This window comes from Nelusetta ayraudi, unplaced genomic scaffold (genome assembly GCF_046127955.1).
Source record: "Nelusetta ayraudi isolate G7.1 ecotype Tasmania unplaced genomic scaffold, CSIRO-AGI_Nayr_v1 ptg000042l, whole genome shotgun sequence".
Taxonomy (NCBI): domain Eukaryota; kingdom Metazoa; phylum Chordata; class Actinopteri; order Tetraodontiformes; family Monacanthidae; genus Nelusetta; species Nelusetta ayraudi.
This window is the reverse complement of record NW_027466092.1, coordinates 9,148,251-9,220,160: the sequence shown is the minus strand read 5'-3', so window position 1 is coordinate 9,220,160 and position 71,910 is coordinate 9,148,251. Positions and strand designations below refer to the sequence as shown.

General features: G+C 44.1%; 2 protein-coding genes across 2 annotated transcripts in view; one reads left to right on the top strand and one right to left on the bottom strand.

Moving 5' to 3' along the window:
- The window catches only part of ppp1r14bb (protein phosphatase 1, regulatory (inhibitor) subunit 14Bb), a 23,121-nt gene extending 16,721 nt beyond the window's left edge, over positions 1–6,400 (bottom strand). The window contains exon 1 of the mRNA XM_076034140.1: positions 5,780–6,400. Within this exon, the coding sequence (XP_075890255.1) occupies positions 5,780–5,980 (201 nt within the window). The 5' untranslated portion in view covers positions 5,981–6,400. The remainder of the gene's footprint in view (positions 1–5,779) is intronic.
- Positions 6,401–14,528: 8,128 nt separating this feature from the next.
- On the top strand, positions 14,529–64,896 carry plcb3 (phospholipase C, beta 3 (phosphatidylinositol-specific)). The gene is made up of 34 exons (XM_076034139.1): positions 14,529–15,233; positions 27,419–27,505; positions 42,084–42,152; positions 45,897–46,034; positions 46,412–46,491; positions 46,571–46,624; positions 46,801–46,873; positions 47,663–47,763; positions 47,928–48,094; positions 48,384–48,530; positions 49,127–49,284; positions 49,784–49,866; positions 49,961–50,045; positions 50,631–50,778; positions 51,756–51,857; positions 51,948–52,021; positions 52,129–52,225; positions 52,350–52,434; positions 52,992–53,116; positions 53,271–53,425; positions 53,516–53,677; positions 53,772–53,871; positions 54,007–54,111; positions 54,950–55,044; positions 55,163–55,298; positions 56,174–56,215; positions 56,381–56,490; positions 56,652–56,761; positions 57,171–57,330; positions 57,537–57,613; positions 57,869–57,958; positions 58,056–58,116; positions 58,434–58,520; positions 60,028–64,896. Exons 1-34 carry the CDS (start codon positions 15,135–15,137, stop codon positions 60,334–60,336), a joined length of 3,771 nt encoding a protein of 1,256 aa, XP_075890254.1. The 5' UTR covers positions 14,529–15,134; the 3' UTR covers positions 60,337–64,896.
- Positions 64,897–71,910: the final 7,014 nt, after the last annotated feature.

Here is a 71,910-nt window from a genome sequence, read left to right as displayed (position 1 = left end):
GCTAGAGCAGGCATGGGCAAACTACGGCCCGGGGGCCATATGAGGCCCATTAAGCTTTTTAATCCGGCCTGCAGAACTTGAAGAAATTATATTAATAGTAAGTAAGTCATAAAATAGCTGTATTTCATTAAGCGCCATTTCAACAAAGAGCTTAACACAGGGGGGCTTCAAGGACACGTGTTATTGTAACTTTGCTTTTGTTGATTTTCAACATCGACATATCCCATGATATATTTTTTTCTTCTATGTGGTGAGTCACCAAAAGATTCCATTCAATTGCTCCTGCTCCGATCCCTCTGTCAAATTTTAGAACCTATTGTGGCCCACAGATCAAAAAGTTTGCCCACCCCTGGGCTACTGGGCACTGTCCAAGTGAATTTTTCTCTTCAGGGACCTTCAATTTAGTCACATGGCACAGAAGTTTTTTAAAATAGCACGTGTGCGTGTGTGCTTGTGTGTATGCTTTGTCTGAATCAGCAGACTTGTGCTCACATTGTACACGGTGGTATTTTGGGGAAAGTGGTATGCTGATTATTTTCCTGTCCACTGCTTGCCTCCTTTCCTTCATGTGGCACCCTTCCTGGAACAATGGGAGCAAATCCTGCACTCCAGCACTCACATCCCTCTTTCCTCCCCTCACATCCCTGCCCTTCTTCTCCCATGGCCCGTCTGCCTCTGCCATTCTTTACTCTCTCCAGAGTTCCCTCAGATGCACAATTCATTGTCACGCAACAACCACAGGCTTTTCCATCTTCACACGCACACGATCCATCCAATCAGCCGCATTCAAAGAAAAGCCTCTGACGGTCAGTGAGTTGCTCTGGCCTGACGCCGTGCTGAGTCAAACAGGAAAAAGTCTTGTGCGACAACTCGTAGAAACACATGTTACCTATTAACACAGTATGTGCAAGTGTGTTTGTGTGTGTGTGTACTGGTGTAGGGGGTGTTTACAAAGGCACACTGGAGTCTTTCACTCCCGCTGAGTAACAACCAGGCTTTGTGGTCCTCCTCTCCTCTTACGCACACTGAGCAACACAGGCTAACACTGATTGGTATTCAGACCTTTAAGAGGAAGGTTTGCACCCATGGTGCGTGTGTGTGTGAGTTGTTGTTGTTGTGAAGCTGCAGCCCTTAAAGGGGACACAAATGACTCCATGAAAAAGACACACCAATGGCATGACACACGTTGTGTATTTACTGCCCTGTGTCTCAGTCACAAAGGTGGTTTGGCCCATTTATTCAGCCGTTGGAAAAGTCCGGACCACCTTGTTGCAGCTCTGGACTCTTGGGTTTATCCAGTGACTGATAGTAATGGACACATGTTACAAAAACACTTTCTCCCGCTCTCCTCCCACTCCTTTTTTTCCCTCTTGTTTTGCCATCCTTCTCAGCTTTTTTCCTCCCCCCTCCCATTTATGGCATTCCTGCTTACCAACTCTGCTTCTGTTCTCCTCCTATCCCACATCTGTGTTTATGTGTGTGTGTGTGTGTGTGTGTGAGTGTGTGTGTGTGTGTGTGCGTGGGTGGCCACGTAGGACCCTCCAGTTTGGGCACTCCTCCACCCTCTTGCTCTACTATTAACTGCATAGATACTGGCGGCTAGAACACATGTGAACTGAGCAAAAGAAAACGTCTGGAGCGTCACCCCCACCTTCCTGTTCTCATGAGGGAATTTGAACTCACTTAACAGCTTGTACACAACGCAGGAACAGGATATACAGTGGACATACCTTAGTAAGGTTACTGCCTGGTGCTGGCACCCCTCCCTCTCCAGCCCCCCCACACACACACTTTGATAGGTGCCTTATTTTACTATATGTGGGACGACAGAAGTGGAAATTCTGGGAAGGCTCCTTGGCAGGATTTATTTTTTCCTCAAGATGTAGCCCTGACAACAGACATCTTATTCCAAAAATCAAAATATGTTTTACTAGGTCAGTATTTGTGACGGCTAGTTAAAAAAAAAAAGATCTATTTGTCATTTTCTTTAAAATATGATGAGTGTTCTGGTTACTGCTAGTCTCAACCAGAGTCATTTTGCTTCACTTTAAAGCCACAACAGGACAAAAAAAAATCCTAAATCTGGCAGTCCTGGATCTCGAGCAAACTGTGGAAAACCACAAGAAAGGTCCCATATAATGCAAAATTCCCCACAACTTTTTTTTAACAACAGTGTCTCTATCCTGTAAACTACCACCGCCTTGGAAATCTTACGGTCACAAAGGTCGTACCACTAAAACAAGGAGGAGGCGGAAAACAGAGGGCTAATTACATTGTTCTATGGAGATCTGTGTAGTTTGAACGGTTTGTGCAAGTGCAGGATAAAAGAATTATAGTAATAATAACCGTTGTCCTCTAACACAAACTACATGCAAAATCATCAAAAAATAATTAATCATTTAACTAAAGGGGAAAACAAAAAGCAGCTTTACGACAGAGCCAATGGTGTAATGATGTGTCTTTTTCAACATGGACAACGCCCCTTTTGCCCGCATGGTTAACCAACATAAACATTTAACAAGGCTTGTTGCCATGGAATCATCCCTGGGCTCACAATTATCCACGGCAGCAGTGAATGATAGACCGTCTAAGTGGCTGGATGAATATATGACATGCTGGCTGGCACAAGTCACTGTCTGCCTGTAGCGAGTTTAAAGGGATTATAAGAATGGAGAAACAGCTCATTATGAATTCCCTGCAGGAAAAAAATGTGGCTTTACTAATAGTAGGGAGATGACTCCAGGATGGCAGAGAAATACGAAAAACATGCGAGACAAAGACGGGAACGCGGCAACGTGAACTTGCTGAGTGGGAGAAAAAAAGACAAGAAAAAAAAAGGAACGAAATTGGAGCAAAAGACTTCAAGGTCACGTTCCGTGTCTTTTGTCAGTGAGCCGGGCTCTCCTAGCACCCAGCCTGCTCCCTGACCGGCTACAGCTGCCTCTCCAGTTACACTGTTCAGTAGCACGTGCTCCACACTTCCCCGTCAGAATGAGACCAATGTGTTGCCGTCAGTGAGCAGACGGTAAATTACTCTCTTTGTTGTCTCAGATTGGCGTCGCAGACGGGATCAGCACAATGAAGAGTGGGGAAACTGCTACAGATAACAGGGAAGGGCACCATAGTAAGTCAATATTCCACATGAAACGCATTGTTACTACACCAGTAATGTTAGGGCACTCTACATTGTAGACCATCTTACAGAACAAGTCACTGTGAAACATACACTCACCAACCACTTGAGCTAAAATATTCAATAGCTTGTGAACACAAACAGGTCCCGGTGCGTTTAGACATGGAGACGTGATAAAGACGACTTTCTGAAGTTCAAAGGGATCGTCAGAAAAGGGAGGAAAGGGGATTTAGCCAGAGGGGCTGAGTATTTCATCTTTAGAGTTTTCTGGAGAATGGTCTGCACATAGTTGTGTGGAGAAACACGACAGGGGCCGGGAGAATGAACAGACTGATTGGAGACCATAGATTAGGCAGCCGGTACGAGCGATGTGTTACTAATAGTCCCACATTATACCCATTTTATGGTGTGTATCTTTCAAGAGCCTCTGCAAATATTTATTCTGATTATTGTTAATTCTGGAATGTGAGCGTACTAATCTTTTGACGAATGTAAAAAAAATAAATAAATCCTAGTGTCTACGTAGTTTGTGACTCACTTTGATCATGTACTTCCTGTGGGATATCCCCACGACTCCGGTTGAAATGTCAGCGTGCGTAGATACAAGGCGGACACACTCTGGCTTTAAAACCACACGATAAGAAACATATCTGCGATCAACTTGCTCGAAGTGTGTCTGCGATGTGGTTTGGGCTATCGGTGCAATTCATGTTTAGGCTGAAACTTAATGTGGAATCAACTCGAAATAATTTGTAGTTGACTGGCAACCTGTTGCAAGTCAACTCCAATCCCTTTCCGACTCTTTCTCTGATGTGCATGTGGTGGGAAAAGATGAGTAGAAACTTGTCACAGACTGCGGGGCAAAGCAAGGGAAATCAAAGCAAGGGAAAATCTCTTCTACCTGATTTGAAGAACTGAAGCGCCCCCCAAAAAAAGAGTATTTTATCCTTGATTCACAAAAAGGAAGTGGCGTTAACACGTCTTCTCTCAACGTTAGCCTCCCAGGAATTCTCCAAACCCGTTAAGTCAGAGTATTCTTCATACTAGGAATAGAATGTGGGTCAATGCCAGCTCAGTGGAGTTGACATGAGCTTACCAACTACTGACGCCAGCAGCCACACCACAGCTGCCGACAGGCTACATGGCAGCCCTCCATGTGTCGCTGTGACCAGTGGTTTGGTGGTTGGTGGTGGAGGGAGGAGACCTAAAGTTGGACACCGCTGATGGTTCTGCCGCACCCACAACTACAGCCAAAGAAATCACTATAATAATCACCTGAAATGATTCATAACAACTAGGGTCCCCCACCCAGACACATCACCCCATTTCTGTCTTTTAGAGTTACATTCTACCTTTTTCTTCCACTTCCAAAAGTCTGCTAATATTGGGTATACACTGTATATTGGCTGTGAAGGTTCTCAGTCATCCAGGTCATCATTGGACGAAGGAGGCACACCCAGTGGGTTGTCAGAGTAACGGCCTGCATGGGTTTCACCCTATTAGCATATAACACCTTAGCCAAAAGGGGGTATCGACAGCCCCACCTCCCAGGTGGTTAAACACGTGGGACTCTCCAACCTTTTTTTTTTTGTGGAACTGAAGAAGCCTTTCAGATGAGAGGCCATGCGTCTTCAAGATAGCAAAGCCAGACCAGTTGCCTAAACTGGTCTGGTTTTGCTACCTTCTACACTGTATAAGATTAGTTCATACAGGTTTTGTAACATCACTGTGTGCCTCCAGCTCGTTAAAGAGGTTCCCACAAATGGGGAGCTTCAATCATTCACTTTTTAAGACACCTCTACTTTTCAAAAGTGTGCCAAATAATGCAAACGTATGGCAACATTTTGTGATGTCACAAAGGGCATTGCTATCTCACATTACTGTGAGACTGGCTAGCAGCTAGCTTCTGTCTTCCTTCCCTTCTAAACGTGGACCGCTCATAAGTTTAGCAGAAAACTAGAATCAAGTTTTTTCTTCTAGAGCTCACTATCGCAGCTTTAACTGCTTGCGTGGTGGACGGAATGAAAAGGAGAATGTGAAAATGGATGCAGCATTTTGTTTTTATTTTTATTCAACTTACATTTTTCCATAGCTCTGACCGCTATTGTGTAACGTGTCTGACGCCGGAAGTAGCAGCCACTCAGAGGGGCTTAAATCAATTCACAGGTGTGCTTTAAAAGAGCGTCGGCCAATCAGAGCGCAGAGCAGGGGCTGTCTATTTGGCGATTAGGCTATAAAGATTCCTCGTCTAATTTTAGCCTACCTGAGAGCGAGGGCCACGAGTTAAGTAACGGAGGTTCTCCGCTGTTCCAGCCGGGTTTTTGAAATGGCAGTCTTTGGAAGGAACCCCGACAGTTTCCAAGTGTTTGCAGTTCGCATATGGCCCCACATGCTGCGAGGCTCAGGAGGAAGAAGCGACGGCTAGGCCGAAAGCAGCGACAAAGGGGCTTGTTAACGTGTCTTTGTCAACAGTTTGCAGCCGGGGCCAGACACACCGACAGCCCCGGTGAAGCCACTCACTCATTAGGCTGCGCCGCCAAAACCCAATTACTTAGCGGAGGCGCCCGATCGATCGGATCGATCGGCATCGAGGCCGCTCATTGTTGGGGCTCTTTTTTTTTTTTTTTTTTTTTCCCCTCTCCTTACCTCGCAGTCGTAGAGGTCCGTTAGCTGGTCGATAATCCATTCCTCCAGGTTCAGTCTCTTCCTCAGCTCTTTGCGGTCGTATTTGACGGTGACGCGTCCCTGCTTCCGCACGGGAGTCTCCGGCTCCTCCGTGGTGCCGGCCGGCGTCTGGAAATACACCCGGGGTTGAGGGCTCGTCTCCGGGCTCGTCACAGCAGCCATGCTCGCTCAGGGTTGGGATGAGGAAACCCCCCCTTGCCGTGGCGAATAAGTGTTCTTAAAAAAACAAAAAGCAACAGCAAAATCACAACGACTGTTTGATTGATTTCGAGAAGAAAGGTCCGGCTGGTTGAAATGACTTGAAGTCCCCTGAATAACAACGGTTGGACCTGATGCTTTTCTTGTATTTAAAAAATAAAAAAATAAATGCGCTCAGATGGACACCGGCATCGGTCCGATCGCGTCCAACGGAACAAAAGGTTGGAACGGCGGCTGCGACCGAACGTAGTTAACCGGCTTAGGGGCTATTTACAGCATGCAGAGTGTGCTTCTATAAAAAAGGGAGAAGGCAGCGGTGGCAGAGCAGAGCCTCAACTCTTCATTCAGTACAAAGACGAATCACACGTCGCTGCTCGCTCGCTCGCTCTCTCTCTCTCTCTCTCTCTCTCTCTCTCTCTCTCTCTCTCTCTCTCTCTCTCTCTCTCTCTCTCACGAGAACTGCGCGCGCGCTCCCAGACACGAGCGCATCCGGCGTAACGCACCAGGAAGAAAACCAACCGCGGCTTTTTCTTTCTTTATTTAATCCGAACTTTAATAATTACCCGCTTTTCTATTTCTGTACGGTCTCTTCACCGTTCTCATCAAACGGTCCCCTATTTCGCAAAATGCACTACTTCAGCTACCATCGAACAGCGCAAATAGACAGAACGTAACAGTTAAATAGCGCTAGTGCAGAGAATATAAACAGTAATAAATAGTGCAACTGAGAGAGTGTAACAGTGTTAACAGTAATAAATAGTGCAACTGAGAGAGTGTAACAGTCTTAACAGTAATAAATAGTGCAACTGAGAGAGTGTAACAGTCTTAACAGTTATTGTATTGCTTTTAATGAAATTCTGGAGATCATGCCAGTTGGAATGCCACAAGTGATACCTCTCCCAGGTTGGTGACAACACCCCCAGCCCTGTGTTCGTCCAACTGACTTTTAGCAAGAACCTACCTTCTAAAAGGCCACATTTTTTTTTGTTTTTGTTGTTTGAGCTGAAAGATCTGAAAATGGAAAATAACAAGTCCATGAACGAAGTGCATCTTGTACAGCACAAATCCACTTAATCTAATCTAAAAAAAATTAAAAAAAAAAAAATCAAATCCTTGGTGTTGATTTGTGTCTTCTTTTTTGATGGCAAGACTTTAAACTTCTGACTTCTATAAAGCCTATTTTCTTTTCCTTTTTCTTCCAGACGTTTTCAACCTACAGTCGTTTAGCTCAACGATTTAGCTTGCCAACATCAAGTTACTCCTGAAAGAATTTCTGTGCACGTCTCTGACACACTATTTGCATAAATCCTTATGAGGTTGGATCCCAAGTGTTGGTGTTTGAATGTTAATTCAGATAAATTACACAAGGCACATATTTATACCCAGTTTTCACCCACGCCACTGTGGGCTTTACCCACAGTTCAGAGCGGAGGTAAACCCACTGAAGTTGTTGCATTAACAGGAAACCTGTCACAGTTTGGACATTCTGGTCCCGTTTGGACACTCGGTTTCCCCACTTTGTTATTGTCCGATCCCTTCCGTCATCAAAGAGACTCCACTCTGCTTGCCTGCTTTGATCTGACTGGTTATGTATAAAAACCCCTGCGTGCCAGTGATGCCCTGCCTAATTGTTATTTACCTTCCTGCATTTAAGACCGAAGACTGTCATCTACCTTGCCTGCCTTTGACCTGCCTGCTCTGGCTCATTCTTGATGTCCAGCCTGATTCCTGATATCTGCCTGATTCCTGATTAAAGACACTTTTCAAATTAACCTGTGTGTCAGCTGTGCTGCAATTGGGTCCAAAACACACCCGTTTCAGTGAAACCAGTCACATGTTTTATTTCCCAGCATGCCCATTTAACTGCAGGGATCCCCTCACATGTGGCAGGGCTGCTTTAATGAGTTTTTAATAACAATAGGAGGCAGAGAAAAAGAGGGTGGCAAATTCACAAGGTCTGTCTCCTATTTCTTTGTGAGTGTTCATCTGTCAACATGCACCATCAGTGCTGTGTGTGTGTCTGTGTGTGCATGTGAAGGAGAGAAATGGAGCAGCCATTTCAGACAGCCATGGCAACTAGGCATAAAAAAAAAATCTGAATAATTCAGCAAGCACGTCTGAAACTTCCACTTGAGTAAGCACAGACACACACTTGTACTAACACAAGGTAAATTAAATTTTCAGGCGCAGCTTCCATATAAAAACTGCTGCGACACAGGGAGCATGCATTGTCCTGCAGTCACTCAAAAACTCTACGCACCTACTGATGGGTCACCAGGTAAAAAAAAAAAAAAAATGGAAATTGCATTCCAACTAGCCTTATCTGTGCTGGAGCTGAGTGAGCTCATGCAACCTGTCAGTGATATCTGAATCTTTAATATCCATGTCAGACAATTGCACAACTGTGGAGAAGGAGGTCAGCGGGATGCCAGGATGCAATCTGGAAAAATAATATTGTGGCGTAAGGGAGAAGGGGGTAAGTGGGGCCTGTACATAAGGTGTAAAATGTGGGGAAATGGAATGTGTACTAATCCCACCAAGAACCTCAAGCCGTAACACAAGGATGATTGCATTTGCATTTTTGCAGTGGTTATTAATTACCTTGTAGATTTAAATACCATGAGAATGAGGAACAGCCATTCCCAAAACATAAAAAGTTATCATACTTTTATTTTGCACTTCACACCCTGTATAACAGCAGCAATCAAAAGACAACAGTAACAAGATAAGAAAAAAAAAAGTCATGTTTAAAAGATGAAGGCAAATGGATTAAATTAGCAGTGATGCTAACTCTGGGATATTTGCTTGTGTTTCTGTTTTTTTTGTTGTTGTTTTTTTCCGTCGCCCCTTTAAAACTTATGTTTAAACAGATGTTGTCGCACCAAGCTTAAGCCACACTTGGAGAGATTTCTCATTGTCACCATTTCTTTACTTTCAACACTATGTGATAAATGAGCTGCATTAAAATAGGTTAAATATAAAGACATACTGATGAAGGAAGTATTTCGTAATTTAAATTTGGTCAACTACAAACAGACATATTAAGCAAATTGAGTCCCACTTCAAAGACGAAGAAAGTTATTATTATCATTTACACATAAACATGTAAAAACTATTTCCAATTGTGTCGACAGCAGTAAACATTGAGGGAACAATGACTATGTTTATGTTCTCTGTTTATGTTCTCAGTTTCCCTTTGTCACGAAAATGAGTGATGCAAAGGCATTTACAGCAAGAACATAAGAGGAAGAGGCTATTTCTGTTTATTTCTATTCTCACTTCCTCACGTTAAAAGGTAGAGTGGCCTCAACACCTGCGGGAAAACGCTCCTCTTTTTATTGAAGGCCTCCATGTAGACATTTGTAAAAATCATGTAATCACATGGCCCAGTTAGAAACAGAGACATTTTGCCACCGTTTCCACGGTGGAAGTTGGTCTTCATTTGTGTACACTGGGGGGCGCTGCAAGGTAGTTTCCACTCGGCCGTTGAATGTTTTGGGAAGAAAGAGGCTGGCGGAAACAAACTTTTAGGGAACAGCTCAGTTACAGGGAACTAAACAGAAGTCAGAAAAAAACCAACTGTTTTTACTTGCACTTACTCTGTGTCTTCTTATTTGGCTGTTTTCGTTGCAATGATTTAATCATCTATTCAAAATCCGTGGGCCTTGCTTCTTACGCAATAAAAAAATATTTTTGTCTTACCTATTGCGCTACAAAAATTAGTCTTTCACTTGCACTTAATTAAAAACACATTTTACTGAAAAAATGTGTTTAATTTTTAATTTTTAATTTTCAATTTTTTTTTTAAATGTGTAGCACTTTTGCACTGTTTTACCTGAACGAGTACCCTGTAACTAAACACATTGCCGGTTTTCACAGGTGTGTACATAGTTGGGTGGGCTAACACTGCCAGTGTAAAAGCAGACAGATAAGGAATAGGTGACCACTGACCTTAAAAAACATGACGCCAGTTGCAGAAATCGCGGCGGCACCCAGAGGGCTGCAGTGCTGCCATGTTGTCGCTAGATGATAGCAGAGGATGATGCAGCAGCCGTGTGACATATAGGAAGAAGTGCACTAGGGCCCCATGTGGACGTTTTTTTGGTTTTGTTCGGGGCGTTGGGGGGTGCATTGCGTCTGAAGAGTATGTGAATGTCAGCTGGACTTCAAATAATCCCAACAAGGGGAACATGTGATGAATGGGACGAGACAGGAATGTAAATGGATTGTAGTAACTTTGTCAGACATGAACGTGCATTGAGTGGGTGTGTCCTCCAACAAAAGTGAAATCAGCATTTTTTTTTTTCTTTCCGCGGCTCACCACACCATGTGATAGTTCTTCCCCGAAACACATTGAGAGAGACTGTGAAATCTTGTGGACACAGATGATTCCAGCCTGCTGTGAACTTTCAGACTCTATGGGACAAAACCTGTGAAAGAAGGAGATTGGATTTTTTTTTTTTTTTTTAATTTTTAATATTCATAGCTACTGTTGACCCAGTCAGGCCTTTCTTATTAAAGCCAGGCTGTGTTCAGTGCAAGCGTGCACGTGTGTGTGTGTGTGTGTGTGTGTGTGTGTGTGTGTGTGTGTGTGTGTGTGTGTGTGTGTGTGTCTTGAAGGGGGAAGCATGTGGAGAGATAGTGAATATGCCTGTGTGTCTGTACACAATGTGTCTTTGTGACTGCCGGCTCAGCGTCGAGGAGAAAGATACGGCTGTGTCAAAGGGGAGACAGCGGAGAGGAGCGGTTCCTCTTTCCCAACATTATCTTTTCCAGCTGTCTGCTATGTCCCTCATTTTGTTGCATTTCTACCCTCTGTTGTCCTCTCTGGCAGTTTTTATAGCCCTCTCTATTAATGCGCTATCACGAGCCAGCCGGCTTGCATTACAAAACAGTTCTCGTCACTCTTCCAAGAGTTCTTCCTTCCTGCCTCCACCTAAAGAAAACACATACTTCACATGGCCTACATCTAAGACTTAACTAAAATCAGATGCTTCTCAACCCAATAATGCTTTCTATGCCCTTCCTTTTTTTATGATTCATTCGACCTGGCTCACTCTATGCCCTCCAACTGCTTTTGTGATTCTATAAAAGGGGCCTCATAAGGACACGACAGCTGTGTGGGAACTCTTTCTATCATTTCATACTATTTTTGTTTTACATTATTAACCTGTCAAATGTATTTATTTTATAGCTTTACTGCTAGGATAAAAAAAAAAAAAAAAAGCCCCACAGAACATGATCGGAAGGGGGCAGTCTTTTGTTATTGGACAAATTTACTGGCTGTTTATTGTGCATCAAACTACATTTTATTTTTAGGCAGTTGTCAAGTAAAGACTACACAACAGCTGTTTTCTACAAAGAGTGACAGTGGATATCTGTATTTGTTGAGGCTTGTTGCTGAAAGGCAAGTAAGTCAACTTTTCCTCTTTAGAAAAAGTTGGCACATAATTCAGGTTCATCCTCCGTGGATACGACTGTCATTACCGTGTTTTATGATCCATCATCCAAAAATTGTACAATCATGTGAAAACAGTTGCAGTGTAAATCAGGTGGTGTGTGCAAAGGTATTAGGGCCAAATACCTGTTGATATACCAAACATAGGACAGCGAGAAAAGCACAAAGACAGAAAGAGTCTTTGAACAAGGGAAAGAAGAGACATAAATACAGAATGGATGGGTTGAAAGAGAGAAAAACAAGAAAGCAGAGACAGACACTGACTGGTGCAGGTGCCTGCACTTCAAAAGCTGCATTCAACATTGTTTGGCTGAAATTTAAATTCATTTGTATGCATGCATATTAGAGCGTTGGAGCTTTGTGTGGGTGTCTTTGTTTGTGTGTATGTGTGTGTGTGTGTGTGTGTGTGTGTGTCGACGTATTTTCATATGCACCGCAGCAACATTATCGTTTCTGCGTGTGCACAACACTGTTAATATAATACATATGCATGTGGCCATTGTGTATCTGTTTGTTGTCATTTGAGAGGGTGTGTGAGTGTGTGCAGTGGTTGGAGATCAGATTCATCAGCAAGTCTACCTGGGCTCAGCAACAATGAGACACAGCCACCTCAGCCAGTCGAGCTGCTGAATGGATAAACAACAACATCCCCCTGCCTGATGCCTGCATCCTCATGTGACACCGGCACGGAGGATTTAGACACACAAACACACAACTGTGCTTCAATTACTCACTGCTCCTGATTGATTCTTGGCTTTTTTGGTAAAGTTCCTCTTCCCCACTGTTGGCTTTCATTTGAGTGAAACCACCAGCAGGCAGTAAGTCGGTGGACTGCCGCATAGCAGACATTCCAGCTCGGCGTAGTCAAGGAGTTGGAGAACGGCAACCCAACAAAATGTGTTGCTGCACCGCATATTTTTTTTTATGAGAGGTCCACGTTGTATTGTTGCTTGGCAGCAGGATTTTGGACATGACTGGGCCTTCACTTTAACCCTGCTTTCTTTTCCTCATGCTCCCTCAAACATGATGTTGTGCCGTGTGTTGTTGCAGCTGCAAAAGTTCCCCAACCAGAGTCTTGCAGTTTCCTTTCCCGCTAAAAAATATTTTTAAGCATACTGCAAATTCAATACCATCAGTCTGTCTATCCACTTCTTAGTAGATACAAAATAAAACAACAAAAGAAATACTGTTTATTCATAACTACACTCCAGGTGATGATAACATCCTTTCCTTTTACAGTGTCTTTAACAACATCACTGACTGAACAGGAGATCTGTCAGTGTCAAGGTCAACAAAAATAATTCACAGCTATTAAAAGCTAATGTAATCCCCAGCAGTCAAGTGCAGGAAATTAATAGAAGATTATGGGGATGGCCTGTGATAGCCCTTTAAACAAAGAGGGCCATTACACAATATTTCATTGAATGATTCCCAGGCAGTTTTTTTCTCTTAAAGAAACAGTTGTACATCTTGGGGAAATTCATCATTCAAGGTGTGTAGTGTGAGGGGGTATTATTAGGATCAGCGAGGGGAGAGCGCTCCACCTTTCAGCAACTTCAAGTAAATTAAAGAGGAAATGCGTTTCCCAAGTATCTCTGTTAATCAGCAAGTGGGTAATGTAATTTGTTTCCTTACATGTACTCAACAATTGAATTTTCTTGCAAGCAATACTGAGGCTGGCAGATAGCCTTTAAATAATAATCTGTCTGTATTTTTTTTGTATGTATTTGGATCTTTATTTTGAAAAAGCAAGGACGTGGAAGGAAACAGCTTTGTTTCTGTTCTGTTTCTTTTTGTTACATGTCTTACTTCAGTATCTTTGTATGAAGGCATTAAAACAAAACCAATCATATGAACAGCTGGAAAAACAGAGATTTGTCAGTATAAAATATTATCATGCCTTTTCTTGATTTATACCTCATATTCATTCATCCTTTCATTAATCCTTCCTTAAGGGGCTTGCAGTTGTAAAAGGTCAGTTTTTAGTATTTCTGTAACTACTCTTCAAAGATTGTGCATAATTTATCGATTTTAATTTGATATTTTAAAATATGTATTCCAGTTAAAATGTCTAGCATTAACATATCTATTTTTAAAAATATGATGTAACACATAGCAATAAGAGAAAAACACAGTACTCCCTATATTTAAGTACTTTTATATCACTGACTGTACAGCCCCATCAGAGTGTGAGTGTTTGCTGAGCTATCAAGTGGTAGAATACTACTCTGATTAGTTACCTGATTTTTCAATTCTCAGAAGTGGACAATGGAACAGTGGACATTTTGTAGATTAAAAAGTAGATAAATAACCTTTTAAAGTTCAGAGTTTTACAGAACATGACAACATGTGAAATCTCAAAACATTGCACTACTCACATTAGATTAATGAACGTGAGAGCTCAACATTATTTCCACAGAAGCACGCGTGATGATGCTGTGCCCATTAAAAGAGCTGTATATTAAGTAATTCCTCTGCTAGATGTTGGAGTTGTGCACTGCATGCACACCTCAACAAACCGATGCAGACACAAACGTTCACTGAGCAGACAAACATATTTTCTTGTGAATTTCAATTTAGGCTACACATTTTTATCATCAAGCCTTGTCCATTCCGACGTTCAGAGTTCTGAAGGGAAAGAGGAACGGGAATGTGTTTGTCCAGGACGAAAGTTTTTATGATTTTATGAAATCATAAAATGAAATAAAAATCACAACATGTGCTGCTGTTAGTTTACTGTCAGCGAACTCTCCACAAACGACCTGCGCCACTCACTCCTTTTACGAAAACATGGTCAGAATCCCACGTCCCTTCATGATGTCACAAAGGGCTCTGGAAGCTAAAACGGTGACTTTCGCCAAAGGCTGTAAACGGCCCGCTACAATGTGACAAATGTGACCTTTGGCAAACACGCAGCAGAGGCTGCAGGCGGGGATTGAAGAAGAAGAAGAAGAAGAAAAAGAAGAAGAAAAAAAACACACCCTTTTCACTCCAACTCTCACTCCCCACCTCTCCGCCGCTTCTCACTCCCTCGGCGCTATCTGACACGGCCTTCCCTCTGCCTTTCTCTCCACCCTCTTCACTAAACACATGCAGCGAGGAGAGTAGGAGGAGGACAGAAGAAGCGACGCGTCAGGAGGGAGAGCGAGCGGAGAAAGTTAAACGAGAGCCCGAGCAGATGGGAGGAAGAAAGGAGCGGGTCGCCCTTCAGAGGAGCCGCGCGAATCACCCAGTGTGGATGAATCAAAGGCTGTGATATCAAAGAAGCGCAGGGGGAGTTGGAGGCGCGACGCCGCGCTGCGGGAACGCGGACAAGACAGCGGGCGGCGCGCCGAAAGCCAGACAAAGTTAAGTTGCGCGCGGGCGCGTGTCTCCGTGCGCGCGCGAGCGTCTCTCTCTCTCCCCGGAATCTCCAAACTTTGGTGCGAGGTCCGCCGACTGTGACGGCGGCACTTCCGCCCTGAACCCTCCGCCAATTAGCCGCCTTCCAGCGGGGAGAGGAGCCGCGGAGAGGCGCCAGGGAGGGACCGAAGGAGGGAGGAAGGAAGGAAGGAAGAAGAAGCTCTTCGGGTCTGGAAGTGGCCGAGGAGGAGAAAGAAGAGAAAGAGCGGGTCGTTCTTTCATAAGGAGTCCGGGCTCGCGGGCGGGGAGTCTCGCGCCATGGCAGGAGCCAAGCCGGGAGTCCACGCGCTGCAGCTCAAACCCGTTTCCGTCCCCGAAGCGCTGAAGAAGGGAGGCAAATTCATCAAGTGGGACGAGGTGAGATTAGTTTGTTCGTCTGTGGGTGAGTGTGGAGGGAGCGAGGGAAGCGCGAGGCACCGCTGCGAGGGGTCACAAACACGAGAGGAAGAGAGAGAGAACATGTTGGCGTTCTTGCGCAAGCTGGTGGCTCTCGAGGAGGCAGACAAGCAGCGACAGCCTGTGTTTGACAGCAGGGCCCCTGCTTTCAAGGGCCACATGTCGTGAGACACGCGCGGGTGTGTGGGTTGGTGTATGTATGTGCTCGCACGTCTTGGATATTGTGTGCAGGTACGGTGCAGGTGTGTGCGCCCCCCCCACACACAGGAGCCCACTGTGTCAGCCAGGTCACATCAGCTACTGTAGCAGACAGCTCTGCACTGTCCCTACGTGTGTGTGCGTGCGCGTGTACGTGTCGAGCTCATTTCTTGTCAAGCCGGTTTTTCTCAGGCTCAGGTTTAGTTCGGATGCCTTTTCTTTTGCCGCTGTCTCTCCTTTCCTGTTCGTGGGAGGACCGAGCACCTGTCAGAAGGTGAATCAGTGAATGTCCTTCCTCTGATTTCTCGTCCGTCGCTGCGAAATCAAACACAAGCGCGTTTCCTTCCGATTTGTTTGTTCTGGAAACATTTGCACGCTTTGGAATCTCCTGTGTGTTTCTGCTGCAGCTTGACTGGCAACCCTATCAGTCACCCCCTTGTTGTGTTTTTATTTGTGTGTGTGCGTGTGTGTTTGTATGGGTGTGAGACACTCGAGTCGTAAGGCCTTTGTGCATCTTGTGTGTCGAGCGTCCGTCAATGATTAACTGGGCGGCAGGCTGCTGTGACTCTCCCACTGCAGGCCCGTAGTTTCCATTTTGCAAAAAAAAAAAAAGAAATTAAATAAACACACATTTTACTAAACACTCCAATGCAATCACGTGTTCATCTCTTAAAAATCCTCCAAAGGAGACATACATACACACACACACACACACACACACACACACACACACACACACACACACACACACTTTATCAGGCTTTCATCCTAAGTGCATGTTTGCAACATGAGGTCGGGCAGAAGCAAAAACAAAACATAACCAAAACGTGTTTGTCAGCGCAACAGCTTATTTGCAGGGGGCTTCGACACAGACTGGAGTGACGATGAGACGCTTGTGGCTCTTGTGAAGAGAGAGGGCTCTTGTCACGCTGACAGTGAATAGCATGTCCTTTTGATTTCCAGCCCGTCTCCGCCTCTCCCAACACACACTCGGCCTCTCTGTCCCGCTGCCTCGCTCTCTTCTCGCACAGGGAATTCCCAGGAAATGGTTATGCTGCTGATTAATTGTGCGAGTGCTCAAAAACATGCCCCCCTCTCCCTCCCACCCTCCCAGTCTTATCTTTCATTGCCTCCCCCCACCTCACCCACCGCCCACACTGGCTAAAATGGACCAATGCATCATGGGGGATGAGTGCAGGGAGAGATGGGGACGTGGTGGCGACCCGGGAGGAAGAGGAGACGCTGCAGTCGTGTGGGCAGGGGGTCTCGTCCATGCTGTGTTCTTGGCTGTGCCCAGTTAGAATGGTGCTCTCGTCCTCCGATGGTGCCATCATTCAGGATTATAGGGATTATGCTGCGTTAAAACCCCATGTCGTACTCGTTTCCAAAAATTAATTGTCCACTTATCCTCTTGTTTTACTGTAGATCTCGCGAAAATGGCACATTAAGCCCTCCGGGGTTTGTCATTGACCTGGCAGACTTATCATTACTCTCACCAAGAGATGATTTCTTCACTGTTTATCCTGAAGAGAAGTTAGCAAGAGAGGTCAGGAGTTCATTCACACGCTAGAGTCGCATATTATCACCAGGAAACATTTGTAAATTTGATCGTGCATATGGAAGCTGTAAAATTAGACAAGCATGACATGGTGTGATTCTGTATTGTTGAGTCGTGTGTCCGACCGCATGTAATGTAATAATTCTGACAGGTTTTTTGAAGCAAGTTGCAACAACATGCAGAAGAAAAGTAAATGAAAACAAAAATAGAAGCAGCCGTCTCGTAATTTCTGATTATCCAGCAGATTAAATTGAGTTCTGGACCTCATTGCACATAAACGTTTGCTGTGATATATAAATGGACCAGTTAAGCCGGTATTCTTTGGGCCACACTTTGCTAATTTAAGGGTTGCTGCTCCTTTGTGGCCTGATGACATGCTGAGTTCTTGGAAAGTGATGCACTGCATAGTTCAAGAAGAAATTGTTTATAATCTGGAGCTGCTGCCTCTCAGTGCAGATGTCCGATCAGTTATCACGATCCTGTTTAGATACACTTCCACAAAAAAAGAAAGAAATGAAGTGGAACAAACTTCACATTTTAAACTTTAAAAATGACAAAATGATCAGTTTTAGTCCCCTGCCTCCGCCCTAAGACAGCTGGGATAGGCTCCAGCAGACCCCCGTCACCCTGAGCTCGGGAAGAAGCGTGTATGGAAGATGAATGAATGAAATTTCTTTTAGTGTCCTTTAATTGTGTCACCGAAGCGCACTCTGTCACCCTGCATTACACAACACACATTTATTCTTAAAAATGAAAATGAGTAATTACCAAACCAAATTGAACCAGGAGCAGTTGAAAGGTCAATGCAGAGTTTGGCAAACGCAGATTCATATGAAAAATGAACGCTCTCTCAAATGGGTCCCTGGAAGCTTAACGGAGAGCTTGAATATTTAACACGGCTACATTTTTCATGAAACTCTAAAGGTGGCGTTTTATTGCGGAGTGTAGATGCAACCTTTGAAGCGTAGCACCTGTCACCTGGCTGCTGCTGCTGGGTGGGGCGGTCACATTCTCTGCAGTCTGGACCAGCCAACTTTCTCACCTCAGATGTCGTCACTTCTCTTTTTATTCCTTTTTTCTTTTGTTTTTCGGTGCGCGCTAAGGCAAACTGATAAGACCCCATGTTTGTTTTCCCTCTCCTCATTAATATCTCATGTTTTCCTCATTTAATTATGCAGGTAACTGAGAGATATTGTGTCTCGCTGAGAATTTACCATGGCAGACCGATCACCTCGTGTGTGTTTGTGTGTTTCTTCCAAGAATCACAACTGTGTTAACAGTGGTTGGAAGCAAACTCAACTGAGACATCTTAATAAATGATCCCGTTGTCCAATAAGAGGATCAAATTCTTTTTACTGTTTAACATAAGTTGGGGTATTCCATTTGCAGAGTGGCAAAAGAATTGGGACACACACACACACACACACACACACACACACACACACACACACACACACACACACACACTCACACACACACACAGTGCCTGAGGCCAGCACTCTGTGTTTACATGAGAATCTCACATCTGACCTCATCCCTGTCTTCTCAACCTCAGCCTCATCACTTCTCCCTCCTCCTCCTCTTTCTTTCCCTCTTCCTCCTCCTCCTCTTTCTTTCCCTCTTCCTCTTCCTCCTCCTCCTCCTCCTCCACGTTCCTTATTTCACCCGCGGCCCTTAGTCCCTCCTCCTTCACGCCCTCTGACATACTTGACAGCCCTGTAGCAGTGTGTCAGAAAGCGTCACCTACTTCAGTCCGGTCAAATGACACACACTTACAAACACACTCTGACTCACATTGTCGGGTGTGTGAGAGACTCCCCATTCCAAATTGACCATTGACTTGTGATTCAGGTTTGTGCGCGCATGTGATTGTGTGTGCGCCTGGTTGTTGTTTTTCTTCCTCCTCTTCTCCTCCTGGGTGTGCGTCCCGCATCCAATGACTTCCTGTTCAAGCTTGTTGTGTTTTCCAGGCCGCTCGCACTCTCCGCCCCCTCCCACTCTCCCTTCCCTCCCCCTGTTTTGCCGCGGCTCCGCCTTCCGTAGCCCCGGCCGCAATTCAATTAAAGCAAATTCCAACTGGAATTCAGTTAAAATTCCTCCCAAACAAGCAATTAAACAAACGGAGACAGACAGCTTGTCTGCAGAGCACCTCGGCTTGGCTGTCGGCAGCGCTGTAACGCGCCTCTCGAAGTGACACAAAGGCCAAACAGTTGTCCTAACGGCTGACACTTGTGTCTCCACCGCTGGATTACGTCTATAATTAAAACGAGCTCCCACTGTGACAACTCTGCCTACTTCACAGGCACATTACAGCTGAGCTTGTTCCTTCAGAGTTCAGGCTGCGCACCGCAGTCAACTGAGACTTAGCTGGAGCGCTAATATTCCAATAGCCAGAGTCGCCCTGTCGATCCTCACTGTGTTGGCACTACAAGGGGCCTACACACACACACACACACACACACACAGGTCCCCCATTCAAGAAGACAATTATGGATGGGCTGTTTTTATATCACCTTAATCTGCCCATATATAAACAAATTAGTTTCAGTTGAGAAACCAAAATGAATATATAATTTTTAAAAATCTGTTCATAATATCCTGTGCTTGATTTTAAGATCCGTTTTACAGGCCAGTTCAAAAGAAACACAGATCTTCAAAGGCTCACAGTATCAAAGATTAATCAAAGAAAAGAGTCTGTGTGGTGTAATGTGAACATGTCACTCCAGTTTCAAATGGATCACTTTTTTTCTGTTTGTTCTGTTTTGATGATGTGAATGGCAAGACCATTCAGGAGCCACTTTGGTGGGCCCAGCTGATAAAGAGGGAACAGGACATTTAAAAGGGATACACTTGCAAATACAGGGAGAGAAAACAAATTATTGTTATTTCATCACATTTTAATAAATAAACAGCTTTTCTTATTTTTAACCCACTCTGCAAATATTATGGTGGCAGTCTGTAACCCATAACAAAATAACTGCTGGGCGATTATTGGAAAAGCATTTCTTACAGCCTACTCGTCCCTATCTTGATTTAAAAAAACCCAAAGCAAAACAATTTTAGTGTGAATTAATTCCATGTGCGCTTAGACTTGTTGAGCAGTTAACTCTTCTCATGAAATGTTTCCTTTCCTCCACTGCCACAGCAAAGCTTCATCAATGTCGCAACCTTGAATGATTCTCTTGCCACAAAAAAAAACAGATTTGTTTGATTTGTTGCACACATTTGGTTTCCACATCTGCAGAAACGTCGCTGCTGTGGTTAGACTGTCCTTCGGGAGAAGACATGAAGACGTTGCCATCTTTGGACTCGCAGGGGAGAAAACGATAAGCCGCTTCTTTCCCAGAAGTGGGTTGAAAAAGTCGAGTCGCTGGCCGGATTTTGGCCCCCCTGAGATGGACGATCGGAAGCGACCGGCCCGCAAATTGTCAGGGGACGAGGGAAGCGCGGTCTCCGGCGAGGGGCTGACGCCGTGTCGAGAAACACGGCTGACATCCTGACAGGGAGGTGAGAGGAGAGGGATGGATGGGAGGCTGCAGGCCAGGCAGGGAGGTGGAAGGTCAACCACAGCCACATGCGAAGTGTGTGACTGACATCTGGCCTGTGCTGCCCCCCCCTCCCCCTTCCCTCTTCTCTCCCTGTTCACAATTAGACCTCCACACGGCCTGCGTCGCCATTCAGCGTCCAGCCGAGGCTCCTCTGTCCTTCTTTTTTTCACCCGTTTCTCTCCATTCTGGGCTCTGTCTGGTGTTTCATGAACAAAACCCCTTGTTGAGGTCCTTTTGTTCCTACATAATTTAACTTAATAACTCCCTTAACTATCTGGTAGACCGCCTAACAATCTTTGGTTGTTTGTTGTTTGGCCCTGAAGGAATCTAAACTGAGCAACAAAGATTTTTACTGGAGAATTTTGCGCATGTATTTATTTCCCCCCCTCCACTTACCTTTCAGACGCAATTGCGCGCCCAAAGCAATGAATGCGCAATGATGTTTACAGTCATCCTTTGTGGACAGCGATGATGCCCCTTTGCAGCCGTCACGTTGAGTTTGACAAGCTTTTCACTACTTTGGTGTTCAGGTTTAATAGGACGCAGGAACACGTGCAGCACCTGCAACTTTCCTGTATAAAGATGACTAGTTTTCCACCGCAGGCATTCTTGTCTTGACCTGCACAACTGCAACGTACTTCTGAGGGAAGTCGAAGACTTGTGCAGTATATTTTACCTTTTACCTAAGTTATTAAAACTGAGAAAAACCTATATTTTTAATGCATCTCATCCTCTCTGTAATTTAACCAGGTAGAAAACTCATTGAGATGACCTGGCCAAGAGGGCACCGCATACAACAGTACAACAAAAATATAGTCCATACGTTCAGATAAACATCACTGGAACACTGTACAAATGATTAGACGTGAAAACAACAGCGAGTTAAATATACCATCAGAACTCAGGGGTGGAGACTGCAATTGACTGAAGAATTTAAAGGAATCACAAATTAAGATCACAACACATTTTCTCTATCTTTTAAAAAGTATTTCAATCCAGGCAGGGTCATTAACCTTGATAATTTCATGTCCTTATGAGGGTCATTCCAGGCTGAAGGAGCTGCATATTGAAAAGCCTACCACTATTTACCACTACAGGTGATTTCAGCTGTTCAGCAGATACTCCATGACTTTTTTTTTTTCTCTCCCAGGCCCTGCTGCTCCCTCTACGGGTCCAAAGGTTACCTGTTGTCATCAACTTTAACTGTGTTGCCAAAGCAGCGGCTCAAACACACTCTCAGCGAGTGCACAATGACCCCTTTTCTCACAGCTCTCTCGGTCACATTTGCCGAGCAGACACACGCGCACACGCACATAAACACCCACATACAGGCGAGCGAGGAGAGAGCAAAGGTGTGTTTGTCACGGCCACTTTTATCAGTTTCTCTCTAATGGCTCTCCACACAGAAACACATTTGCAGAAGTGTACAGTACGCACAGAGCAACAGGCTCGCCTTTTGTTTTTCTGCGATTCGACTCTTTTATAGAAGGAGCTCATTAGCCGGTGTCCGTCTGCTGTCACAGGGTGGTCCGTCCACTGTGCATGGTTGACATTATGGTCTGGTAATGAAGGTGCTGGTCAAAGGGTCAGGCCGGTGGAAGGAGTCGCCCCTGCAGATGGACACAGTCTTGAGTTGATTAGGGAGCGTAGAAAAGGACCGCAAGTGTGTGAGGTCAAGTCAGGGAATGGAAATTTGGCAAAGTGTGTGATTGACTTGAGAGCCTCAAGAGGGAGAGGAAGAAAGGAAGAAAGGAGGAAGGAGTTTCGAGGGTTTCTACAGATGGCAGCTAATTATGCAGTTTGATTTGGTCCATGTATAGACCACCACCCACATCGATGTCAGAACACTCTATAGGGTGCAAGCTTATTATAAGCAAGGCATGTTTGTGTGGGTGTGCATGTGTGTGTGCACGGGAAGTAATTGTTTTTAATGACTTCCTGTCAGGGCTAAGGAACTTTTGAAACAAAGTCACAGTGATCTTGACAAGCAAGAAAACGGTATAAATAACTTACTGCACATTTAATTGTTTATATTTCATAAAGTCTAAGACTTTGCATATATTTTAGTGATGTGTTTAAGTAAGTATCATTTAAATGTATTCAGAGCTGTTTCATCTATAAGTTACTTGGTTGATTAATGAATTCATAGTTTTGGCAGAAATTTCTTTAGTTTTTAAAGCTTTGAACGGTTGTGCAATAAGTTTAAAAGCATGTGGTCGAAACATGAATTGAGGTCATTTGTAAAACACAGCGCAAATAGAATTCAAAGAGCAGATCAGGTATGTAGGAAGGAAGGTAGATCAGGGGATGGGAGCGTTCTGTTGTGCGTGGCTGCGCTAGCGAGCAACTGCCAGGGATGCAAAACAGCAAGCGGAACATGCAAACTGATCAGACAACTGTGTGTTTGTGTGTGTGTGACACATCCAGTCCCTATAGTTCTGCAAACCAACTTGTCTCGGCTGCAATAGGTTGGAGAGATGCTGATGCTGATGTATGATATTAAAGGGTTAATCACACAAAAATACACCATCTTTACAATATGATGGCTGCTTCAAAAAGAACTATTGATCTATTTTTAATACATCTTGGTAAATGGATTGCACTTGTATAGCGCGTCTATGCACTTTACTGCTGCCTCAAAGTGCTTTACAAAACCTCTCGCTCATGCGCTGAGTCACACACCAATGGGCGGCTGTGGCCATGCAAGGCGCTGGCAGACTCATTGGGAGCCATGTAGGGTTCAGTGTCCTGCCCATGGACACTTTGACATGTGGACAGTAGGAGCTGGGATTTGAAACGCTCCTTCATTTTTGGACAACTCGCTCTGCTAACTGTGCCACAACTGCCTTTTAAGTAAGACTTTATTACTACTACTGGACTAGAGCACTGCACAGCTAATTAATATTTATTAATTTTAATTTATAGACTAGTAATATCAGAACATCAATACACAGGGTACATTGACTGTGTTTTGTCTGCCTCATTAACTGTTATATTATAAGTCCTCACTTCTGTGAATTCCCTTTAGTTTATTGGTTCATATAGCAGTGAAGCCTTTCAGTCTGCAGTATACTGTACAGCTCCAAGCAGTGGGCGGCTGCATTTTTCATCCATGAACATGTGGTCCAAACAGGCCAATTCAGGTTATACAGCCCATTTATTATCACACATTTAACGGTAGGATCATATGAGAAATCCATACCCCTGCATCCTGTTTGTGTCTTAACAACATGACTTCGTAGGTGCTGTTCTCCTCTTCCTTCACACCGTATTGGTAAGAGCCCATCATGAGTTTCGACTGTAAAGTTTTCATGGTCACCACAGGCAACTTATTTGCAGCGAAATTGCAAAACATTCCTTCAACTGTGCTTTTTATGCACTAAGTAGCTTGGATAGCTGATAGACATCGCTGATGGAGCATTTGCCTCCAGTCAGGAACATTTGCTTTGCAAATGTTGTGCAGGGACTGCCTTCTATGAACGGCGTGGTTGTCATTTTCAGTCTGAAAGGAGGTTGTGTATGCTCTGACTACTTAGAAGTGCTAGCTGCCTGACTGAAGACAGGTCACAAGTTCAGTCATTTATAGCAGATATCACATTTGTGGTTTAGCCTGAAGCTAATCTGTCATTTCATTTCAAGTTGGAACGCTCAGTTTTGCGCAAAGACATTAAGAATGTACTCATTCGTTTCAATTGATCTACTTCTTTGCATCTTCCCATCTTTCCTCTGTCCGCATGTACCTCACCAAATACTGAGCTCTTCCCTTAATGCTATCTCTTCCTCTCTCTCCGTTAGCCTACCTTGGAACCCAAACTCAAGGTATGTTTAGCTTAAAATGTACTTAAAATGTACATTTCCTGGGAGTGCCACATAGGTGAAACCTCGGGAGACGCTTTTCAGTAACTTAACGATTGAGATGTGGAAACTCTGCAGTTGGCTTCCTGGTGTGAGATGGTGTATTCATGAGTGTTTCGTGCGAGCAGTGTGTGTTGCTAAGCTTGTTTGATTTACAACAGACCAAACCGTATTGATATCAAATCAGTCATGTTGATTTGATATTAAGGTTTAACACATATTTCCGACCTTTTCCAAATACACGTATTGGTCGTCAACTTTATCTATGTGTTTTATGCATATCTATTTAGTATTGATGGCAAAGAACAACTGCGCAAGGAGGGAAGAAGTCCTGGCTTGTAAAGACTTCCAAACCATCATTATTCACATACAAGTCACCTGCTTGTGACATATGAACTGAATACTATAATAATGTAAACATTTTTATTGTAGTTTGTTGCAGATATTTTTAAATATGCAATTTCTTGTCTGCTAGAGTATCTTAAAAACATGGTAAATTTCTAGAGTTCAAGTCTGCAATTTATTCCTGCTACTTTCACTCTTGTTTTCCACCTCTGAATTGTAGGAAATACAGGCGAACAATATTAAAATAGTATTTTTTATCAATTACTGCTTGGCCACATTTCCACTGTTCTTTGTTTAATAAGTATAGTTGTTTACCGGTTTCATAAGTTTCCTGTTTCCGAGCGCTAGTTTCCTCTCTCTTCTATCTGACAATGATGCTGATGTTCCTGCTCATCCCACAATCGTCCATCACCGTATTTACAGTCGGCGTAGATCATCATCATCCTCTCCCAGGATGTCTGTACACTTGTCTGTTAGGCCCCGACTACAACCACTGGCAACTCTAATTACAGCGCCAGCAGCTGTGTGTGTGTGTGTGTGTGTGTGTGTGTGTGTGTGTGTGTGTGTGTGTGTGTGTGTGTGTGTGTGTGTGTGTGTGTGTGTGTGTGTGTGTGTGTAAGCGTGTGGTCATGGTATCCTGCGTATGACTCCATCATGCTGACGCTAATGACATGTTGCCAGAAGCTCCCGTTCCGTCATTATGCTGCGCACGGCTACGATGCTGGTTTCCACCATCAAAACGGATCAAGCACACAAACGCACAGTAATCCTGTCCGTCCGTCCGTCCATTTGTCTCCCCACAATCTTGTAATTGCAAGACACAGGAGCAGGTACATCAGTAAATCAGCTGTTTTTTTTGTGCCACATGGCCCTGTAAATATGGCTGTGTGTCTAGAAGAGAACACTGACTGACATAAACTGATTTGCTTAATCTCATCTTGAACATGCTGGACATAAAAATGGTCATAGAGTTAAAACTTACCTCAAGTAAAGAACTATTATTTGAAAAACCTGGGCGCTCGCTTCATACATGTGGCAATATTCTTGTGTGCTACATATGCATTAAATCAATATTATGTAATAAGAGAGTCTTTGACAGCCATCTTATCAGCTACTCTACTGTGTTACTGTACTGAAAGTGATAGCCCAAAGGTTTGTTCAGCTATTCACTATTCTGTTTTTGTTCCCTTTTTTATTGCCTCGTGTTTCAAATGTTTTTTTTTTTTTTCTTTTATTGGCTCTTTCCACCCATAAATTTCACTGAAATGTTCAAATCTGATTTGTGCGGTTTACTACAAAGTTTTTTTTTTTAGCGTCCAGGCTCATAGATTTGATCTGAATCACAGACACACAGATTGGCTTTCACCACTATTTTTGAAATCCAATTGGAAACCCAAACCTGGGAGTTTTTTTTTTTTTGTTTTTTTTTACAGCTGCCCTGCTGGCTAGAACTTCTATCCAGCATCAAAGTCTTTATGGCAGAAGTGGATAAAACAAATGCTGCCCTGCTTTCCCATTGCTGAGATGGCTCTGCTGGATGTGCCATGTAGGAATGACTGCTGGATAACCCAAATGCTTAGGATAACCCAAATGCTTAAACAAGGATCATTTCAGACCTCTTCACATCAGAAGATGTGAGGTCCTAAAGGTACTGCCGCATGCCAAGCGAGCCGCACAGATGTAGGAATCCAACAGCATCGCTCAAAGGCCGTCGGCCGGGTTGAGAACCAGCAGCAGTGCTGTGAGTTCTTCAGATATGTAAAAAGAAGTCTTATGGAGTTAAATAGCCGGCAGCCGGACTTGATTCTTGTTAGAACCAAGCCCTACTCTCTAACCCACTCCTACTCTAAGACTACCACCACCTGGGCCACGGAGAACCTTCACAGACTAATTGAAAGAGAATACAAGGACACACGACAGGACACATAAATTGTTTCCCAAAGCTTCTCTTCCCAAGCATGACGGTGAAGTCGCCTGCTTTTATTATGTCTTGAAAACAGATAAGATAACTTGCCTGTCCTGCTTGTCTCATCTTCCACACCGGGCTTTTCTGTCTGAGGTCGCCAAGAATGTCTGTTCCAAGATGTGACACCTAACTCACTTACTTAGGTCTCATTAGCACTGTGCTAGCTTTCCGTTGTAGATTTGTGAAAAAAAAAAAAAAAGGCATTTTCAAAATATTAACCAAATCTAATTATGAAACGACTGAGTTGGTTATGCAACCAATCTATTTTTCCCCGAGCAAAGTCACGGTGGGCGGGTTTCCTTTGCAACAACTGTACTCGGTGTTAATACAGAGGCATGAAAGTAACAAGGTTTTATTGACCAAGCCTTTAAGTGCGGTTGTGGCCACAAGGGGGATGATAGCTTCTGTGGATCAGAACTTAATGTCCTTGGACGCCACGTTCTACTCATTCATTTGTCCAAACTATGCGAAGCGATTTAGCAAAATATTGTTTCAATTGAAATTCTATCCCATGCGAAAACGCTTATGCAATCATGTTACTTTTAAATTTGATGAATATGAGTTTTTTCTATTGACAGCTTCAACTTGATGCCAGCTACTGATACCTTGCTTGAAGCAGGTCCAGGTTTGAGGAGTCTATTCAACGCTCTAACATCTGTATTCTTCTGTTGTCTAGGAGCCCAATAGCGGGCCCCCTACCCTTGTGACCTTGAAAGTTGACCCAGATGGATCCTTCCTCTATTGGACTGGAGGCTCCAACCTGGTGAGACACGCTCACACACGTGTACACACACACACACACGTGCACGCACACACGTGAACACCTGTTCCTTCTTCTCCCTGAAGAAGGGCGAAGAGGTTTTCATCCTCTGAGGTTTTCATCCATTACATTCTGCACCAGTTGTCACTGCGGCAGTCTAGTTTAGTTATGACTCAGAGCTGGAAATGAAATGAAATCAAATTAAATTAAGACTGCTGATAGTGGAATTTAGTTCCTTTAATTTGATCCTTTCTCATAGTTGAAACAGAAATTGGAAAATGGCACCATGGTGTTTTGGAGAGAGTGAAGTGTTCCTTCGCTTCATTCATGGAAATAAAGAAGTGACAGCCGTTTCTTCAAGATGAATTACAACCAACAATCGATGCAATGTTTCCTGAAATTGTCTTTCAGTTTGACTGGTCTTGTTTACTTCTGCTTCTTTTGCTCGGAATGTACCAACGTCCTATGACGTAACTTCACTTTATGTGGCCTAATTATTTAGCATGAATGCACCAAATGGCAACGCAGCAGTCGTGTTTTGACTTTTTCATTTTTAGATCAATTTCTTTTTTTCCAAGTTTGCGTAAGCTTCGCTTAAGATTTTATGGGAACATGGTTGAAAGAGGACAAACTAATGTTTACAATTCCCACACATTAATGACGTGTTAAAGCTGCTCTGGTATGCCATTAAAATGTTGGTTTCCTGACCAGCTCTCTCTCATGAGAACTTGCTTCTCTCTTCCTCTCCTTCTGGATTCCTTTAAAAATGTTTTTGTCATACACACAGAAAGCGGTGAGCTAGCTTGCTTCTGATAGGGAAGCAAGAGGTTTTGATGTTGGCGTAGCAAGTGTTGTTGGAAAGCTAGGGTGCTGTACAGCCGATAAGGGTTTTGTAGTCGTCTACCAGGACTGCCAGGTGGGTTACTCTCTAAGTAACATATCAATGAATTGTGAAAGGGTTTTGAAGATAGAATCTTCAGCTGTAAACATGACAGTGTTGCATTATCATTTAAACAATTTGCACAAATCTTTAGGCCGCAGAGCTACTTTTAGGTTATGTATATCCATCTGGCAAAGAAAATGATTTTTAATATACATACGGTTCAACTAGTGACTAAATGAGTATCACTAAACAGAAACAGTTGGTTGATGAGACGCTGGATTTGCTTCATGTTCATATTCTCTATCAGTTGTGGCCAGAAGATTTAGTGTGAGGCTTGTTGGATCAAATGACGTTTCAAAACAGCTCAATTAACTCGTCCCTGTCTCCCCTCCCTCCTTGTTTTTGTCCTGCTCTCCGACACAAATGCTTTGCCCATTTTTATTTCTGGCTGTCTATTTATCCAAAAGGCATCTATGGAATGACCTGTTGATGGACGACATTAACACTGTTCTTACCATGCTCTATATATACACACGTGTGCCTGTGCGTTTATAGATATCTGGGCCAAGGCGCGTATCAGCCCGCATGTCTGTGCATGTCAGCATGTGTTCATGCTTTTGAATGCCTCCTAATGCTTCGCCCGTCACCGCACATGCGCCTGTCTGTTGAGATAATAGGTCGTTTGTCGCCTCAGGTGCAGCCGTGACACTGTTTAGGGAAGAATCCGAATCCCGTGTGTCGAAATGCGACAGCTACTTTTTAGGTGCATTAAGTTGAACTTGTGGATCCCTGTTCTGATCCTAAAGTACATGCTTTGCAGAATCACATCCCCGAGTTTAAGTTAACCTAATGGATTTGATGTAATTTCCTTAGCATGCATTTGGCCTCAGTGGTATCTGTTATGCATATTCTGAAATGATTAAATTGTCAATAAATTACGTAATCGATGCATGCACCATTGTGACGCATTTATTAATCAGAAATTGGATGCTAATTATATTGAAGGCTACGGAGATGGAATGTTTCCTGATCTGTTTGAATTTATCCCCCATATTTTCCTGGTACTTATCTGGTAAAGAGCCTATTGAAAGCATTTGGAAACAAAAGATTCGACATTAGCCTTAAGGTACCACCCTGTGCACCATGGGAGTCAATGGAAATCTTGCCAAAGCCATTTAGGAGTGAAACAAAACAATGGGGTCTGCCAGGAATATCATTCAGCTCCATTGCAATGTCTGATAAAATTACTGCTACTGCAGCATCCATGCTAATCACTTTGGCAGAAGCCATTCTTTTTGGTTAGCAAATCCCTTGGTTTTTAAGACTGGTTGAAAATGTTAAGAAAGATTTTAGAGCTGAAATCTAAGTGATTCAGCCGCTGTGCAAAGTTGTGCATTGATACTAATGCACTGAAACGCTGCATCTCAAACATAATCAAGACTGGGATTAAGACGCATAACATTTACTCAGAAATTCACCCCCATAAGCAAACAACAAAAAACTGATTGGCTGCAGACATCTGCCGCAAAGAAGGAATCTGGAAAAAGAATAAAATACTGTCACACTAGTTGTAAAGTTAATGTGTTTGCATAAACAGATCTTAAAATGTAATGGTTTGCATACTTAGATCTAGCCATGCAAATAACTGATGCAGATGGCGTTGAGTCAGATTTTTGTCTCTGAAGTACAATCCCCACTTTAGTTGAGGGAACTCCTGCTGCTGCTCTCTGAGAAAGGAGTGCCAGTGTTGTCGCATTTGCCTATCATGCCACAGTGTTTGCCCTTTTCTTACATTGCTTACTTAGGTTCTGCTTTTTGTCTTTGTTTTCGTCGACGCAACCGCAATCCAGCCTTGCTGCCCAGCTGGACTGTGGTTGCTTTTTTTTTTTTGGTGCTAACTTCTAGAGAGGGAACACTGCTCACTGTGGGCCACAGATACCATAAATTATGAGAACCACAAAATCTGGACCACCTGGGTGAACTCAAGAGAGTTGGTACTGTAGCAACACAGCTTTTGTAGTTCTTTTTCTATTTCAGACCATTCAACATTGTCCACTTTAAAGGTTTTATGAACAAATATTTACCCCGTCATCGCTGCCCTGTTGTTAAACTCCATTTCCTGGAAGTCGTTCGAACTACAAACTTGCGGGGGAACCTCTTCACTGTGAGAATAAGCACAGCTGAGTATCTGGATTTAGACTGTGACTTTACAGAACTCCTGTTGCAAAGCAGCGGCAGAGCGGCGGCGACTTCGGAGAGAAGCTTTAATTCAGCGTCAGGGCTCCCCTGGAGATTATTGAACCAGAGCTGAACAGAAAGAGGACACTTCAACACAGATATCCAGCTATTATTAATGAGAGCAGTTAAATGCATGGACGGCGAGGGTATTGTAGATGGAACTCATTTTCTCTGAATAGAGGTACCCGAAATATTTGCTCTCCAGTGTGGATTTTATTTTGGCTTGCTCTGCTTTCGCGACTAAAGATGTCAGACGATGCATTTCCAACGGGCTCCGGCCTTTTCCTCGTCGTGAACAAGATCAGTTTTGAGCCTAAAAGGTCTCGAGGTTACATATTACCCCAATGTTCAGTCTGTTGTTGTTACATCTAGCTAATAGTGGAGCAGCTCTGCATGATTAATTGTCTGAGAACCTTGACAGACCTTCAGAATAAAGCATATTTATTCCTTTGTTTGCCGTCGGTTACCAAAACTACACCTTTGATTCTCTTTTTTTGTACCTTTCACGTGTTTGGAAGGGGACAAAACTACCGGCAAACAAGGGGCGGTCTCAAACGGCAGGAACTGACGCTAACCTGGGAGGAGTAACGGTGCCCTTTGTGATGTCACAAAGTTCTTATTGATGTGTTCTTGGTACAGTTGGAGGCACAGAAGCACCTTTGACTCTGCAGTTCACTTCAAGGGGCTCAGAACAAGTGCTCTTTTCAAAGACACATTTTCTTTCCTTGGTTGCAATATTAGAAAAGAATAAACACAGCCTGAGTGTCGAGATAATCTGTCGATAAGCCCAAGTGACAGCGATGCTCCCAGAGAATGACAGGAAGTGTGTGGAGGGGCCAGGATCTGCACTCTTGCCACAAGTAGAGGTGAGAGCATCAGTGGATCCAGCTCAAGTAGAAGAACAAGGCATATAAACATACTTGATGTCCACACAGCACAAGAGAGCCACGTGAATGTGTCTCATTTCCCCTGCTGTCCGTTCGCAGAGGCACATTCACTCATTAGTCTTCGGCTTGTTTGAATCTTCTGCCTCCCTCTTCCCCTCTTTTCTCGCCTCACTCGGTCTGATTTATCGAGCTCGCACCCCTCTTCCTCCTTTTGTATATTCATCCACATGTCTATCTATCCATCTGCCCGCAGGTCTTTTCTCCGTTTCCTTTCTCTCCATTTGTCTCCATCTGCACTGTGTCAGCTTCCTCCCCTGCGCTCGCTTTAACTTTTCCCTACATTATTATTTCCTTTTTTTTAGTTTTTAACCTTTTTTCCACCATTTAACTTATCTTTCTCCTGCCTGACGAGCAACGCCTCTCTTTCTCATCCTGCTGCTGTCAGGTCAGCAGAAGCTCGCTGTCCCCGGCGTCATCTCTCAGCTCTGTTATCATCCTTTCCTTTCCTTTCCTCCTATTTTCTTTATGTCAGCATTAGTTTGGCTTCAAGGGAATTCTGGTGTGCATTAGGGACCAGAATTTCCCACCATGCTTGAGTCAGCTGTGATAACCAACTGTTGCTGACTGACACGCACACACACACACACACACACACACACACACACACACTGTGGTTGGCCATTGAAAGGAGGTAGGCACACCCACTGTTATTCTTTCTCTTTCATTCTCTTGCTGGCCTTTGGAGCGTCCAGCTCAGGAGGATTTAAATACTTTTGGGGCGAGTTCAGATGAGAGTGTCATAAATATGATCACTTATGCACTTTTCTTAAAAAGACCTCACTCCTCCTAGCCGAAGCTTGGCTTCATTTGTGATATAGTAGTTATTACTGTACAACTCAAGCGAGGCAGACAGGGGTCAAACTTTAAGGAAAATATTTCAACAGTGACGGAAAGGCTCGGTAACATGCGTTGGCCTTTGCCAAATTTCAGCGTAATGTAGTTGATGCAGTTTGAGCCGACACCTTTGGGGATATTTTCTCCCTCTCTGCTTGTCCAAACACAGGTCTGGCCCAAACTGCTGCTCCAATTAAACTGCACACATTTCATTGGTTTCCAAACTTTTAGGCATTTATGTCCTGCCTGAGTTTAGACGACACGTGCTTGAGACCACTGGACTCCGTGTGATGAAGTGGAGACACCCACTTTCAGTGCTAGAGTGTTTTTACGTGTATTTTCATTTTTTTTTAATGGCTGCCCGTCCACAGGGAGAAAAGTATAGACGTGACGGTGACTGTTTCATTTGTCAACCTCACTGGAAGACCTCCAGCTGTCCATGGTACTCGGTTTGGAAACCAACTCACCAATGCGTATTCTTAGAGCTGTTTGGTGGGTCAAACCAGGCTGGGGCTGAACCCAGAGTGCATGCCAGTGGTTGAGGATTGCACAAGAGCAACGTGCACGTCCAAAGTCGTACTACGTCTTCTGCAACAGCCAACTTCTGATTGTTCAGCTTGAGTCCCTCGTCTGCCTTCTTTTGTTCTTGTGAGGAGAAGAGAGCCTCTTCCAGAAATACAGACCAGTGGTGGCAAACTGGTTCAAGCACAAAGAGCATCATTACAAAGCCACATCACATATGGATTCCCCGACATCAAGCAAGATAAAAGATAAAATATTGCTTGCTGAAATAGTAGTTTTCTCACATTAGTGGGACCTCTGCAATTCTTTCTTAACCGCAGCTGTTAGTAGGTCTGGTTTGTTCTCTGTTGTGGCCACTTGAAGTGACTCTACCAAGTGCAATGTTTTGACCTCACTTAAAAGCTTCACAGGGAGGAAAAACAAGGCGGCCATGATGTAGTTTCAGAGTGAGGAGGGGCTGTCGCCAACCTGGGAGAGGCTCCAGTGCTCTTTGTGACATCACTAAGGGCTGACTTCCAGCTCTTCATGTTTTAGTACATGTTATCTAAAAAGTGGAACAAGCAACAATTGCAAAAAAAAAAGAAGAAAAGGAACAGATGTGCTTTTCTCCTTTCTGGGGAAGTGGCACAAAGTACTAAGCAGTGAGATGAGACTGCTTTGAAATGTAAATAAAATACTGCTATACATGTACTTATTTGCACATTTGACAAAAAGGTCAGTGACACCAATAGTCCACAGCTTTGTCGCAGAGTGTCGACAGCTTGCCTGCTGAACCGTCTCTTAAATCGCTCAGCTGCCTGACTGAATCGTGGGTGGCAACTCATCAACCTGAAGAAACACAATAGAAACTTTCCACCATCCAGAAGAGACGTCATTGGAGGTGCTGTCATGTTAACGAGCATTTACTATTGGATGGCCCCGTCAGTGAATGCTGTCATCCAGCGGTTGAAATGGACTGTGAGATTTAGGGCTGTTTAGCCCCAACCTGACAAGGTGCTGCCCCACCTGTCACAACAAGGAGCAGTGCAGTGAATAATCCTCTCTTTTGCCCTGTGTTACCTTGACTATCTTCTCATTATCACTTTGGCAGTTGAAGTTTGCCCTTGTGTCCACACTGCTAATCCAGTTTCCATTCGTCTTGCCTGTGTCTCTCTGCCTCGGGGAGGAGGCAGCTGCTCGGTGTCAGAGGGACTAGGCTAAGGCTCCTCTATCGCTGACCCAAAGACGGCATTTCCTGCCTGGTTTCCATCCTTTCTGCCTGCCGTCCACCTCACCCTCTCGCTGATGCTCGATCCGTCTCCCCTCCTCGCCCCCACTCGCCTCATCACTGCAGTTTCTTCCAGGGTGCCTTTCCACTTAGAGCCAAATTTCTTGTCACAACACTTCTAATCTCCCCTGTGGTCAACGTCTTGCCGTGGGAAAGTGGGCAGGAAGTTAGTCAGACCCGCGCGGGGATGGGTGTTTTTGGGGAATTGCGTTGCCCCTTCTTGCACCCTCCTCCTCCACATTTCCACTCTCCCCCCAAAAAAAATTCCTCTTCCTGCTCTCACTCCAGTCGTTTCTTCCCTCCTGCCTTCTCTCCGAGGTGTACAGGGCATGCCGACCATTATGGATCTGCCTGCAGGGAACTCTAATTCAATCTGTAATGCTTCAAAATTGATTTCATGTACACTGAACAGATTGACTGAATGGATGCTTTAGTTTCAATAACAAAAGAAGAATGAAAAGAAGTTGGAAGAAGCGCAAACTCATTAACCCCCCCCCCCCCCCCCCTTAATTGGCAGATTTAGAGGAGGTACAAATCTGGAAGGCACAGTCAAACCAAGTGTTACTCATCTCCGTGATTGCATTCATCATGTTTAATCAGGTACACAGTACTGCTCATCTGTTTCTAAAAGGTTTTGAAAATTGATGTCTCGAAATGAGTTTTACGATTAGTTGACGTGTAACAGGTGAAATGTCAGCTGTGCCGTTTTCACCGTCCAGCTGGCTGGGCTGATGGAATATGTCACCACTGTGTCCCCAGGCTGATCAGGTGTGTTCTGGAGTGTGTGCCTGGCAGGCAACCAACAGTTATACAGTCCTAGATCAGTGAGGTGTGCGGCCTAAAATACCGGTGGGCACATTGATCCAAATATCAATATTTATGAAAATAATCAATATCAATGTTGCTATTGGTATTGATTACATTATTCGTGTAATGAGATCGATGCTTTAGATTTGTGTCTAGATATTATATTTATATATATTGATTTCTATAATTTTTTGACCTGTTTTTGACCTGTTCACCTTAATTACAAAGTATTGATATTGGCAGTACTGGCACTGTATTATGGTAACTTGATGTTGATACCAAATCTTGTAGTGCAACGAGCATAAAAAACAAGATTTTCTCTCCTAAAAGACAATGTATCACAAAATGATTGTTCAAAATATTGTTCTTGGGTTGATGAACTACAAAGTGTTGCAGAGTGTCGGTGCGTCTTTGTTGTCCTTCTCCATAGCGTATGCATGAAAGCAGTGTGTTTTAATAAACGGGGCTGATTTTTATGCAGTTTTCAGTGGTTGTTCTCTCTCTGGTCTGTCTTCCAGCATTGTTGGATGAGTGAGAAATGTGTTGGAACATCACTTTTGGTGAAAGTTTTTGTTGCACTGAATGTCTCCCTTACGTTATTGTTGGCCAATGTTGGTATTGTTTGTTCAACAATTCGGCTGGTATGAAATAATATCAAATAATATCAGAAAAAAAGATAATACCATTAAAATTGCTGACATGGTGGTGCAGTGATTTGCACTGTAGCCTCATGGCCAGAACTTTGTGGGTTCGATTCTGACCCAGGGCCAGATTTGCATGTTGTGGTGGGTTTGACTCTGGCTTCCCCCCACATTGGAAAGACATGCACTGTTGGCCAGTTAGGAACTCTACATTGTCTTTTGGGGGAGGGGTTGCATGGACCAAACCCAGTGGCTGTAACCGTTGAATAAGTTATATGGCCTTTTAACCAGAGAGAGATTTTGCTGATTTCTTGCAAGTTATGGACAGACATCAGTTTTTGTATTTGTTACTAGATCGCAGGCACTCAGAGGCCACTTATCATTGAAGCAGAAATATTGTTTTCCAAACGCATGTATCTAAAACTGACTAAATTAGCAGGATTTTTTTATTATTATTAAATGTATATTATCTATGTTCATATATTTAATGCTCTTCTGTTTAAGACACACCTTTCTCCCTACAGTTGCATTATACCAAAGCTGTAATTTGTGTGTGTGTGTACACGAGCCGCCCCTGAGTTATTAAAATGATTGTTGGCAGGTGAAAGCGGCGATCTAATAGAGATTATCTCTGGCTGAAGTCAAACATCCGTGAGGAATTAACTTTGAATAAGGGGTTTCCATAATACACATGAGGTCACACACACACACACACACACACACACACACACACGCACACACACACGTAACCCTGCTCGCATTTAGCAGGGGAAGTTGGTTATGACAGTTGATAGTTTGTCAGCTTCCTCCACGTTTCTCTTCTGTCTCATTTACTGTTGACATTATCTTAGAGTGCACATAGCAGATATGTCCTCATTTTGCCATAGAACTGCCATGCAGAAACACACACATACATACACATGCGTGTGAGTGTATGTGAGGGAGAAAGACACTTGACAATATCAATTATTTTGTCCGAGCAGATGCTTCCTCCAGAACGTTTTTGTGTGCAAGTTTGTTACGTCAGTTCAAACTTCCACCTTTTTTTTTGTGGGTGTGTGTGTGTGGGTGTGTGTGCGCGCGCATGCACACTGACCTTTGTATTTGAGCAACTTAAAAAACAAGCTTGCAGGGTTAATTCCAGTTTATTACAGATTGGGTTCTGGATCTGTAAAATGAAGGCAGAGTGAGACATTCCAATCTAACTATTTTTGTCCACCTTTGTCTAACTGAAATCCCTGATATTGTCCCTCAAGACCTTGCAAGCAATGCAGTTAAATAGCCGTTGAGCCATTATTTATTCCCAGGCGTGTTTAGTATCCACCTTGGACAATACCAAACATTGATTCAACTTGCAGGGCGAACTATTTGTCATAATAGTTGAACTTGCGAACATTAACTTGCTCTTTTGGAACGTGTTTCAAAAATTGCAGACTGCTGAGGCCATCAAGTGTTTGTAACGTGGCCAAGCTAAAGTTTGAAAGCACCAAATTCCATTCAACAGATCTCAGACAATATAATAGATTATGCTTTTAAAAGTATGTTATTGAACCTGGTACATTTTAGTAGAGCATAGGGTATGGACTAGAACACACAACAACATCTTAAACACATTCTCACCAGTTTCACAGTCAAAATAAATGGACATTCAAAAATGTCCAGAGAAGCTCTCTTCACCTGGCTGCTTGCATTCAACTCCTCATCATCTGCCTCCCTGCTCGCCTTTTATGCGCCTGCACCCTGGGTTGTGCTCTCGTGAGTTCACCCACACTGATCTCCGAGTGTTTGCGCCTCGTAAAAAGATTTACAATCAGCCCGACTTTCTCAAATTTGTCCCGCCCGTTTGCATTCGTCCCCATCGGGCCTTTTTATTTATTTTCCCTGCGAGACATTTAGTCCAAGGCCGCGTTGTTTATGTGCGCGTTCCTTTTATTGACGTCCAGATTGTCTTTGGCTTTTCCCTTTTATAAATAACGACGCTGTCCCCTCCGTGTGTGTCGGTTCTTCATTTCTCTTTCATGTTTTATTGCGTCTCTTACTTCCCAGCTCTCCCTCTTGGTGGTTTGGTTCCTTCCCTTCTTCTGTACCGATTCTGATATATCGCGGGCTATAAATCACCCCAAGTTTTGCCTTTTACAGTCCAGAAAAGTTTGAAATGACCAAGTGGTGAGGAAAGTCAGACCGTGAGAGCGGGAGAGAGAAAAAAGGCAGAACGTTCTGCCTTGTGGATATACACAGGGAAGATTATGAGGTGATGCAGCGATGACTGCAGAGCTCTCCCATGCTTCACACGAGTATTGAGTCTCCCTCTCATCCTTCTCTCCAAACGCCTCTTGCAACCACCATCAACCTCTCTGCTCTTCCTCTGCATGTTAAATTCTCCCTTTTTTTTCCTTCCCCTCATCTCTTTGAAACAACTGGCCGCCTGGCTCGCAGCCAGCTTTCGTGCGAGGAACCGCATGTTGTCACGGCCCTCGCGCAGCGCGCACGCACATGTGTTTTCGGGAGGATCGGTTTCCCATTGTGCCGTCACCATTTGATAGGAGCCGCGATTGGCCGCTCGGGGCCGGCGGTGATCTTTCAGAGGCGTGTCGCAGGAAAGGAGTGGCGCTCCAATTGTTTGGCTGCCTTTTTCATATTTTTCTAATCTTAAGAAAATGAGTGAGCTTGGAGTGGCAGGGTTGAAGGAGGAGGGGAAGTGGAAAGGCCAATCGAGAGAGTGAAGGAAGGAAGACAATAAGAGCCCAAAAGACTTATCAGATTATGTTAACATTGACTGTTCTTTTGTCCTGTGTCTAAATATAGATCGTACCTTTTAACTATTGTTGGACGCAGCCCTCCAGTGTGTAGCTGCAGCTTTGCACTGCTAAAGTTTAGCCACCACTAAGAAATCACTTATGGCAACATTTTGAGAAGAGTATATTTCTGCTGCCTTGCAAAACGCAACGCAGGCTCTCCAACATTTGCCGATGTGTTAAGGCTGCTGTTGGCAATTGTTCAGCTCACATCTACGACTGAGAAGAAAAAAACAATTAAAAGCACCTGCTGACATAATCCTGCTCAGCAGCTGACGTCTCAAGTTTCACGTCTGAACTCTCGCTCCTCCGCCTTGCTGAACATGGTGAAGAGAACGTTATCAGTCTGCTTCCTTTTCGAGGTGACAAAACTAGGAAGCATCTGCTGCTATCTCTGCAGCAAGGACACGAAGGAGGTGGAGAGGAAGCGGCTTCGAGCTGCTGCTGATGCTGAAGCTCAAGCGATTTGTAAATACTACTAGAAGACAATTTTATCAGAACTGGTTGGCATTTTGAGAATAATTACATTAAACACTGGAGGGCCCAGTGATGCTATTTCAACTGGGGTCTTGTGTCACTTTGATGCTCCAACCTCCACTACTAGGTTTTCCTTTACTAGTCGCTTCTGACAATTTAAGTCACAAAATGAGGCGGTTATGTGTTTTTGAGTGGCTTGCTCTGAAAATTTTCTTCATTAGATTAATTTCCCAAAATGTAATGTAGTTGTAATGCTACCTTCAGTCGTTCACTGACATTAATGATGCTCATCTCGACAGTGGATCTCAGACAGAGGCATTCAGCAGCTCCCAACAGAGGGGCTGAGAGCTTCTTCTTGACTCAGAGGGCCAGGTGCCTGCTTGCTAGAAAGAGTTGTGCCAAAGCAGACACACTATGAACCGACAGCGGAGAGAGAGAGTGAGTGAGTGAGTGAGTGAGTTAGTGACTAAGCCAGGCCGCGGAACACGTGGCAGAGGACGGGGTGAAGTTGTTCGCTCCACCAAAAACAGTACATTAAAGGAAATTGTGGCACTTCATCACGACTGGACTCCTGGAAAACGCTCGTCTGGACTCCTCTGGAGCAATAACAAGGCCGCAGCTGGGGCCCGAGTGATAAATGGATTGGGGCTGTGTTTGGGCTTAGCGCTGCGAGATGAATGGAGCACCGCGGCTGCCATGACTGGCTAAATATTACACACTGAGCGCACAGATACACACATGCTAACTGAGCAGAAGGCTGGAATATGTTAGGAATGTGCTCTCTCTCTCACTCCCTCTGTCTCTCTCTCTCTCTCTCTCTCACTCTCTCTCACTCAGAAACCGACTGGCCCTTCACACGTACACATGCTTGGCACGCCGCGAGCCCCGGGTTCGACACAGTGAGCAGAAAGCTCACACAGACCCGCACTTCCTGTGACTGTACCGACGTGTTTGGAGCACAAGCTCCTGTGTCACATGCATGTTCGCTGTCCTGACCTACAGGAGTTTTTCTTTCGTATTCACGCTCACTCACTCACTCACTCCTACACACACACACACACACACACACACACACACACACACACACACACACACACACACACACACACACAAGCCCGTCTTGCTCAACAGGTCAGGATGTTTCACAAGTCGGGGCCTGCCCTGTCGAGGAGTTGTCCTCCTTCTTGCTGCACTTTGTGTGTATTCGTTTAAACGGGAGTTTGACTTCACTCTCCGGCGTTTACGTCAAAGTCCGACAGTCTCATTACCGTGAGAGTCTCCCAAGAGCCACCACGACGGTGGCAGAATGAAACCACGGCCTATGGGAGGAGGGTGTGTGTGTGTGTGTGTGTGTGTGTGTGTGTGTGTGTGTGTGTGTGTGTGTGTGTGTGTGTGTGTGTGAGCGTGAAAGTGTGTGTCCTACAGACCCAGAAGCGCTTTAGTCCCCCGAGGAAGCAAGCAATTCTCCACAGGCCAGTCAGGGGACAAAGTTTGACACAGGGTTTAATTCGATTGGTCCACAACACTCCTGACCTTAGTGACCAGCCCCAGAGGAGCGTAGAGCGGGCTGTAGTAATGTCATCACGGCAGGAGCTGAGTCATGAGTGGAGAAATCAGCGGAGCAGGAGTTCCAGTACACAAGCCAGCCACGGGGACCTGGTTGTTTTTGGAAGACTGACGGAAAACTGATCAATCAGATGTGTAAAGGCTGTGGAATAACAGGAAGTCGCAAGCTCGATGCTCTTTTAATCTGTGTTCTTTAAAAAGAAGCTAACTTTCGAGAGGCGTACTTTCTTCCGATGCACCAAGATGCAGCAAAAGCAAACATGGTGATGATGATCAAAGAGGGGGGGAAAAAATAAAACGTTGAGCTGAGTGAAGCAGACGGAGTCCGAAGAAGTTGGGGGCGGAAGGTTGGGGAGTTGGAGCGTTGGAGGGTGGGCGAGCAAGTGGAGGCCTAAACAAATATTTACACTCGGCCGTTCTCAGTGTTTATGGGAAGGTTTATGACAACCCCCCCCCCCCCCCCTCCCCCCCCTCCGCTCCATCCCGCCCATTTTTTATCTCTGACTTCATCAGCACTCCCACAACATCTCCTGTCTCCCTGCTGCACAACATGCCTCTCCCTCTGCAATCAGTCTGTGTGTGTGTGTGTGTGTGTGTGTGTGTATTTGTGACTTTTTTTCATCTTGCATCCGGCATGCAAAGCCACTCGGGTGACGCATCCCTTCCGTTGTCACAGAGGTCGTCCCAAACATCACCTTTTCGCCCACTCTCCATCTGCCCGCCTGCCCACTGGTGCCCAGCAGCCCTGTGTCCTAGCTGGAGGGGCGGTGGGGAGCGATGCATAGAGAGATAAGGAGGGAATGCAATGGATGGAGGAGGAGAGAACGTAGAGATGGAGCGCAACGTGGCAGCCCGGGGAGATGATCTTTTAAGTCGTCACAGTTTTCCACCTTTTCTTTCGTCATCGATTTAAAAAGAAGCAGCAGTCATGCTCCTCATCAGCGTCCCTGCCTGTTCTAGACATACACAAATCCTTTCATAGATTTGCCTTTTAAATAAATGCTTTCATAGCCGTCCGGGAGCCTAAAGCTCTGCTCCGTACCACCACACGGACACCCTAAAATGTATAATGTATAATAATGATAATACGTATAATGTTTGTGACTTTCATCTCTGTTGTTACCGAGTGAGGATGCACTGAAAGTTTTTCTGCAGCAGTCTAAAAAAAGGGCTAAATCTTTTCTGAAAACAATTTTTTGAATTTTTTGGAAAATGCATAATGCAGTGCTCTTCCACTGGAGTCCAGAGGAAAAACGGAAATGAAAAAGGATATAATATGGGGTCTGTAAAAGCAGCTTTCATATTTGCTGAGTTCTATTTAAAGGTCTTAACCCCACCCCCATTGTGACGACTTTCACATATTTTATCTGGACAAAAAGAGGTGCATCAACTCGTCCCTTGAACGCCACAGTGTGGTTAAAAAATAAAAAAAAGAATGTATGCATAACTTTCCCAAGATGAGATCAGTGGTCTCCTCTGCTGCTGTTCCCTGACAATTCTACTGTACAATTACACAACACTGTAGAATTCTACACTAATCCTGTTCTTCTGTTAACTTCTTCTGTTAACTCACCTGAACTGACTGAAATGTTTCTGTCTTGCAGGAGGTTGAGATCCTGGACATGAGCACCGTCCGGGATACCAGAACAGGAAAATTTGCTAAACAACCAAAGGTGTGTGTGTGTGTGTGTGTGTGTGTGTGTGTGTGTGTGTGTGTGTGTGTGTGTGTGTGTGTGTGTGTGTGTGTGTGTGTGTGTGTGTGTGTGTGTGTGTGTGTGTGCAGCACTGTGCTTCTAACCACCTGGGTGAGTTTTGGGCGTGGGTGGTTCCTCACTTTCCCTCACAACTTTATCATCACATTGTTGGATGAGGGTTTAGAGACACAGGGCCAGATCCACAAAGCGATTGTGAGGCTTTTGCGGCAGAAAATCCGTGTAAATGGCGCCAAAAACGGTGATTCCGATCCACAGAGGGGACGCAAGCGTGAAAACCGGCGGTAAATGCGCCAAGGCGCAGGTAGCGGCAGGGCTGCGCCAGACTCATTTGAATGTATTTAAATGAGTCATTACACGCAAAAGGACACGCCCCCTTCTATGCAAATATGCCTCATTCAAACAGCGGCAGATCCAGAAAGAGTTTGCGCTCGTGTCCGTGCGCACTTTGACAGACGCAAACACCGCCAGCCAAAACCAGGTGCAGCTTCTGTCTGTCAACGTGTTTCTGGCTTCTGAGTGAAACTTTGCTCTCTGAAAAGCCTGAAATACATATATGGCTCCCCAAATCTTATATATAGATAGGCATAGACTAACAGTATATATGCCAATATTTTAGATAGGCTATGAAAAATACAAATGGTACTCAGGTGTTGGTGACTAACGCGTCTTGCGTCTTGACTTTCTTTCCATTATGGCAGCAGTCTGGTAGACGGAGGAGGCATCGCAATGCCAGGAGCACAGGAGCGCGTTTATCCTCGCAGAGTTTCGCTGTTTGACCTCCGAGAACGGGACATTTTAAAGAGATACAGGTTGCCGATACACACAATTCTTGCCTTGCTGGAGGATATAAAGGATGACATTGAGCCGGCTACCCAAAGAAGTTTTGTTCTTTTCCGTGCATCCATGAACACAAACCAAATGCACTCACCAACAACCTTTGGCGCAAACTGCTCTCAGGTTGCCAGACCGCAGCATTCGCACCCGTTTCAGGTGCCGCAATTGTGGGCGTGTTTGCGCCTGCATGTCATTAGCGCAAAAACCTTTGTGGATACCCGCATCTGTGGCGCAGATTGCAGCGCATTTTAGCGCTGCGCGCCCTTCTTTGAGGATCTGCCCCTCAGTATGAACTGAGGTCAGGTTATGGCAAAGATTATTGTAGTTATGGCTTGTGATGGGCTTGATAGATAGAGAGACAAACGTGTGTCTCTGTGTGTGTGTGTCAGGGAGGATCTTGCACCTCCTGCTGTTGTCGACTTCACCCTTTGACCAGAAGAATTGATGCTCAATTGCAACTGTCCTCATAAAGCGTGTGTGTGCCTGAGTGTGTGCCTGAGTGTGTGCCTGTGTGTGTGTGCCTGTGTGTGTGTGCGTGTGTGTGTGTGTGTGTGTGTGTGTGTGTGTGTGTGTGTGTGTGTGTGTGTGTGTGTGTGTGTGCCTCGTCCTATCGCTGATGGTGCAAAGGTGGCGGAGCGCTAATGAGTCTGCGAACAGATTGGCCCTCAGACAGGAAGTGATATAACCAGCGACTGTTGGTGAGGAAGTCATTGACGAAGCCTCCGTCCAGCCAACAGGGACAATAAGACGTCTCTCAAAACTCTCCCAGTAGAGTAGCGCCTGTGCAGGCTTGCCAAACAGACACATTATTAGATCCATTATACAACATCGCTGAATATTAATTCCTTTTGTTCAATAAGCATTTAGAGTGACATACTGTAAGTTGCATTGAAGTGACATTTAGGGTGTGTTTTATGTCTGCTGTGCGGGAGATAATGTTGCCATTAAAAGATACATGAACAGTTTCGTCATCAGTTTTCATCCTGGAATCCAGTGAGTGGTGATTTACCCTTTGGAGGTCTATAGAAAGCAGCATGTTTATAACCTTGCACTGAAGGCGCTTCACTGGTAGGCAGGTTAAGAAGGTGGAGCCTAGCTGGGGTGTGTTCACTTTAGGGATGTTAACAATTAATCGACTATCGATTAAGAATTTCATTGATTAAATGGACCCTCAACATTATTTAAAGGTTAAATAATGTGTTCCTTGCACATTTTTCATTGTGAAATTTAGGTTCTCAGGAAAAATCGCCGCTTATCAATTAATCATTATGGTCAATCAACTAACGATTAATGAATTAACTGATAATTTGCATCCCTAGTTCACTCACCTGGGAGAGTCAAGTGTGTTTCAGCTCGCACCTTCCGATAAGCAAAGGATAGAGTTTTTTTGACATAGTCAGAGTGAGACCTGGCAGGTTAACGCATGTATTATAGATCATGTTATAAAACTCTTTAGAATCTGTCAGAATGCTCATTTGCCCAAAGTTAATTGTTTTTGTTTTAATTATAGCAACGATCACTTGAGTTTCGCATAGTTTTTGCTGCGTGGTGTAAAAATACAGTGCGTTCGGCTCCAGCGCCAGCAAACCTAGAATAATAAATCTCCCCTGTGATATGATATATTCCACATGAGTTAGTGGCGACCAGACCTCAGTGCCTGCTGCACTTTATGTGCATTCGGTAGCACGGGAGCCATGTCTTCGCTGGAAGTAAATCCAAAGGAAACTTGCTAATTGCGCCGCATGTGCGGACGCTCTCGGCACAACATGCACTTCACGTGGAGACATGTTCAATGTTTAATGACGCCTTAAAGTTTTTTCCCCTCCTCTCTGCTTATTGACCATGTGTGCACATCCTGTGCACTGCCCCAGCCCGAAGACTTCTTGATAAACAGGCGTCCGTGATCATTTATTTAGAGGAAAGACCAACAGCGGATGGGGGTGGGGTGGGTGATGGAGAGGACGCCAAATTGATAGAGAGAGTGTTACACAGAGAGAGTGAGTGAGAGAGGGAGGGAGGGAGCTGGCGGTGGCGAAAGATCCAAAGAGGAGGAAAGAGTCGGGCTAATCAGATCAGGGCGCTGCGGCGCATGCATCATGCTTACCGCCCTCAAGAGACGGAACGAGGAAAACGGAGCGGGAAGACGCCGCGTCTCATGTTCTCGCTCAGCGCCAGCGATGTAGCGATAGCAAAATGTCGCGGAACACTTTGGTTAAAGGGTGCGCAGTACGCACAGCGCGATGTGTATTTTGTGGCTATGAAACAGACAAATAAATATATTTGGGGGAAAAGTGCAGCCGGCCGGTGCTCTTTACACAGCATTGCAGCACGTGCAACAGTCGAGCCGTCGTTGCGGCAGTCTGGCTAGCACCTCTTCTGTCTCATTTCTACACACGAGGTGACCAGAAACGCTCCCATATGTCAGACTTAAAACAGTTTCGCTCACCACTTTAGTTACGAGACACAAGTGAGCCAGTAAAGCGCTAACAGAAATGATCAAAAAGATGGTACAGTTTTATACTTGCGCCACTCTGCTTTACTCTGCTCGCACACACTGAAACCACGACATAGCCGCAACTGCATTAGGAAATTATTAAACTTACTGTACTGTTGCATCCTTTGTTCCGTCAGCCATCACAACACTCAATAACACTATGTAAACTGGACTAACCTGTCTTTTTTTTTTTTGTACGTTTGAGTTACACTCACTGTGTTTGGGAGAGGGCTACATGTTCATTGTTGTTTGAAACTGATGTAACTGAACGATTATCTAACTAACTAACTAGCTAGCTAGTTAACAAACCTTCATTACCCTCAAGAAATAATAACGTGTGTGTGTGTGTGTGTGTGTGTGTGTGTGTGTTTCAGGACCAGAAGCTGCGGGAGGTGCTGGGCTTCGGCAAGGGCGATAATGTGGAAGGGAAGCTGGTCACCATCGTCCACGGCAATGACTTGGTCAACATCTCCTTCCTCAACTTCCAGGCAATGCAGGAGGACACGGCCAAGGTAACCGTGGTAACTGCCACAGGCGCCCCATGACCTGCTCATATTACTCCTCCTGGCAGAAGATCTTTCCCCCTCCATCCATCCTCCACTCCCTTCCTCCCTCCCTCGTTCCCTCTCTCACTGATTACTGACTTTTGCGATGTTGACACAGAGCCATGTGCATGTGTTTAGAAACTGTAAAAGGGGGATTAATTCCTCCCTGCTCCTGTGTGTGTGTGTGTGTGTGTGTGTGTGTGTGTGTGTGTGTGTGTGTGTGTGTGTGTGTGTGTGCTGCATGTTGTATAACCAAATTGTATCACCTTGCTGTAACATCATCTGACTAGACAGACAGCCCTGTTTTATCATGCCGTTCCTGCTGTGCTTGTGTGTTTTTCCAGATTTGGACAGATGAGCTGTTCACTCTGGCAACAAACATACTTTCCCAGAATGCATCTCGGAACATCTTACTCCTCAAAGCGTAAGCAGTGTGTGTTTGTGTGTATGGAAAATGACGTGTGAAAGATTGATGATAATCCACACTTTGTTTGTGGCTGCAGATACACAAAGCTGAAGCTGCAGGTGAATCAGGACGGCAAGATTCCCGTGAAAAAGTGAGACTCCGCAGCCTCGTCGCCAGCCTCTTTCAGCCTCTGCACAGACTCCAGTCCCCCTTCTTCCACTTCTTCTTTCCCTTCCTGTGCTTTGTCTCTCTTCCACTTCCCCCCCTGTGTTGAGTCTGGTGTGAAAGCGACCTGCCCGCTGCTGATTCTGGGTCTCTGTCTTTCAGCATTCTCAAGATGTTCTCAGACAAGAAGAGAGTGGAGATGGCTCTGGAGCAGTGCGGCGTCATCAACAACAGGGTAAACAGTCCGAAGCAGTTAGCGGCTCCGGGCCAGCTCAGCATACAGTGCGCCTTCCCCTGCTTGTACATGATAAGAGTCACAACATCAGGCCTCTCACCCTGAGGTCTTGTCGAGCATTCTTTACATTTTTGCCTTTGTAAACGGCCGCAGGCCTCCCGCAGTGTGAGCAGTGCCGTTGTGACCAACAATCATCTTTTTGTGATTTCTGAGGTTTTGTTTAACTTGAAATTTAAATACTAAACTCTGGAACAAGGCTTCATTCAGTCTGTCAACGCTGAAAGGTCAATGTGCAGTGCTTAACAAATTAGTCTCATCATATTAGATGTTTGTCCATTCTAAAGTATATGCACCATAGGTTATTACCAAAACCTTTTTAATTCAGTTATGGTTAAAACACCAGTATAAAGAAGCTTTTTACCTTAAGTTTTATATTAATGCAAGTGCAGTTTAATTTAATTGTCATGCATGAATTTTCAAATTTACTGTTTACAAAAAAATGAAAAAGTATGTACAAACTTTCCTTGCGTTTTAGTTTGAATTCACCGTTTTTTTTTGAAAGCGTTAGTTTTTCACAGTCCTGTCAAGTTGTCTCTCACCATCGTTGCGTTCTGGCGCCTCCTGCTGCTGAGATGGTGAAACACATGCGTCAGCACAGTGAGACGAGCTTAACCGGAGTCTGACACTGTCGGCTGGAAGCTGCTCCAGGGCCAAGCCCAGTGTTTGGAGCCTCGCGGGCCTCTGCCTTCACCTCTTCCCTGCTCATTTGTCTCTCTTCTCCTCCTCCAGTCTGAAGGACTCAAGCCTGATGATTTCACGTGGGAAGCCTTCCAGAAATTCCTGGACAGCCTCTGCCTCCGGCCCGAGATACAAAGCATCTTTGAGGAAATGTACGTAGGCTCCACCTGGGCGATGGCGTTGACCCTTGTTAGATGGAATTTTCAAACCTCGGGACTCTTTTATAACGAGACCCGGGGAACATTCAGACTCATAACAATCTCACGGCACCGCAGTAACAATACAAACACTGAACGTCCTTTTTTCTTTGCTCCAGTGGCTCCAAGAGGAAGCCGTTCATCTCTTTGGACCAGTTCATGGACTTCATCAACCGCAGGCAGCGAGACTCCAGGCTGAACGAGGTTCTCTACCCTCCGCTGAAAAGAGAGCAGGTCCGACAGATCATGGAGAAATACGAGACCAACACCAGTCAGCTGGACAGAGGTGAGTGGCTCCACGTGTGTATCTTGCTCCTTCCTCTCTTTCACTTTTCAACCTACAGGTCAGCCATTTAAATCCCCTGCAGCCTAACTCAGGAGTTCATGTATTTGATTCCCCTCCTAAAACTTAAAACCCTTTTTTTAAACGTCTGTGTTATAATTCTTATGTGCACCAGTGTGTGTTTCTTTTCGTTTTTTTTAAAGATCTGTTTACTCTAAACACATTCTTGGATGAGTGAGTCGTATTAATTCTTCCACGCTGAGGCCTCTGGCTGTCCTTTGTCTTCTTCCAGACCAGATCAGTCTGCAGGCGTTCACTCGCTATCTGGGGGGAGAGGAGAACACCATCGTACCCCCGGAGAGGCTGGACATCATTGATGATATGAACCAGCCGCTGTCCCACTACTTCATCAACTCTTCACACAACACTTACCTCACAGGTAAAAAAAAACCAATTGAATTAAAATACAAGATCAGAGAAAAACCCAACTTTTTATGATAATGTATTAATTGCTTAAAAAGCCAAAATTCTCTTTACACTGGTCATTCTTTGCTTAGTTTGTTTACTTCAGTTTTCAGATAGTTTTAGCTAAAATATGTGTCCCCTTTGTGATGTCATAAAGTGCACTGACATATCTCCAGGCTTGCCCCTTTTGAACAGATTTTGTTTGCTACCCCTGAGTGTGTACAACAAGATGAAAGCAAATCTGTCTAAGATCACACTGTAGTAAAGTTATTCGCCTGCTCCTGTCACAAGCCCATTCATCCATCCCTCCATTTATCCCTCCATCCATCCATCCATCCATCCTCTATCCCTCCACCCACAAATCCATTAATTTAAACAACTATTAAAATTCCTCTCTTTTCAACATCTCTGAGAGTTTGCAGTTGAGACTGAAACAGTCTAAATAAATGAATAAATAAATAAATAAATAAATGAATACTTAAATAAATAAAAAAAACAGTCGATATGAAAGAGAAAAAAGGTTAATAGATCTTAATTTTTTACTGATCTCTGTTTTCTGCCTGTCGACAGTGGGTCAGCTGACCGGCCTGTCGTCAGTGGAGATGTACAGACAGGTGCTGCTAACTGGTTGCCGCTGTGTGGAACTGGACTGTTGGAAGGGCCGACCACAGGACGAGGAGCCGTACATCACCCACGGTTTCACCATGACCACTGAGATCTCCTTCAAGGTCGGCTGGGACTAAATATCTTATTTGTCACGTGTGACATTGTGGCTCCTTAAGCTTGTAGTTTTACTGTCCTTGTTGGAGTTAATTGCCGCCTTGTTACAAACTTTTGCGTGACATTTTTCTGGAAGTCTTCTGAGCCATGAGCATCAGTTCCTGCAACAAAGGCTGTAATCACGGAATAGTTTTAACATCTAGCTTCATAGTTTGTTGGTCAGCTGAGGCATCAAGTGAGTTATCTAATTTGATAGTTTAACTTCAAGCAGTTAGAACTGTAAAAAAACAAAATTCTATGTATGGAAAAATGAAAAACAAACCAACCCAGTAATCTGAAAATCAAAAGTCCTTGGGCACTAATTAAACACTTCAAGTTGTGTTGTGGTTTGAAGAAATGCCATAGTAAAATGACTTCATCTTTTGATGTAAAACTCCCTTTGCAATCTTAGGAAATGTCAGGAGATTTTTATCAACAAAGCTCTTCTTATTCTTTCCTGGACTGCAGGAAGTGATTGAGGCGATAGCTGAGAGTGCTTTCAAGACCTCACCATATCCCCTCATCCTGTCCTTTGAAAACCACGTCGATTCGTAAGTCACGTCCCTCTCTGTCTGTGCTGTCTGGCTGGTTGCTGTGATTTTTTTATTCAAAACACCTAACAGATGTGTATCTGCCTATCCACAGAGCCAAGCAACAGGCCAAAATGGCCGAGTACTGCAGGACCATCTTTGGTGATGCTCTGCTCATTGATCCACTGGAGAAATATCCAGTAAGACTGGCGCCCCACACACAGCTGATATGTGAAATACTAGCACACACACAGCAAACAATCACTCTTTAATTCACTTTGATTGAGTTTATTTCCAACAATGTTTCCAGCCTCCAGGAGAGTTACCCATTGAGGGAGATTTACCCTAAGACGTTTTCATTCTACAGTCATGCTATGAATAAAATTATCGTGCTGTAAATACATTGAAGTGCTTCATGATGCTGATTTCTTTTTTAATTCTATTAAATAAAAAACTCTCATTAACTACTTTTGACCACCTGAATCTTGCATGCACATCAAACATGTGCGCGCACACAGAATAAATACATGAAAACCACAGAAAATCATGTGTCTGTAGCCTGAATCCCTCTGAAGAACATGAAGTTTTCTTTAATATCAAGGTGATTCAATACATTGAAATTGGATAATTGTGCAGTATTATCAGGAAAGATCTATTCAGACGCCCCGCTCTCACCATGCACGCCATTTCAGTTTTGCTAAATCCTTGCGCTGTTTTTTTTCTTCCCGGTCCCAAAATGTCACCATCCACTGAGTTCACCTTTTATGTCTTCTGTTTGGCTTCAGCTGGAACCCGGACAGCCGCTTCCCTCGCCACAGGAGCTGCTGGGGAAGATCCTCATAAAAAACAAGAAGAAGCACCACCACCACAGGCCCTCCAATGGCGGCAGCATCCGACGTAGGGAGCAGGAGGAGCAGTCGTCACCCAACCACGGTGAGTGCTGAGACTCGCGTGCAGGCTGCAGGTGTCTGAGAGGCTGCAGGTGAGGTTGTGTACCTGCTCCATACATTGACCTGGCACTCCACTGGATGTTTTGCGTTTCCAGAACAGTTGTGCTCTGCACTCTTATTAGAGATTTTATGATTTTGAGCCTCCATAATGAGGCTCTTGCCAACAAATAAAGTTATTATCCAATGTGCCGAGTAGCCTCTGATTGGTGTAGTATAGTAAAACACAGTGTTGGGAAAAAAAGTGTTTTTGGACACCTCATGCATTTGTGATCTACTGCATTGTAATAATCAGTCTTTAGTCTCCAAGTGGAGTTCATTTTAGTTCAGTCACCAACACTTAGCCTCATGCTGCATGAGCACTGTTCTATCCAGCTCAGAACTCAATGTTTCAACAAGATGATGTCCCATGCAACACATCCACAGTGCAAGGGCTTTAAGAGTTTTCTTATTTTGTCTTATTAACAATAAACAACAAAATCACTTCTATTTGTTTGTCTGATGCAGCCAAACCTTTTGAAACACAAAGATTCTCAGGCAAATATTTGATGATAATAATCGGGATTGGGCAACATTTTAAAGCTGACAAAAAACTTTTTTTCCACTCTAAGGTTTGCCAAAAAATGTTTGTTTTGTTTTTTAAATACTCCCGTCATTCGTCGTTGTTGTTTTTTTCCTGCTCTGTGTTTAATTGTGGCATTGTGTTCTGGCATTCGGCAAAACTCTGAAACTAGTTTTGCCTAATGTCAGTTTTTTGATTAGCTGAGCCGTGACAGTAAACATAGACATCCAGTAGAGTCTGAGTGCAGGCGTACAACCCGTGCAGTCCAGTTAGTGGTGATGGTTGATGCTTCACTTCCTGAAAGAAATAAAACCATGATCAACTTTTAGTTGCATTGAAACAAAAACCTTCTTCTATATGTGGGAAATGAACGCTCATCATTCGCTGCTGCATCTATGCAGACTGTCCTTTGAATGAAAGCGATGGCAGTCAGCTCCTGTCTAATGGCGAGGAGAAGCTGGCGGAGAGGATGATGAAAGACTGTGAGCCTCGCAAGTCCATAGGTGGGTGACGCCAAAAGGAATTTATGATTAGAAAGAGTCGCCCGCTAGGCTCCAAGTTGAACACAAGTTTTTCCTGTGATGTCCTGCCAGGAGGTGAAGGAGAGAGCGAGGAGGATGAGGAGGACGAGCCGGCCACGGATCTGAAAAAGCCAAACTCTGATGAGGTATGACGACTGCAGCAGGACAGGACCTGACCCAGGCTGGTCAGCTGACTGACTGACTGACTGACTGACTGACTGACTGACTGACTGTTGCTGTCTGCCCTCCCCAGGGCACAGCCAGCAGTGAGGTGAACGCCACCGAGGAGATGTCCACTCTGGTCAACTACGTGGAACCGGTCAAATTCAAGAGTTTTGAGGTGGCCAACAGTAAGTCGGAGTGATGGAGACAACTTTGTTTGAGAAGAATGGAGCCAGTGTAGATCCAGGGCTATCCGTTTTTAGCTCTCTTCTTATTAGTTACTGCCTAACATTGAAACATCCTGTCCAACAGAGAGGAGGAGGTTCTTTGAGATGTCATCCTTCGTGGAAACTAAAGGAATGGACACTATGAAGAACTTCCCTACTGAGTTTGTGGAGTATCCTTGAAAGTTGCCTGGGCTGTCAAGTCTGTTCTGAAATGACGTTTAAAGACGAAAAGAGAGCAGACAAAAGAAGAATTTATTTAAAATATATTTATTATTTAACTTTATTTATTCAACATTTATTTAGCTGGGTCAACTCTCCTACACAATAACAACTTTTAACCTATAGGCTTCAAACACAACATGAAACATACATTCATACAGACATAGCAGTGAATTAAACTTTACTTTTAACTCTGTAATTTACTAAATTTTATTTTTAAAAGATGTGAAATTTTAATAAGATAAGTTATCATTCAGAAGGGCAGTTTTATCAGGAGCAACAATCACATACGGTTGTTTGCAACAGGTTTGTTAAAAAGGGAATGGCAATGACCAAATTGAGTTATATATTGTTATTAGTGTATTGTGTTGAATGAGGCTCCTGTTGACTGTGGGGAGACTATTGACTTTTGGAAAGTAATGATTCATTGACTGTCTCCAATGTATGACTGTGTAATAGCTGTGTGGGCCCCACATGCTGGGTTTGCTTCTTGACAGTAGTCCCACAGGTATAACAAGAATCAAATGAGTCGGATCTACCCCAAAGGAACCAGGGTGGACAGCTCCAACTACATGCCTCAGCTCTTCTGGAGTGTCGGCTGCCAGATGGTGGCGCTAAACTTCCAAACCCTTGGTCAGTGTTTTGATTTTTTTGCCTCACAACCAGTAAAAATAATTAAAGTGATTAAATGACTCAGTCATCAGCGTAAGAATTACAGACCCAACTCAGCGAGTTTGAATGAATGTATCTGAATATTAATCCACACCTCTCTGTTCCCCCCTACCAGACCTGCCGATGCAGCTCAACATGGGCGTGTTTGAATACAACGGGGGCAGCGGCTACTTGCTGAAACCCGAGTTCATGAGGAGGACGGACAAGAACTTTGACCCTTTCACGGACACCAGAGTGGACGGGATAGTCGCCAATACCGTCAAAGTCAAGGTACAGTAAAGGCGGGAAAGGTGGCAGTTTGCTCGTCACACACCTTTGGATCGTAATGAAGCATGCGTTCAACCATCAAACCTCCACCAGGTGATCTCAGGCCAGTTCCTGACAGATAAAAAAGTTGGCGCCTACGTGGAAGTGGACATGTTCGGTCTCCCTACTGATACAAAGAGGAAGTACAGAACCAAAACCTCTAATGGGAACTCACTGGACCCAGTTTGGGATGATGAAATGTTCGTGTTTAATAAGGTAACTTTGGGTCACACCAAAAAAAAAAAAGTTGTTTTCTGGCATCCAGTCGGGTCTGTCTTTTTATATCTCTGGTTGGATATCTCTCTACTAGGTGGTCCTTCCTACACTGGCCTCACTGAGGATCGCAGTGTTTGAAGAAAATGGCAAGTTTATTGGACACCGGATCCTCCCCGTATCTGCCGTCAGACCTGGTCAGTGAAAAAAAATTAGCGCAGTCTCTGCGTATGACATTGATTCACATCCGGTTGCAGCTTTATTGCCCAACAGTGATCAAACGTGTTGCTCCATTCCTTAATTTCTTTCTTGGCTGTGCTCCCTCCCTGCAGGCTACCACTACATCAACCTGAAGACTGAGCTGAATCAGCCTCTCTTCATGCCCTCTCTGCTGGTTTACACCGAAGCTCAGGACTACATTCCTAATGAACATCAGGGTGAGCAAATCTGAAGTCAACTCGTCCCCTCCCTCCACCATCCGCAGGGTACAATTTGATCTGTGGCTGTGATTTGTCACCAAGACGGTGATGGAAACTATCAGCGCCACTGTGGAGCCGCAGCTCATTTAGCAGAGCGTAACATTAAGACTGAAAACAGATTGCTGCCAAAAAAAATAAAGTGTAATCTGTGTGTGTTCTCTGATCATCACGAGGTCTGAAGCAGCGGTTCTCAACTGGTGGAGTCTCAGGATCCACACTTTTTTCCTTATCATAAAGTCCTGACCCAAATTTATTCCACAAAATAAAAACGCTAGCCCACATTCCATCATGTCTCGTCAATAAATTATCGAAATTATTGAATAAACGCCCAACATTTTCTTTCTCTCTCTCTCAAAAAAAAAAAACAACCGAAAAAATTAAATAAACCGGACAACTACACACAAAGCTGCGACCAAATCAAAACAACTCCGCGACCCACTTTTGGGTCGCGATCCACCAGTTGAGAAGCACTGGTCTGAAAGGCAAATGGAAGGAGATTTATGTCCAAATTCAAAATGCCTCAACTGCCGACTTTATGGTCCGGCACTTAAAATGTGGGATGCCGCTACTCAGAAATCTTAGGTTAAACACTACGGAATTAATGATCAAGCTTTTAGCCTAATTTCATCTTAATCTTTTACGGCAGTTTATAGTGTCAAGTAAATAAAGTAAAAAAAGAAAAGAAGTGTTGCTGCCCATGCACTGTATCAAAGCCTGTAATTCTATCTCAGAAGAAAACACCCACACCATGCTGCAAAATCTTTGCATTGGTTTAATGGCCATTGTGTTTGATCAGAGTACGCTGAGGCCCTGATCAACCCCATCAAGTACATCAGTCAGCTGCACAAGAGGGAGGCGCAGCTGGCTGTTTTCCTTGAGGACAACTGTGAGGTAAGACGCACCATCTGCGCCGCATTAGCATGCGGGTTCACCAACAGCTTGATGTCAAGTGTCTGTTCCCATTCCGTTTGTTTTCCCACCGTTCTGTTTGTTGTCCTGTTTCGCTCAGCATGTTCCCAACCAGGCCAAGGAGGGGGAGACCAGGAGAGACAGTGAAGCCACTCATGGAGATGGAAACACCCCCTTCTTTGACCCGCTGCCTCCTCTAGACGACTGTCCCGACATCATCAAATCAACTCCACCAGGTAGGACGACACTTTAATGCTGTAAGGGGAAAATAAAATACTGTTATTTTCTTTTATGTCCATCAGACACAAGCTTAACCACTCGGTGGTGCTATTTAGTTTACGAAATAGTTTAAGAAAGGATGGTTAAGATTGCGTCTTCTGTTCTTTTTACACAATGGGTAATTATGGCGATCTTACAGATACCTTACAGCCAACATGTTTATATACACAGCGGTATTCAGTACAAAGTGAAGGACATATTACATAAATTGCCATGTAAACAGCATTTCATTATCAGTTTTCTTCAGAACAGGATCGTCTGACTGTTTACACGTTTTATTCAGATTATTGAGACATTTAAACCTCCCTTTAAACTTTACATTCAAGATTTAATTTAATTTTCTGCCAAAAAATAAAACAATGCACGACAGCATGAAAGTTAAAGACAAGGCATTTCCTTTCATACATGAAATTGAATTCTTGCCTCAAAAGAACCTAAACAAGAGCTAAACCTGGCGTTGTTGTGGCATCAGGATTCACTGGCCTATTCAGAATATGATGATTGACTTGTGATATTGTCTTAATAATGCATATCGTCTTAACCAGGCTGCAGATCTCATTTGGAGTTTTCTGTGTAAATGTAGCAATTGATGCACAATTTTATTCAACTGCATTTGCCCCAGCTGAGTCCCATCAAGTGTAAAGCAGGAAATCAGAAAGCTGTCTTCATGTCTCCCTCTGCTGTCAAATGTCTGAGATCATGCTCACAACTTCTCTTTATTCAAAATGTGACACACAGTTTTGCAGCTTTGTCCATTGTCCCGCTTATCCATCTCGCACACAAACACTGTCCTGTGTGCTTCCCATGTGTGTCTGTCTTTGTATGTTCGTAGTGCCCAGTCAGAAAGAAGACCTCATAGCTACTGTGATGGCAGGTAAGATCATAACAACACATTCGCTTTGAGGCAAAAATGAGTCTGTTCATTTTTGTGTCACTGTTTTGCTTGGAATCACTTACTCTAAAGGCAATGGGCTGCTTCAGATGCACTTTAAATTCTATTAGTGATCAACCTCATGACTCGATCCGTACGTGTCCTCAGACATCCAGGTCCAGTGTGTGGAGGAGCTCAAGCAGCAAAAGGGCTATTTGAAGCTCATGAAGAAACAGTCAAAAGAACTCAAAGAGCTCCGCAAGAAACATCTGAAGAAGGTAGAAACACGTTAGGACAAAATGGAAAGGTTCCTCTTTCACAAATACCACCCATCTCTCAGCTTGCCATCGAAAGAGAAAGTGAAAAATGATGCCACGCAGTGGAATACAGAGCAACATTTGTCTGTACAACAACATTGTTCTCCTACGCTCTCTGGCAGGTGTGGAATTTGAGTAAGGAACAGAAGAGTCGGAGCACCCAGATTCAGTCTGATACACAGAGGAGGCGCAGCCAGATGGAGAAGAACCTCAAACGCAGCATCAAGAGAAAGTAAGGCTGGACGCATTTACTGTTTGTTTTTGATGGGAGAGTTGAGGAACAGCACGTTAATTTAATAAGGTATTTTGTACAATGACAATACATTTCTAGTCTAATCTATTCTAACTAGAATATACAGTAGTGGTCATGAATGCCTAGAAGAGGTGTCAGCTCGGTTACATTCGAACCCTGGAGGACATTATGTACAGTGACTGAAGACACTAACCCTAACCTTAACCCTTTAATTATTCAGAATTTGAGAAAGGTCTTTATCTGCCCAAATCACCGAGACCTCCTTGTGCCATGTGCCAAGTTAATCTGTAATTTTGCTAATGGATTTGTAACAAATACGTTTTTGAGCATAGCAAAACATTAAAAAATGCATTTAAATGAGGCTTTGACTGTGTTTGTGTGTGTGCAGTGAGTCCCAGGAGCAGGCGCAGCACAAGCTCACAGCCCTGGACCAGGAGATCGAGAAGCAGACGGTGCAGCAGAAGGAGTGGCAGTTGAAGGAGCTGGTGAAGCTCCGACAGCAGCTCCACATGCTGGAGAGGGAGAAGCAGCAGATGCACCTGCAAGAGGTAAGGATGCAGCGTCACCTACTGGTACCTGCAGGCAGACACGCTGTGCCTCGCAACAAACTCAGCAAAGTTCATCAAAGAAACAGTTTGGTGCCTTTGCGGCTTTTTGTCTCTGCCCTCACCGGCTGCCGTCTCCTGGTTTCTATATTAACACGTTTATTATTTCATTAAATCACTCATTGATTCTTTCATACAATTGTTTCCAGGCATTCCAGAAATTGAAGGAGACAGCCCACGACTGCCAAGCAGCTCAGCTGAAGAAGCTCAGGGAGACGTGTGAGAAGTAAGTTTGGTGTGTTTGTTTGTTCCCAGGGGCGACCGTTCCGTGTTCTCTGACACGCTAAGATGAAAGTCAGTCGGAAGTCATGTTGCAGTTAACAAGCCACATTTTTAAAGCCTTTGATTTGATTTGCATGCATGCTTCCAGCACTTTTGTAGGCTGTTTGTATATTTTCTTCACTCATCAGAACCCACCACAACCCCTTACATTTTTTTTGCTGCCTGTGACTCTTGTGTCTTCCTTCCTTCCTTTCTACAGAGAGAAAAAGGAGCTCCAGAAGATCCTGGACAGGAGACGGCAGAACAGCATTATTGAGGCCAAGAGCCGGGACAAAGACAAGGCCAAAGTGTAAGAATGGATGAATGAATTTATCAGTGCCATGTGGAAGTGTTCATTATAAGTTTAACATCACCTGAGTATTTTTAATGTGTCTTTCTCTCCACAGGGAACTGAATGATGAGATTAACAGGAAACACATTCAGGATTCCGTGGCCTCAATCCACGGGGTAAATGCTCACCCTGGCATGCACACACACACCCATCCTGCTTTCTACTTACTTTTTTTGAAATTCAACATTGCCATCACCTTTACTTTCACACATAATCCTCCCTTTCACACTTAAATATTCTTTCCAGTTGTGTCATCCCTGCCTCCTTGTTCTTTCTGCAGCCCCGTCAGGAGCCTCCGACTCTGAATTTAAATCCATGACACCCACATATTCTTATTCTCACTTCTCCCACTCTTCAAAATTTGACACGTTGTCCCTGTTCATCTTCCCTTAATCTCCCTCTTCTCTTCCCCTTTTATCTCCCCCACTCCCAGCTTGAGGAAGCTCAGACCAAGAGGCAGGAGAAACTGATCCAGAGGCAGCGAGAGGTGCTGCAAGTTATAGACGAGGAGTTTCCACAGGTGAGACAGAGGAGCACAGCACAGCACAGCACAGCACTGTGTGTGTGTGTGTGTGTGTGTGTGTGTGTGTGTGTGTGTGTGTGTGTGTGTGTGTGTGTGTGTGTGTGTGTGTGTGTGTGTGTGTGTGTGTGTGTGTGTGTGTGTGTGTGTTCAGGCTCACACTTGTCAAACAAGTCAGCATTTAAGCCATAACATAAAGCCAAATTAAATTGCATTCACTTCCTGGTCTAAAGTTTTGTATGACTGACGCTAATCAGCCACCAGCGATATGAAGTAATATTGCCTAATTGCCACTTTACACTAGAAAACTGTTGCAAAACTCTCTGGGGTAGATCCTCAAAGCGATTGCGCGGCTTTTGTGCCTGAAAATCCGTGTAAATGGCGCCAAAAACGGTGATTCCGATCCACAGAGAGGATGCAAACGTGAAAATCGGCGCACAATGTGCCGAGGCGCAGGTCGCGGCAGGGCTGCGCCAGATTCATTTGAATGTATTTAAATGAGTCATTACACGCAAAAGGACACGCCCCCTTCTATGCAAATATGCCTCATTCAAACAGCGGCAGATCCAGAAAGAGTTTGCGCTCGTGTCCGTGCGCACTTTGACAGACGCAAACACCGCCAGCCAAAACCAGGCGCAGCTTCTGTCTGTCAAAGTGTTTCTGGCTTCTGAGTGAAACTTTCCTCTTTGAAAAGCCTGAAATACATATATGGCTCCCCAAATCTTATATATAGATCGGCATAGACTAACAGTATAAATGCCAATATTTTAGATAGGCTATGAAAAATACAAATGGTCCTCAGGTGTTGGTGACTAACGCGTCTTGCGTCTTGACTTTCTTTCCATTATGGCAGCAGTCTTGGTAGACGGAGGAGGCATCGTAATGCCAGGAGCACAGGAGCGCCTTTATCCTCGCAGAGTTTCACTGTCAAACACACGCACTCACCAACAACCTTTGGCGCAAACTGCTCTCGGGTTGCCAGACCGCAACATTCGCACCTGCCGCATTCGTGGGCGTGTTTGCGCCTGCATGTCATTAGCGCAAAAACCTTTGTGAATACCCGCATCTGTGGCGCAGATTGCGGGCGCAATCTCGCCGCAAAATGCGCTGCATTTTAGCGCTGCGCGCCCTTTTTTGAGGATCTACCCCTCTGTTTTTCTCAAAGTTTTTTTTTTTTTGAACTGTCAATGTTAAATAGTCGATACAATTGTCAGGTTTTTTTCAATCCTAGCCCTGGAAAGATTAAGGCCTGATTAACTTCAGGATAAAGACCACGGACCACAGACAGGAGAAACAATTCTCTTGCATGTTTGTTCCTCACAAAATTACTACTTTAAATTTTGATTTCATTGTATTGAAATTGTTTATGGATGAAACCAGCGCAAACTCAACAGAATATGGATGAGACGTGAAATATCTCGCCTGTTAACATTATTCAATTTTTTTTTTTACATGTTGTTTTCTTGCTTGGTAACTCACTCGACACTTCCTGTTTGTCCTCTTCCAGCTTCAGTCTCAACTGGAGCGGGAACTGGAGGGGGAGTATCGGCGCCTCCCGGAGGAGATCTGCCAGCACCTGCAGCTGGAGCTGCAGAGCAAAGGTCTCCAGAAGGACGCGCTGTTCTCGCCGCTGTCCAACAACAGCAGTCCGAGCCCCAGCTCCGGCTCGGGCCCGCCCTCCAACTGCTCCACACCCTCCTACCCATCGACGCCCAACCACGCGGCCTGGAACAGGAGCTTGGACAATATCACCTCCTCCTTGGGCCCCTCGTCCACCACTACTGCTCTGTCGGATGCAGACTTGTCCTTTAGTTAAAGTTATTTGTAAATAGGCAAGTACTTTCAATGAGGGTCTATAATTATAATAATATGGGATGGTAATGAAATTAATTATGACATAATTTTATTCTTTTTATTACAGACTGTTGTCTACAGAGCTTTTATTGTTTTTCTTTTTAATTTGACTGTTTTTTTTGTCTTACTGCTCATTGGATTTTTGGTTGGATTTCTTTTTTTCCTCTATATAGGGATCATAACCAAACCTTTTCATCCCTTCTTGTGTGTGATTATCCTTTTGCATTGCTTCTAATTCGCGGTCCTTTAATACCCTCATCATTCCTGTTTCAGTCCACTGGAGCCAGTAAGTTCTACAGTTTCCAAAAACAAACCTTTCTCTCATTTAAAAAAAAAAAAAATCTAACGGAAATCTGATTAGGTGTATTTTTAAATATTCCCGGAAAACAGCAGAATTTTATTTTTTTTTATTTTATTTTTTTATTTTTAATAGAATGTATATTAACCCGAAATTCAAATTTCAAACCCACACGGTCGCTGTGATGGCAGCAGACCGCCACCGAGCGGCGCTGTAGCATTAGCAGCGTACACAAGCTTCGACTTGATAGATTGAGAGCTCGGTTTCTCCGCCCTGGTTATCCCATTAATTCGCACCTTGACACCCACATTTACTCACACACCCTCCTCGGCAGGATTTGCAACGTCATTGTTCCAAATTGTTCCATTGTCTGGTCTGTGACCTCTAGTCAAAACCTGCACAAGGTTCCACTGCAGGCAGTCAGTGTAGTCTGTCGTTAGTTCCGTGTGTGTGTGTGTGTGTGTGTGTGTGTGTGTGTGTGTGTGTGTGTGTGTGTGTGAGAGAGAGAGAGAGAGAGAGAGAGAGCAACATAAACTATCAAAGTGATGTAACACTTTTTCACACACACACACACACACACACACACACACACACACACACAGGTACAGACTGAATGATAAGACCTACGCTGTGTTGTTATGTTGTGTTCAAACACAGTACTATTCTTACACTCATAGGCTTTCAAATGTCTTGGAAATCTTATTTTAATCCACACAGAAACACACTGTTGGGGTAGAATTTAATGATTTTTTTGTACCAGCACTGCGGATTATTAAACCCATGAAAGAATATTTGTATATGTGTGTGGAGCCCTGCAGTTAATCTCTCCACTAGTCGTCAGCTTCTGCACTTACAGTAATACTTCCACCTAAATGGGGAAAAGTCTTCTTAGCTCACGTGTGTGTGTGTGTGTGTGTGTGTGTGTGTGTGTGTGTGTGTGTGTGTGTGTGTGTGTGTGTGTGTGTGTGTGTGTGTGTGTGTGTGTGTGTGTGTGCAACAGTTTGCCACTTTTCAGGCTTTAATTGCAGAGCCACGCCAGAGTCCTGGCATGATGACTTAATGCTGCGATATGACATTTCAATTTAAAGTGCACTCTCTCTTCCTTCCAGCGAAAATCACCCACAATAAGATGGACTAGTGACCCCCCCCCCCCCCCCCCCCCCCACACACACACACACACACACACACACACACACACACACACACATCCCTTGTCTCGTGATGCTAGTGCTGCAGATCTGCTCAGTTTAACAGGAAATTACTTAGATGCTGTAATATTGTGTGTGAGTGTCATATATAGTTTTGGGGAAGAGCCCTTTAAATCCCACATGGTTCCATCAGGTTGTAAACAAGCAAATAATGAGTGTGGGGTTGTGGTGTACAAAACAAGCAAGCGGTACCTTTAGTTAAACCTTTCTGGCGTTTTTCATGTGCTTTTGTCACTAATGTGTTTTTGTCTTTACATCTTTTGTGTTTCTTGACTATTTTATTTTGTTTGGTTGCCCTCAAATGTCTTTTCCACTGAGGGCTAACCTGATGGCACGATGTGTATTTGTATTCCTGTGTATATTTCTAGATTTACGTGAATTTTACTACTGACCACACAAGTGCTGAGAAGGGTGGATGGAGGCTGGGGGAAGGGAAGGCAAAGAGTGGCTTTGATTTTTGTTTTTTGTTTTTTTTTCCTTCTCAGAAAGATTTTAGATATATTTTTTCAAACTGTCCCCTACCTCCCTCTGTGAGTGAGCACTGGCTACCTGTCTGATTCAACACCTACTATGTAAGTTGAATTTTAGAAGACCTCACATTTTTTCCCTTTCAGGGCTATTTGAATTTTTATTGGTGAGAGAAACAATCTTTCAGCCAGTTAACAGGGTTTTGTTTTTTTTTCATCGCAAATTCACATTCTGCGTCTTTCACGCGTTTAATGTGCCTAAAATGGTTTTCCACCGATGAGTCCAGCATTGCCAGCCACTCTGTACTACACTACAAGCTTTTGCTCAGTTATGTAAGTTTGACCTCTGAAATTAGTGTAATAATTACATTTAAAGTGCCACCGATCCTCTCACGGCACAGGTTTATTTGTTGGCTCATGGTGGTCCAGGCCACGCCCAGTGTGGTGGCAGCTATTCAGAGTGAGGTTATGACTTGCTGCTCAAGGGTATTTTTTCATATTGATACTCATGAGGTTAAAACGTCTCTGTTGGCACGGCTCCCCTCATCATCCAATACACGTTTTCATGTGTAATTGCACTTTTCCCCCCCCCATTCCCTGCTTTTGATGCTTGTGTGAAAGTATTTTGCTCCTGTGGAAAATCAATGCGGCCACTTAAACACAATTTTCTTTTTCTTCTGCTGTTTATTTTGTCGGGCTCATTGTGTGTTGGCGAAAAAACAATGACACAGGGTTTGTTTTGTTTTTTTTCTTTAGCACTTGAAGTTTTTTGGTACTATCTGCATGATGGAAAGGTGTGTGTGTGTGTGTGTGTGTGTGTGTGTGTGTGTGTGTGTGTGTGTGTGTGTGTGTGTGTGTGTGTGTGTGTGTGTGTGTGTGTGTGTGTGTGTCCTGAATGGCATGAGTCATTGTGCAAGTGAGGGAAAAAAACACAACACAGGACCTGACTTTACCCTGTTGCTGGTGATGACGAAGTCACTTCCAGTGTAATTAATGTGAAGTCATGCAACAACTCCAAACATACCAATGTAATTACTTTAGCAAATGACACATTTAAAAAGACCAAACCTGAAAAAATAGAAAATGATTTCACTGTAGAAAATCTCCAGTGGCTTTAAATTTCGATGTACTAAACATCACGACGTATTGAGCCTTTTATGGCTCGATTGATCTACCAGTGCACATAAACCCATTAGGTGATGTATAGTTGTTTTCCACTCGGTTGCTTTGAAAAAAAAACTCTCAGATTGCCCATTTTTCATGGCCTTACAAATGACTTTTAATTGATGTGTTTCTAATGCTTCATTAATTCCCAGTCGCTCAGCCAGGACTCAGACTAAATCTGCACTTAGTTTCTGATCCCGCAGAAGTGATGAGTGTGCCGTGAAAAGTTTCACACACTAATGGACACAGCTTTAATTAATTACACTCAGCAAGCAACTGCCTCCGTCCTGCTGAGTGGGTCGGGTGTTTTTAATTGTTTTATTTTCAGGTGTTTTTATTTACTACGGCTCTTTTATCGGCTTGGTTGGAGGCTCGATGCTCTCATCTGTTTTTTTTTGTTTTGTTTTTGGGCTGCAGCTGATGAACGCAGCACACGTGGTCATTATGTTTACATATACTTGGTAAAATGTGGCCATAATTGTGGTCTATTTTTTCCACACGCAGCTCACGGGAAAAAAAACAACAACAACATAGAATTTGTCTGAACGGACCAAATGCAAACTATAGAAATCCTATATACCCTGTCATAGTGCATGTGTTAGTGGTAGGATCAAGTGTCAAAGCTAATGTGTGATTAATGCGAGCAGTTAAACGGAGAGACAACAAACTATTTTGTATTTCACCGCAGTCTTTCCTCTGTAATCAACCCACCCAGCATCTCAGTAGGCCCGTCCATGCTGGGTTGCCAGCCTGTGCATGGTGATAATCTCGGCCAATGGGCACAAAGCTGCACGTGCTAATGTCAAGTATGGAAAATAACTCCCAGCATGCCATTGTTGTTGATATCTTATCAAACATAATTATATTAATGGATGCTTTTGATGGATTCTGTTGACTCAGTTGGGTCCGTGCACTCAAGATTGAACCAACTCAAACTGGCACACACACACACACACACACACACACACACACACACACACACACACACACACACACAGACGCACCATACACTTACTCTTATTGAGCATTTGGTGTGACAAGTGTCCCTGAGGCTGAGCCCGGGGCCACCTTGGCTCTCATGTCTCCCCGTCTTTCCCTCCCTCCGTCCTACTTTCAGTCCTCCTGCTCCCCGTCACAGTGAGACCAACTTTGGTTCAAGTGATTGACAGAAGCAGTGGCGGCAGCAGCAGTAGCGCTTAGACACTTCAGAGAGAAAAGAAAGCATGCAGTATACATTAGACAAGGTGTGTAGAAGCATTGTACACTGTGCAGATAGCTGACTGTTGGATATAAAGGGAATGCGTTACAATGCAACAGATGTAATATTTCATTAAAGGTGTAAGGCTGAACATTCATTAATAAACTTCCAGTTTAGGAACTCCTCCGTTTTGCATTTGTGATTGATTTTTAAGATTGGTCGATAATACGGACTGGTTTTATGATTTTTACCTGCAATGGGTGCATTAGTTTGCACTGTCACCTCACAATAAGAAGGTCGCAAGTTCGAATCCCAGGCCCCAGGACTCCCGGAGTTCTCCATTGACCTGCATGGGCTCTCCCGATGCTCCTGCTTCTTCACATAGTCAGAAAAGTGGAACAAAGCCAGAGTAGGAACTGGATGTGATGGTAAATTGTGAGGTTGAGTGTCTTGCTATGAACTGGTGACTAGTCCTGGCTGTCACCCTGCTTTCCATTCAATTCAATCCTTCAATTCAATTCACCCTAATACAGCTGAGATGGTCTCCAGCACCCAATGACCTTGCGTTCAGGATGAGAGGTAATAAAAAGAGGATGGATGGATGCAAATGAAACGGTTAGTGCGGGCGTCGCCTGCAATTCCAAAATGTTAATGTCCAAATCCAAAGAAAGCCAAGGTGAACCATGTCTTTATCCTGCCGTTGAATTGCTGTGCTTCTGTTGCCTGCTCTGCTCTCCTGACGTCTTGCTAAAGCCTCCAGCTCTGAAAAATCAGCCAACAGAAGAAAAACTAAAACCTGATGTTCCAACAATGTGTTCATTCATCGACTGTAGTCGGTAACATCACCAGGGTATAAAACTGTTAGCGTTTCTCTTTGTGGCACACGGCTGCTCACAATGCTTCATGTAAAGAGTGAATGCACTTCACTTATAGAGTGTGTTCCTCCACCTCAATGGTGCCCAAAGCGCTTTGCTAAGCCACTCATGAGCACGTTCACACACCGATGGGCTCCTGCTGCTGCCATGTAAGGCGCTGGCTGCCAAGTCCATTGGGAGCAATGTACGCTTCAATGTCTTGCCCAAAGGCACAGCCAGGACTTGAACTAGCAACTCTTCAATCGGGCCAATGATTCACATCACTACGTAAAGCAACAACAATGAAACAACGACACAAACCACCATGGAGAGGACAGGCATCAGCTTTATACACACACACACACACACACACACACACACACACACACACACGCACTCACATATTCTGTTTCAATGTTGGCCTCCTCTCTATCTGTCTCTCTTCTGCTGCTGCCTGGAATGTAAAATCTGAGAATCTGAGATTATAATCCATCACAGATTGCAGATAACCTGCTGCAAATCCCGTAATCAGCGAGACAATGGGAGCCGAGCCGAGCCAATCGGTGTGAAAGATTATTGCTTGGAAACGTACTGCTGATTACCACCTGCTTCATGCCATTTCCTCACATGTGGAATCGCATCTTCTCATTTCTTCGCGTCCCTCCCGTCACTCCTCTCCTTCTCATTATTTTCGCATCTCTTCTTTCAGAGATGGCAACATGTCCCACCGTCCCATTCTTCCAAAATCGGCATTTTTTTGGCATCACATATTCTTGTTTTTTTTTTTTTTTTTTTTTCTCTCTCTCTCAACACAATCCCTCTCTTGGTCTTTGTCAGTCTCATTTCCTCCCCAAATCCATTATCCCCCCTGTTAGCCAGAGTCTATCCTCTGTGGCTGCAGCCACCACAGCCTGCTCTCTTTGATTGCATCTGTTTCTTCTTTATCCTGTCCTCTCTCTCTCTCCCTCTCTCTCTCTCTTTCTCTCTCTCTCTCTCTCTCTCTCTCTCTCTCTCTCTCTCTCACTCTCTGTACGTCTGCGTTATCCCCCTCTCATCCTCTTCGGTCTGTCTCTCTCCCTCTGTCCTCCTGCTCCATCCTCACTCTACTCTGCTCTTTCCTTTTCATCTCCTGGCACTTCTCTGAAGTACGCAGGAATTCCTCTTTCTTTCTCCTGATGTCTGTCTCAGCTTTTGTTCGACTCCAGCTTCCCCGTGTTTCTTTATTTTTTCCATTCCTGTTTCTTCTATTTCAGCCCCGGGCCAATGAATGTTATTCCAAAGAAGATGTTAAATATTTCATTCACGTACTGATATTTATTCAAGCTAACGTGTATTTGAATGTTGCTTTGCAATAATGTCAGCGTGTGCGTCTCCTCAGCCACAGACTTCGCTTCAATGATATTTATGAATAATACAGTTATGGGTATCATAAATGTTCAGCTGTCAAATTCTTCTAATTCCACAAAATCTCTATAGCTGCGTTGAGATGTTATTTTAATATCTTTAAGGCAGGATGAGACGCAATCCTTCAATCTTTGCATCTAAGAATTTGCTGTTTCAGGCAGGACAGGCGCCCACTGATTGGTTGACTGATTTACATTGCAGACCTCGGGGCTTTATGCAAAATACTGAATCTCAGCGATATAGCAGTGGTGTTTATATGTGTTTTTATATGACTACATCCCCTTATAGCAGGTGATGGCTATGGGTGATTGTCTCTGTCACCAAGGCAGTGATGGGAAACTGTCACTGCACTGACTCCAGTTCATATGTGTCGCTCATCGAGTGACAGTGACTTGATACACTGAGTCAATCAGAGTGCTTGGAAATCACAAGCTCCAGCAACAATGGAAAAACTGTCACCATTGTTGTGAAAAAAGACCAAAAGATCGACAATTATTTAGGGGAAACATTTAAGATTCTGTTGCGAGCGTATCCAGGCTAATGTTAGCGACAGGCTGATTTGTCTAAAGTGTTAGCGGGTTTCCGTGAGCAACTGGATGATTCAGTGGTTTGCAGCTCAGCCTCAGTTGGGTTGAAACAGGAAACCAGAGCTGTTGATTCTCCCACTGGACTAACGCAGCCATGAGCCCGATACGTTCAAGCGATTGTGGTTGAAACCACAGCTGTGACTTGTTGTTTGCTCTTCTCATTACAGTTAGCTTGCACGCTGTAGCCGCGCGGAAGCAGCAAACAAGTAAGCAATCATGACTCACGAGTCGGTAAAATGACTCTCAAGTTTTGACTATTGCTTCACGATTCACAGCTTCTTGGCTTGCCTAATATGAGACTATAATGTACATTAATGATGCTCGGAATATATTGGAGCTGTGACACGCAGTAACAACTACACTAATTATCTGCCATTTATTGTGTGGCTGCATTAACATGATGGATTCTTTCCACTGGTACGTTTTGTTTTTTTTATATAAATAAAAAAAATAAAACATTACTGAGTCACATGACATAAACACAAACTAGAGTCATCACTGTGTACAGCTCTTTTTTATATTGGTCTGTCTGTCTGCGTGATGCTACTTATCTGTTGCTTCAGCACCCTCACATGCGAGCAAATATGCGCACTTTAAATTTTTAATGTGTGACAGTTTTCAGCCTGAAACTCCAAAGCTGCAATCTCATTTGTTCTCACGCTCATGATGTGCCTCGCCTTCCCTCAGCGATGTCATTGCCAGGGGGAAATGAATCCTTCAGAGGACTTTTCCTCACTCTCAAACGTAACTCACTGCCCACTAGGTTAACACTGTGGCACATTACTGTTGTTTTAAGTGGAGCTGCCTCTTGATGCCCCGTCCTGAAGGGTCACTGGTTTTCTCTCCATCTCTCTGCCAGATCGAGTTCTATCTTCTTTCTTCTGGGTGGTTCTGTCTGTGATCGTCTGCCGTCCTGGCTCAATCCACAAACTAGTTAATAAAGCCACAAGCCTGCTTTGCAGTTCCATTTCATAAACCTGTTTGATTTTCATCAACCCCATGCTTGTCTGCAAATGATTGAAAAGGGTTAGGGTTGAGGTGACATTTCTTCTTTTTCTTTCTTTTTTTTTTTTGCACTGACTTAAAAGAAAAAGTCATTCAAACCACAGAGCCAATTAACCATCTGAGAAGTGTCAGTCTGTGCACACAGGCACATATTTGGGCCCCTGAGAAGGAAGTGGATCGACGTGCTGTGTCGCCACCTGTCTTCGTCCTCCTCCACCTTCCCCCCCGCCCCCAGAGGACAGCTCCATGTCATCACCGTCCCCGGTCTTTTCTCTCACACTTCTGAATTTTCTTTTCTCTCTCCGTCCGTCTTTGTGCTCTTTAGATTTAAATGTTGGTCACATTCTCACCCTCTCTTTGCGTTTTATTCTCATCCTGCGTCTCAAGTCTACATCTATCACTCTGTTCTCCCTCTGCCGCTCCCTCCGGACTGCCGTGTTTACTCCTCGTCTCGTTCTCCTCCAGTGGAGGACGGAGACGCGTCTCGCCGCCGCGCTTGGCTCGGAGCTGCTGTGGGAATAACAGCTGCCACTTCCTCCTTTCGGAAACTGGCAGAGGAGAAACAGGAAGGGAGGGAGCAGCAGAGTAGAAGCGCGCTAAAATGCAAAACAGGTTCAAAGTTTGCATTGCTTTCACATTATATTAATAACATTATATATTTTTTTGTTAAAAGTATTATTTTTGCTATTATTTTTTAATTTGAATAATTATTTACGATGGCGACACGGTGGCTCAGTGGTTAGCGCTGCCGCCTCACAGCAAGAAGGTTGTGGGTTTTTCCTGGGACCTTCCTGTGTGGAGTTTGCATGTTCTCCCTGTGTCTGCGTGGGTTCTCTCCGGGTTCTCCGGCTTCCTCCCACAGTCCAAAAACATGCATGTGAGGTCAATTGAACATTCTAAATTGTCTGTAGGTGTGCATGTGAGTGTGAATGGTTGTTTGTCTCTATGTGGCCCTGCGATGAACTGGCGACTTGTCCAGGGTGTCACCCTGGCTTCGCCCTAAGACAGCTGGGAGAGGCTCCAGCTGACCCTCGTGACCCTGAATAGGAATAAGCGGCTATAGATGTAGATATAAGATGAATGAATGAATGAATGAATTATTTACTATTATCATTATTATTATTATTTGAATTTGAAACTAAAAAAAACTCTTCAGACACACATGCAGATGTCTTTCCCCAAAGAGTGCTAGATCAGATCATGAAGCCACAGACGAGTTTGTTTTACATGGCAGCAGAGCAACACAGCGGTTGTGTGGTCAGGTTGAGTGCATTTCATCTCGCGTCACTCCCTGATGGCGAGCGCTATTAATACAGCGGTGTTCTTGCTCCTGTGTGCAGGTTGGATAACAGCGGCTGAAGGCTGCGAGAACGAACTCTGACGCACTTTTGTCGGTTTAGTCAAATTAATGAAGGAAGTTATGCACAAGTGTTGAGGCGCTGACCTCATTCCACCCTGCGAGCGATTCACCGCGGCCGACGCCTCACATCTATGATATGCAGATTCAAAGTGAAGCCCAGAGAACAGAGAGCTTCAGAGAAAACGCCACGTCTTGGTCGATTTGAGACAATTTAACATTTTTGGGGGGGAATTTCTGTTCTGAAGACCTTTAACTCTGTATAACTCTGTCTGATGATGGTGATGATGATGATGATGATGATGATGATGATGATGATGATGATGTGTCTACATGGACCGAGCTGGTTCAAAGAGCAGACTAAATTTTTTTTTTTACCACCAACCAGAATGTCTCTGCTGCAGGTGCCTCGAGCATGAAGTGACAGATACGTCGTGGGTTTTTGTAGATGATGGTCCGATGGTGAGGAAAAAGCACCTCCAAACTCATCTTCAAAACCACCATGAGCATCCCTGACAATTTGCAAAATCTTCTCTAGTCTTTCATTTTTTCTAATTCTTTTCCCCCTGATCTGACAGCAGCACAATATTCCTCATAGAGAGATGAAAAGGTCTCCGTTATGTTTATGTGTGTGTATACATGTTCATCTATCTATCTATCTATCTATCTATCTATCTATCTATCTATCTATGTATCTATCTATCTATACGATTCGCATGATCCAGGAAGCTATTTGCAAGCCTTCTGCAGCATATATTTCAAATATCAATAAAAATCTCTTCAGTAAATAAAAGGACTCAGATGTCCGTCACATTCAAAATGGATCACATATGATTTGTTTATTTATTTTATTTTTTTATTACCAGTTGGCCATAGCTGAAGTGCTGGGGCCAACACCTCACATCCATCTGAGCCCTGATGTGCTGTGATGTTTATCTACACACTTGCCAGGGCCAGCTGGAAGTAAAGCCAAAACCTTCTTTTAGTGCAAAAAAAAAAATCCCTCCAGTTTAGCTAGAAGCACTTATTTTGTGATTTGTCACATTTAAACAACACTGATTAGGATGGGAGGTTTTTACGACGGAGGAGTGAGATTCCAGACTAGTCAGTACTTCGTGGTAGGAGTGTTGGGAGGAAAGTAATAAAAACAGCGATTTAACGTTTTGATTGAGTGTTAGCGAAAGCCAGTTCTGGCTGGTTTTATAAATCCAATTGAGGGAGCACAAAGGGGCCCAATTATATGCCACTATGGGAGATAAAAGATGATAAAGTGCCCTCAAGGGTGGAGCAATCTGCATGGCAGTGTGCTGCGCTGCCCAGCAGGGTGTCCTTGATGCAGTGCCATATATGCTGCCCTACATGCGGGCGGATGATTTGGCTCCAACATGCTTCTGAATGCTTAAGTAGTTTCTGCATGCCACCACAATAGAGCTACAATAATAGTGTAGAAAACATATTTAACTTGAAGCTAGCAATAGCCACCCTGTTTTAAATGCATCTTGAGCCTGTACACAAAGAGCTGTTGGTCTTTATGCATATTTGTGCCTCGGACTCCATGACAACCTTTTCATTTTAATATTACACATCATTTGACCCGTTATTACTTCGAGCCGCTTCCAGAGCGTTTGCCTTTTAACGACAATGATATAAAGAGCAGAGTGCTCCAACCTGCAGAGAGACCGAACCCGAGGTCTTACTCTCGCTGCAGCCATCATGGCCACACTGTTTGCCTGATGTGGACACAGATGAACTGTTACTGTTATTACTCTTGCGCTCTGAAAGGTTAAGAATGGAATGTTTGGAGATTTTGAAGAAGAAACAGCGACATTACATTTTAGATTGAGAGAATCTCCTTCCCTCTCCCAAGCATGCCAGTGAGCTACAGTGGGCTGCGCACCCAAACCTGGATACCTCGTATATACATATATATGTGTGTATATATATATATATATATATATATATATATATATATGTATATGTGTGTGTGTGTGTGT

Excerpts from the sequence above, each read along its gene's own strand:
- plcb3 (XM_076034139.1), top strand. The coding sequence starts at position 15,135 with ATGGCAGGAGCCAAGCCGGGAGTCCACGCGCTGCAGCTCAAACCCGTT. Across the intron at positions 50,046-50,630 it reads ATCCACTGGAGAAATATCCA|CTGGAACCCGGACAGCCGCT; the intron begins GTAAGACTGGCG and ends GTTTGGCTTCAG. Across the intron at positions 52,435-52,991 it reads TTCCCTACTGAGTTTGTGGA|GTATAACAAGAATCAAATGA; the intron begins GTATCCTTGAAA and ends GTAGTCCCACAG.